The 66,312-nt window shown below is 34.4% G+C and overlaps 2 protein-coding genes across 2 annotated transcripts; both read left to right on the forward strand.

Annotated features, from left to right (window-relative positions):
* The first annotated feature begins 16,726 nt into the window (after positions 1-16,726).
* Positions 16,727-34,842, forward strand: LOC131027455 (probable LRR receptor-like serine/threonine-protein kinase At1g67720). Its single transcript, XM_057957536.2, has 14 exons — positions 16,727-17,140; positions 17,869-18,421; positions 20,062-20,558; positions 20,773-20,896; positions 20,995-21,063; positions 21,171-21,242; positions 21,354-21,422; positions 32,686-32,828; positions 32,977-33,185; positions 33,268-33,394; positions 33,480-33,548; positions 33,664-33,853; positions 33,988-34,120; positions 34,203-34,842. Exons 1-14 carry the CDS (start codon positions 17,074-17,076, stop codon positions 34,506-34,508), a joined length of 2,628 nt encoding a protein of 875 aa, XP_057813519.2. The 5' UTR covers positions 16,727-17,073; the 3' UTR covers positions 34,509-34,842.
* Positions 34,843-49,587: 14,745 nt separating this feature from the next.
* On the forward strand, positions 49,588-60,535 carry LOC131855952 (probable LRR receptor-like serine/threonine-protein kinase At1g67720). Its single transcript, XM_059215518.1, has 15 exons — positions 49,588-49,785; positions 49,927-49,999; positions 50,688-51,240; positions 52,348-52,844; positions 53,059-53,182; positions 53,281-53,349; positions 53,457-53,528; positions 53,640-53,708; positions 58,379-58,521; positions 58,670-58,878; positions 58,961-59,087; positions 59,173-59,241; positions 59,357-59,546; positions 59,681-59,813; positions 59,896-60,535. The coding sequence occupies exons 1-15, from the start codon at positions 49,750-49,752 to the stop codon at positions 60,199-60,201; spliced, it is 2,670 nt and encodes an 889-aa protein (XP_059071501.1). The 5' UTR covers positions 49,588-49,749; the 3' UTR covers positions 60,202-60,535.
* Positions 60,536-66,312: the final 5,777 nt, after the last annotated feature.

The following is a 66,312-nucleotide window of genomic DNA, read 5'->3' on the forward strand; positions in this document are numbered from 1 at the left end:
TAGAGTGCCCACAGAAGATGACATGAAAATTGCCTTCTGAGAGGACTATAGAGTCATGGCAGAACATTTAAAAGGATTGAGTGGGCAAACAAAAGAATCCAGTGGATTCGTCAATCATGTAAATAAGCTAAATGAAAATTATTTAAAATTGAATACTTGAGCAATAATCTATTCGATGTTAATTTCCAACATAGTGTAACTATATTTATTTTAAATAATCAAGAAATCATAACAATGCACATGACATTGGAATGCAACTTGCACAGGGTGAAACACAACCTGCACAGGGTGGAACACAACCTGCACATGATGAAGGTCGTGGTGTACATCCCAGTACTGGAGGTATTCACATGCTAAACATTTTTTTTATGTAATGATTATTACAATTAAACATCTTTAATTAAAATTGATGTAGTAATTAATGTAACCTTTTTTGTTTTTATTTTAGAGCATGTAGACTGTGGTGAGCAAGTTGAGCATAATCCAGGTAGACAACATCAGGAATGTGATGGTGCTCCACCAGGTAAAGAGGACCACTGTCATTCCTTTAAACGAATTTAATTGCAATGGGTGTATTGATTAATGTAACCTTTCGTGTTTCAACTCCATAGGATTTAGAGGGTATTCAGGATGTTGAGGATGAGGTTAGACAAAATGATCAGGAAGATGATGTGGCCCCATTAGGTAAAGAGAACCCCTGCAATTTTCTTTTAATTAATGAAATACTTGTAACAATAATAATAAAACTCATGAATTTGACCCATTTCTTTGTTATTGCAGCAGACCCCCCTTTGCATGTGCGTCCTCATCGTGAGTACATGACTAGGCATACATTAACTAGATCACAAGCAAAGGGAAAAAGAACTGAAGAGGGGAAAAATGATGAAGACAACGATCGTCCACTTAGTCTTTACCTCCAAGCTTCAAAAAGAAAGAAAAAATAAATGATTGTAATCTTATTATATGTTAACAACTAGATTTTATTTGTTAATGAATTTAATTATGTGTTAATGAATGTTAATGAATGATATGTGTTAATGAATGTTGATGAATGTTACTTGTTTAAGAATGTTAATGAATGTTATGTGTTAATGAATGTTAAGTGATAATGAATGAATGTTATGTTTCATTAATGGATGAAAGAATGTTAGACGTTAATAGGGAATTTAGAGAGATATTAGGGGGAGGCGGGGGGGGAAGGGGCCAAATGAGCTTCCACCTTCGCGTGGTTGGCCCTGTTAAGTAGAAAATATTAAACTATTCTTGAAACAAAGAGAAGCACAATAAGGTAACATATTTTTTGATATTTCATTATGCTCCACTGTTAATATTATTGATGCTAAGAATCTTGTTTGCACGTTACATATTCAGTGTTGCAGGTTATGAACATGCTTCTACGAGACAGTTCCCCATTACAAGTGAATGCATGCCTCATTGGTTTTGTGAGTTTATTTTGTTCTAGAATAGACACACTTTCTTTGTTCACTCTTTAACATTTGTTCATTTTGTTTTATAATAGACACACTACCTCATTTTGTTCATTCATTGTTTATTTTGAGTTTATTTTGGGTCGAATTTGAAGAAAGAGCATGCATAAAAGGAGGTGGAACTACTGGAAACTGATTGTTAAACTAAGTTACTGATTCTTCACTAAAACCCCTGGATCCTGATTCTGATTCTACTTGGGTCCTAGTCCAAGCCTAATTCCCCTTGGATTCCTCTAAGGTCTTTCCTAGGTGGCTGGATCTTCACACAATTATCAACTGATTTTGAACTTTAACCCACAGGATTACCAACTTACCCTTCAACACTAAGCCCTCTCAAGGGACCAAAACTTGACTTCAACCTTCCCAACTTGGTTTTCTACTTCCTAGGGTCTTCTCATACCCCCAAAAAGATGATTCAACAAAATTAAAACTCCCAAATGACTGGTTTATACCCAAACCCCAAGCTAGGTACCAACTAGGCTTATTTCCCCAATTAGGTCTCCAAACCTTGTTTTTTGGACTCAAATTACAAACTTCCCAAAACAATTGAAAACAAAATCACATATTAAGATACCCTTTTCAAAGTTACACCACATATAAAAAATAATCACACTACTCCTTTGGACCAACTGTATGAAATGATGACTTTTACCCCAAAACTAGGCCTAATTAGGCCACTTTTACAAAGCAAGTACCCACAAAAATTACAACCAAGTCTCCAAACCCCAAAAAAGTATCGAGTTACCTTCCAAAGAAAAGTATTTTCATTCCCATTCAAAGAGCCATGCTCATTTGTTACCCCAAAACACAAACCCTCCTTTCTAGGAACAAAAACTAGGGCCTTCTCAAAATGAACCCCACAAACACTTCCAAACCAAAAAAAAGGTTGTATCACCTTGAATTAAAAATATCTTAACACATTACATAATAAAAACATACCCTCATTAAGGAAAATCTTCAGATCAAATACATGGTACCATGCACCCCTTACTCACACAACACACAACTTGCTCATTTGGTGATCACCATTCAAACATTCATGCTTCTCCTGCACACATATGGTTAGTATCTATTATTTTAAAACATATTGGACCCATTCCAGTATAAACAAAAAGTGGAATGGGTCATTCATCCATAATAAACCCCAAAATCCAATAAAAACTGTCAAATAACAACCTTTTGGACAATCAACATTTTGGTGCACAAAATGATTGATTAAACCTTCAAAATGAATTTAAATTATTCTCAGAACATCCAAAAAACACTTTCCAATGGGTGCAGATCAATATGAAGAAATAAAACCACAATATGCTTCAGATTTCACTCATGAAATGCAAGGAAAACGTTGAATTTTTATTGCAGCAGTTTGTTTTCACATAGATCAACTTTCAAATCAACATCAACAACCTCTCCACATGTGAGAATGAGGTTTTTAAACACTATTATGATTCCTTATGATAAGTATTCTCATGCATTCTTGTAGTTATTTCATCTTTATCTTCTTGATAATGAAGTACCTACAACGCTTAATCCTTTGTAAGCTCACTGATATTAATGCTGCTAATATTAATCCTTTGTAATCGGCAAAAGTCAACCCGATGGTAACACCAAAAAGTAGAAGCATGTGATCGGGATAACATACACCGTTTAAGTCCATCGACAAAACACACACTAGCGGTAATGGAGAAATATTGTCTTGCTGATAGCCGATGAGGCTATCGGTAAGACTTAATCTGATGGACACTGACAAAAGGTAAAATGCATCGGCAAAGGTTATGGCGATAAAGGGTCATCGGTGTAGACAAAAGCAGTCGGGTTTTTTTTTTAAAAATGTTGGGGAAGGTCAGAATTCTGACGAACACAATGTACAACCGACTATGTTGCCATACCTACGACGACAAAAATGTCGCAGGATATAGCCTCCTTCGTCATCGTAATCATCAAAATTCTGACATCTCCTTGAAGATGGTCCATCGGTAGAACACACACTAGCGACAATGGAGAAATCATGTCTTGCCGATAGCCGATGAGGCTATCAGTAAGAATTATCTCGATGGACACTGGCAACAGTAAAATGCATCGACAAATGTTAGGGTGATAAAGGATGCAATGCGGTCATAATTTTGGCGTCTCATCAAACAAACAGGCCACCTAGCAGCAATGGAGAAATCTTGTCTTGCTGATAGCCGATGAGGCTATCGATAAGACTTATCCCGATGGACACTGGCAAAACTAAAATGCATCGGCAAAGGTTACGACGATAAATAAAGGGTCATCATTAAAGGTTATGACGATAAAGGATGCAACGAGATCAAAATTTCGATGTCTCCTCGTCAAAAAAACATGTCGCGGGTGCATAGAAATTTCCGACGTGGTGTCATCCGAATTTTGACGTGCATCCCGTTGTCAGAATCACCGACGAAAAAATAGCGTCGAGGATTTTCACCACGAATACGTTTGAATTCCAATGATTAGCGCCTGTCTGAGTTCCAACGAACGCTCGTCGGAAAACCGCTCCAAATGTACTCGTGATTTATGTATGTATCTATATGTCTGTGTGTGTGTGTGTGTGTATATATATATATATATATATAATGCCCCGCCAGGAACCCTAAAGGATAGCAACACAACAAGGCAACTAAAGGGCGCAATAATTTTTATTTTTTTTTAAGATTAAATGAATTAATCATAACTTGCACAAATAAAAACATAAGCGGAAGACTATCATTTACATCCTAAAGGGTTACCAACGAAGATTACTTCTAATTAAAACTACATCACAATATTAATCCAATTATCCATCTAAATTAGGGAAAGTCAATAACGATTAAATAACTCAAAATCATAAATTGATCTCCAAAAGATAGGTTTAAAGAATTACAACATATATTCTTCCAATGATTCATTTATACATAAATGAAAGATGATAGAAACAACATATATCCCATGAACTTAAATTACAACATTTCATAAATTACATGGCTTCCATAGAACAATAAAGTACGAAGGTTACAAGTTGCTGATACAATGACCACACGGGCCTCAAAAGTACAATATCAAAAACAAGAGTTGTTGCACGAAGCAAGAACCAAGATACACCGGCGAAACCAATCCTCGCATGAATGAAGGAACAAGATATCCGATGGGAAGTGGCACTACCACCCGACCATGTGATCCCATAATGGAACCACCCCACCGTGCTAGGAGATAGCAGAGGACCCTCAAGCAAGCAAGAAAAGTACAACAGTACACATGACTCCGCAGTACACAAGTGACTCGACTCACAAAACACTAGCGACCCTAAAGAGAGAGTGTCATCACATGGCTTAAGATGGTTACCCTAGGTAGGTCTCCATAGGTCCCGGCCCCCATCTTGGGTTATCCTGGTAACCTCTCCCGAACCCTCGGCTCCATCTAAGCATCATGCGGACCCTACCATCCTTTCGTGAGGACAAGGTGGTAGGTTTGCCATTCCAGGCCTTCCCAAACACCTTGAGCCTATACAAGCACTCAACCGTGTACGGGGTACATTATCTTAATTAAATTAATAACTACCAAACCCCTAATCAAATTATTAGGTTATCACTTAATAGCTGACTTTCGAGGGGTTATCCTGCCATCCACTTCGGGTGCGGCCCCCGCCCGAAAGCCACTCTCTCTACTAGGACACTAACTGGATAAGACTCCCTATGAGAACTCTATGGTGGGGCTGACAACCATAAATAATCCAGACATAACACAGGTGAAGGACTCACAATCACAAACCCAGGGTTGACCATTAGGGACATAACACATAATGGCTCACCTCCTCAAGGTTTAAACATCGACACCTGACCAAGGGGTAAACATCAACGACATAATGACCATCTTAACCATAATGCAACGACATTTAAACAACTAGATTGCAAATATTGAAACACAAGATCCTACACAAGCAATCTTTCTTTAAACAGTCAACAGCATAAAATGCTCGCAATAAGGATTTCTGGAAATAAAGACATCACATCTATTTAACATAAAGAATTGATGAAGCCACATGTCTAAAAAGGTTGAATTGGAACCACATTTACAATTTTAAACCCCCAACCAGTTGATGATGATAAAATTACAATTTACTCAAATCGACTATAACCAAGTCAACATTTAAATCAAATAAACAGATGTATACATAAGCTAATATAAAATAATTCCAATATGATACCTATTCAGCGAACATGATACCATATGATTATATTACATTACTTGGATAACGAAAATTAATATTAAATTTAACCCAATCTCTCCTTTATTCCAAACGTTAATACTAACCTCCATATCATTTTATTTATATTCAAAATGCAAGGCAAATAATTCTAATCACTAAATCGAAGAATTATTAATTAACCTTAATAACATTATAATCTAACAATTAACTTTAATATTATTATTTAATATTAAATAATAACATATTATTATTATTGTTTAAATAACAATATATATTATTATTTATTATTAAAAAAACTTTATTTATTATATTTTACAACTAACAATTATTCTATCATTATTTTTTTTAAACTAAAAAAAAATATAAAAAAAGTTACAAAACCTACGTGGGGCCCAAAGCACCCACGGCAGCAAGTGCTGCTATCCCCAGACTTGGGGAAGCAGCACTGCTGCTAACCCCAAGCTGGGGAAGCAGCGCTAGCTGTAGGGAGAGGGGGTGCATGGGCTGGGTTGAGCCCAGCTCCCCGCCACCGCCCCCAATCCCAAACTTAATTTTTTTTTTTGTTTTTAATTAATTTAAAATTTCATTTTTAAAGAAAAACGTCCCAGCCAAAAAAGAAAATAACAAACAGAGATACAGAGATAAATCTCTGTTAAAAAAAAAAAACAAATAAATCTCCCCAGCCAAAATCTCTTTTTTTTTTTTTTTTTTAAACATTCAAACAAATAGATGAATAATAAAAGTCACTGGTAATAACAATTTTACCAGCAATAAAACATCTGAGACAAAACAGAGGCAATACAAATTCACCCAAATCAGCCCAGTTCATGCTTAAAATTAAATTGAATGGGAATAAGCTTGATCTCTATTCCTCAATTGATTTTCTTTGCTCCAAACAAGAATGGACAAAAGAAATTTAACTCATGTTTATAATTTTTAAACTGGAATTTACCAGGAAGAACTATTTTGCAAAAGCTTGGCAAAATTTTGCCAGCATAACTCTACTAAAATCCAAAAACAATATCTCCACACAAACAACAAAAGTCATGAATTTCTTGCACAACAAAAATGAAGAATCATAAATAAAATTGTGAAATTACTTGGAGAGAGTTTGAGTTTGAAATTGATAATCAAATTGATGGAATTCTTCTTCAACAATCCCGTGGCAAGCAAAGACCCAACATCCAAAACTCATAAACCAATCTTTAAACAATAAACAGAGAATTGGAAGAAAGCATGGATCGTTTTTTTAAAATAAACAAGGATTCAACCAACCTCTAGAATTCCCAAGAAGGAGTTGTATGCTTCAGCAGGATTCCAAGCTAGTTCCAGACCCAAATCCACCTTTCAAGAAACTTTTCCAGAATTTCTTTTTCTCCTCCAAACAAGCATATCTTCCCCAAAAATCTTCTCCAAGGTAAAATAGTAAAACAAAGTTTTAACCTAATTTTCTAGGTTGCAATATTTTTCTATTTAAAACCATTAAAATGAAACAATTGACTTTTTTTTTTCTTTTTCATATTCCTCTAAAATAAATGAGAATTCCCTTTTTTTTTGAAAATTACATTTCTCATATATAGCAATTAAATCAACTTTTCAACTAAAAGGGAAACAATGAGTTAGCTTTATTTGTATTAATTAAAAGCAATTAACTCTATTTATTCTACTTCTTCCGTTGGATCTAAACATGATTACTTTTCCAAAATAAACAACTATAGGTTAAAATCTAATAAACTACTCAATTAAGCTTGGTTCAAGACATAAAGGCATAATAAAGAATAAATCGCTCAAACCAACAAAGAATGACAACTTAAACTTAAATAAATAACCGAACCACTATGGCACGCAACTCGAGGAAAAGCAAAAAGACTCGAAATTCGAACAAAAGGGATGGACGACCGACTGACGACACTCACAAGAACAGACTGAGGTAAGGACTAGGGTCAACAGCTATCTCCTCCACTCCCATCGGACATATAAGGCACGCTCAGACCTGTGAAGCCAGGTGGAGACGATACCTCGTACCTACCCGGTACTTATACCTGCAATATCCTGCATCATCGAATCACACATGCATGCATATAAATATAGAATACACGGCACACACACCGATGAAGGAGAATCGCGACGTTCCCTGTCTCATCGAAATGAGTGAAGGAAAATCGTCCCCTTGCATCCAATACAATAGCAAACACGCAACATATATATGACACATCGCCTAGATAAAGTAAGATGTCAGTACAAAGCAATAATCCATGAAATACTAGAAATCACCAATACTGAAATACTGAAAATAACTCATGCATCTAATGTCCAGATAAACAGGAAATAATATCAAATACGTCTGCAAAATATCAAGCAATAAAGTGTCAACTGAATAGTAAACTGCAACATATAATCAGTCTAATAAGTCCGATCGAGAAGGGGTACTACATACATGTATACATACATATATGTGTGTGTGTGTATGTATGTATATACATACACACACATATATGTATGTATACATATATATATACATGTATATATGTATATATCTATATACATGTACATGTATATATATATATACATGTATGTATATATATACATATATATATATACATGTATATACATGTATATATATACATATATACATACATGTATATATATACATGTATGTATATATATATACATGTATATATATATGTATATATATACATATATATATATATATGTATGTATACATATATATGTATACATACATATATATATATATATGTATATATATACATATATATATACATGTATATATATATACATACATGTATATATATATACATACATGTATATATATACATGTATGTATATATGTATACATACATGTGTGTGTATATATATATATATACATATACATATACACATATACATATATAGATATATACATATATATATATATATATATATGTATATATGTATATGTGTATATATATGTATATATGTATATATGTATACATATACATATATGTATATGTATATATATACATATACATATATGTATATATGTATATATGTATATGTAGATATATATATATGTACATATATGTATATATATACACATACATATATATAGATACATACATATATATACACACATACATATATACATACACACACACACACACATATATAGATACACACACACACATACATATACATATGTATATATATGTATGTATACATACATATGCATGTATGTGTACATACATATACATGTACATGTACATGTATATGTATGTACACATACATGCATATACATACATATACATATGTATGTATGTATGTATGTATGTATGTAGATGTATATATATGTATATACATATACATATATATGTATGTATACATACATATGCATGTATGTGTACATACATATGTATGTACACATACATGCATATACATACATATACATACATATGTTATGTATGTATATGTATGTATATGCATGTATGTGTATGTATATGTATGTATGTATATGTATGTATCTGTATGTATGTATATGTATGTATGTATGTACATGTATGTACACATACGTACATACATGTACATACATACATACATATACACACACACACACATATGTATTACCAAGACATAGAACATCTACATATGAAGCAATATCATCCAATGTTCCATGTGCACCTGAAAGTGGATGCACCATCACCAAGGCCATAACATAATTGATGACAACTTATACAAAAATGAGATGTTGACACAAGTGGAATTGCACTAGGACCAACTCCACCTGACGCTCCTCCATGGTTTGACCACCAACATCAATTGCCATATAATTAGCCTTATTGTTGAGATTAGCAAATATTACACTCAACACATCTAATGTTGATATCAATGTTGGAATCCAAGAACACTGAGAGGGGGGGGTGAATTAGTGCTCTACTGGAATGATCAATTTCAACCTTATTAAAATATGCATACACCAATCAATATACCGATACATATAGAATTGAAAGAAGTAAAGCAACCAATAAGCCAATCACATAAATGAATACCATAACACATAAAATTATACATGGAAAACCTCAAAGAGGAAAAACCACGGTGGGATTTGTGACCCACAATATCATTCAACTAGCCATATGAAGAGATATTACAAAATATAGGGGCCTGCACTTGCAGGAAGGCTTACAGCCTAGAGCACACTACTCAATCACAAAAGGAGCCTCACTAACTACATACAAATCCAAACTACAATTCGAAGAAATGATTGAACTGCAAAGATAACATCTTCTATGCCTGAATACAGTTCCGGTTACGCTCTATCTGTTTCAGTCTGAAACATTTAACCCTTTACCGCAATACCCCTTTACATAAGTATCCTTACATACATGATCTCTCTCATATATTTCACATCTCCTTCATTATTTCCTTCCTTTTTACATATTCTCATGATATATCAAAATGATCTAACCAACTGACCTATATACCCTTTACAATTTATCATACCTTATGTCGGCTTACAAAGATAATTACAATATCAATATATATGTTGACTAGATAACATAAATACATGAATATCAAAAACAATTGCTGATGTCAGATCCAAAAGATGTTGGCCTCCAATACCGATAACCTGATTCTAAACCATGCCGACCTGCATTGCTGGTAACCAAAGAATTCCTTCCAACCTGCCAGTACCAGTGCCGGTGCCGGTGAAGTGCCTATGAAGTGCTTGTTGGTACACAACTAACCCAAAATATGAAGACGGAATAAATTGCCATGTTGCCATCAATGACAACATATTGAAACCAACCAATTGAGTGTCAATTGCCAACAATCACTGGACATTGGTGAATGGGTATAGGTATAGCAGTAGAAGGATCCATAGGAGGTTGAGCAAGCATGGGTCGATTGGGGTCAATATGTGCCCCTAAGCTCCGTTGGGGTATGCCACCACCAACACGCTGGAATGATATGAAGTCAAAATAATTGGGTTTTAAACCCAACATAAACTTTTCATATAATTTCCATAAAAACTAAAGTGGGACCTCACAATTGGCATGTGGTGGATGATCAAATACCATTCACCACCACTCCCAAAAATTATCAAACATACGAGGATGCCTACACCACCTAATAGATATTCATTTATTGTTTGGTGGAATCGGTTGATTGGTGATGGGGTCATATATGAATGGGGCTAAATTTTCTTTGGTAATTTTAAGGTCAAGGATGTCCTTGTAGGAGAGACCATCATAATAAAACTATCTCCGCCCCTCTCTCCATAAGCAGTAGCTATCTAGGCCCACATCAATATAACTAACAACGTCTACAACATTTTGCATCAAGATGAAAAATGTACTAGGTGAGGTGGTATAAATGGCTCAATATGGATGCTATAGATTTTATCTATAATGGAATCTATGTTTTCATTGATCCTGGCTCTCAAGCGAGCCTCCTCGGATCTAGGTGGTGGAGGTGGAGCCTCGGGTAGAGGTGAAGGTGGAGGGTGTTGAGGTTGAGGGGGCGAAGGCGGGGGATTACGAAAATCATCAATGCCAAACTCATCCATCATGTAAAGTTGAACTTACATTATATTTGTTGAAATTGTTTTACAAGAAATGCATATTAAAAACTTGATAATTTATATACATGAAAAAAATTACAAGATATATATATATATATATATATATATATATATATATATATATATATATATGCATGACATTTAAAAGAAAAATTAGGTAACATGATACATGCACATGTATATCATTCAACTTTCACCATGCATGTACAAATTTCATGATTTAAGATCTAACTACAATTTTAAAATACATGTATACTAAAAAATACCCTAAATTTCAAAAGTATGTATATCATGTGATCACATTAAAGATAGATATAATGTTAGGATATATGATTTAAGGTCCTATGCATTCAAATAATGTGATCAAAGTATGTACCATGTAATCACATGAAAAATATCTATATAATTAATATCTATGGTTTAAGGTTCTAGGTAAAATGAGAGATTAAGGGGTCCTAATAGGATGGCTTAAGGGGAGAAGCTCTCATGATCATTCTATAAAACTAAATACATGATGAACGTGATCAAAGTATGTATCATATGATCACATTAGATATCTATATAATTAGGATCTATGGTTTAAGGTTCTAGGTAAAATGCAAGCTTAAGGGGTAACAAGAGATCATGTCTTAAGGGTTCCATATTTAATGTGATCAATTAAATCCATGGATATAATTTTAGGATCTATGGTTTAAGGTCCTATGTATTTAATGTGAGCATAAGGGGTCACAAGAGTTCATGTATCTTAAGGGGTCCTAATAGGATGTCTTAGGGGGGGAAGCACTTGATCAATCTATTAAACTACGTTTGATGAATGTGATCAAAATATTTATCATGTGATCACATTAGATAGATATAATTAGGATCTATGGTTTAAAGTTGGACTAGGTAAAATGAGAGATTACGGGTCATGAGAGATCTTATCTTAAGGTGACAAGCACTTGATCAATCTATCAAACTACATGTGATGAATCTGATCAAAGTATGTATCATATGATCACACTTGATAGATATGATTACAATTTATGGTTTAAGGCCCTAGGTAAAATGAGAGCTTAAGCGATTATGAGAGATCATTCCTTAAGGTGAGAAGCACTTGATCAATTTATCAAAGTACATGTTATGAATGTGATCAAACTATGTTTTAACCTAGGGGTCCTAATAGGATGGCTTTAGGGGTTTTATTTCTCAATAACATTTTAACCTATGTTATTGTTTGTTTCTAGTCTAGGTTGTTTGTTTATTATTTGTTTCTAGTCTAGGTTTATTGTTTGTTTATGGTCTAAGTTGATTGTTTGTTTCTAGTCTAGGTTGTTTATTTCTAGTCGAGGTTTATACATGTGAAATAAAAACTATGATTAATTTGCCAAGTATAAAACAATGAAAATAATTTTTTTAACTCTAAATACAAAATATATCTTAAAAATTAAAAACAAACTATATTTTAAATTTCGAACAAAAAAATTAAATCAATTAAAATGTTAACAAATAAACTATATTTTTCTATTAAAAACATTTTTTTTACTAAAAAATGAAACTATAACAAAAAAGGAAAAGAATACTAACTTAGAAGTTGGGGTTGTCGGAGGTGGAGCTCTCAGATCGAGATCCCATTCACTTTCAGGTAGAAAATGACTTCCTAACCATTTTTTTGGAAATAATAATAATTTTTTGAAATGGGATCTTGTTTAAAACTATCTCATTTAGTTTTTAATGGGATCCTGTTTCTTAATTCTTGGCTTGAGATCCCATCAACTAATGATATCTCGTTTCAATTTTTGACTCATGATTCCAAAGTGAAATGGAATCCCATTTTCTAATAAATAGGATCATGTTTCATTGACCATGATTTAGCCTCTTTGGCTAATTCCAAAACTTTCACCACAAGTGGACTCAACTTTGTGCACTTACCCATTACAAAACCATGAATTGAAACCATCCAAAAAGTGGCACCTATTTTGTCTCTAATACAAGATGCCCTATGATGTGTCAAAACACATACCAACACAAATAATTCCCCCTTACAACTCATTTATGTGTACAACATGTTTTTACATCTCCCATTTTAGGAGACCCAACTTTTGGAGGCCATAACTTTTGATTTGAGAGTTCGATTGATGAACTATTTGAATTATCTAAAAAGCTCTTGAAGTGCTCTAGATCAAGTTGTAATCTATTGTGTTGATTACAACCATTTTTGGGCTAAAAAAATGCCTTTGAATATTTCAAATTGGACTTTTAAACTTAAAAAAAAAGAAAACTTAATATCTTCAAATCCAAACATGATCTTGCAATGAAAATTTATGAGCATGCTTATTTAGCCAATTTTTAGCTTTGGGGAAAATTTCAATCAGTCCATGCTCAAATATAAACTCACTATAAATAACAACCTTAAGTAATTCCATGGTTGAGACACAATTTTCCTAACATCAACAAGTGAAATAATGTTAGAAAATATATCTCAATTTGACATCCTAATGTTAAGAATAACAAAAATATATAATTTTTGGAATATAGAATTAAAAAAATCAATTTCTAGGTTATAAAGGTCATTTTGTTTCTTAAAAAATGTTAGAATGGACCATAATTACTAGTCCTTGATTAAAAGGATGAAGATCTCTTCAAGCTATCTAATTTTAAAAGGTTGGGCTCAATTGACTTCCCAAATAAAAAAAATATGACCTCCCACATCATAAATGTTAGAGGATCTATGACACATAAGAGAGCCATACGAGGGAGTTACACTTGTTTACAAACTTATAACAAGTATTATGACATGCAATAATACATATTTGAATGGGGATATTGGAGTCAAAATGGAGTGCCTAAGATAGTGAATGGATTATGATGAAATTAGAATTGGAAGAAATATGTTATTTAAACTTGTGGACTCATCTGGAGATTGGGTGTTGAATTTTTAATTAAGAATTTTGACCAGTGCTATATTTTGGATGGTTTTAGCTCATGGTTTTCCAATGACCATTTAATGATTATATGTATTGCTTCTATATATTGGGTGCTTGAGATAAAGGGTTTGATAATGAATTTTGCATATACTCATGTTGCTAGAATTACTCTAGATCTTTTGTTGGTAATACTGTCATAAATAATTAGACTTTGCAAGTATATTATAACTATTGATTAGTGAATACTTTATTGATTTGCTTTGGATTAGGGGTTTTAGTCTTGAAAGTTTTTGCCTCATATGAATAACCATGTTATGGTAAATTGCTTTTGTATTTATTTCCTTGTAAACTATATGATTAGTTTAATTCTGGACCTACTTCCTCTCATAGATTAATGTAATGAGTGTATTATGTACCTTTTCATCATTTCATGCATCTAAATTAAAAATTTATCCTGGGTAGGGAATAAAGTCTACCTCCTTATAGAAGAAGTAAAAAGTGACTTAAATTTTGTGAGTAGCTCTTAATGGTGAGCTAGTGGAAACAATCTTGAGTGTTACCATCAAGAAAGACTCTTTTCATACTAGATGAGGCACTCCCCTAAAGGTTGAGGATGTACTTAAAGTGTTGGAATTCTAGTGCAACCTTCTTGTATTGTCTTTGGATCTAAAAATAAGTATCAGAAGGCATAATAACATTTTAAAGAAAAAAATCTTAGCATTTGCATTAAAGTGAGTATTTTTATTTTTCTAGAGCTAAAACAAAATAGAAGCTATAAAGAATTTCTAATTTCCAATAACATAGCTAATTCATGGGCTTGTTGCACCAAATATCTAGTAATCTAAGAATAAAATATCCTAGATGAAAGGGATAGAAAAAAATGAGCATCACTTCCAAGAATCCTAAGCATGAGGGTGAGTCCAAAAGAGGTGTTTGAAGGAATCTAATTTGTGGAAACTTGGGAATTTAGGATGAGCCAACCCAATGCACACACTTTTCATCCAATGAAAGGTATTGGTAGATCAAATACCAAAGAAAATGAGCAATCTTGGGCTCAAATAGAGCTTTCCAAACTCTAGTTATTCTACAAATCAAAGTCTATGAGGGTTTCAATTCCTACTATTTGATATACTTGTAAAGATTGAAAAGAAAGAGACAACACTCTATGCAAGAAGAATCAACATTTTATTGCCAGCTTTCCACCAAACTTATGAAGAGTGGAACTCCAACTTGTAAAACAAACCATTCGATATCAACACTTTTACTTGAATAATAATAATAAAAACATTAATAGTTAAAGACTAACTTCATGCTCTATTCTACACTAAATTTTACTTTTAGTATGAAAAATAAGTAATATTTTTTTAATTGTTTACCTCTCAAATCGTATAATCTAACACTCTAGATGCACATTTGACTATGTTCATTAATTCATTGAAATTCTAAATAGACATTTGACGAGCTACCCATTTATTAACTGTTATTCTAACTTACAATTTCAATTAAATTCTAAATAAGATCAAATGTATACCTCTCAAATCATATATTTTCTATTCAACATTCTAGATACACATTTGATAATGTTTATTAATTCATTGAAATTACAGGCTACATTTGACTTGACTTATTAGTTAATTAATAAATAGAATCAAATGTTTATCTAGAATTTCAATAAATTAATAATTAAGAAATAAATCAATTTCGATATCTAAAATTTCAATGGATTAATACACACGGTCAAATGAGCATCATATATCTAATGAAGAGTGAAATTCCAACTTGTAAAACAAAACAATCAATATCACTTGTAACTAGATAATAACAATAAAAAACATTAATACTTAAAGACTAACTTCATACTCTACTCTACATTAAATTGTACTTTAGTATAAATAATAAGTAATAAAATTTTGTTTGTTTACCTCTCAAATCATATAATCTAACACTCTAGATGCACATTTGACCATGTTTATTAGTTCATTAATATTCTAGATATATAGTTGATTCTACTTATTAAATAATTGACATTCTAACTTAAAATATCAATTAATTAACAAATAAGATCAAGTGTATATATCTCAAATCACATATTATCTATTCAATATTCTAAATACAAATTTGACAATATTTATTAATTCATTGAAATTATATATTTACATTTTGACTTGATTTATTAATCAATTAATAATAAATAAGATCAAATATTTACCTAATATTTACCTAAATTTTTAATAAATTAATAATTTATAAACAAATCAAATTACATATATAAAATTTCAATGAATTAATAAGTAGAATCAAATGTTTATCTAGAGAATAATTAATAAATAAGTGAAATTGTATATATAAAATTTCAATGAAATAATAATCACTCATTTTTTTTTCTAACGCTTCTCTGATACACCGTGCTGTTTACGTCCCTAGTCCTACATAGCCACGGCTCTGAATTGACTAGGTTTGTAAAAAACAAATCAGAGTTCCCAAAAACTTGACAAGTGCCTTGATTTGGGTTGACTTGACTTGAGATATTTTACCACAGAGGAAAACAAATTCAGGCATCATTCAGAAGCCTGTGTTTATACGGCACCTAGACTGTACCATTGACCATGTTTTCAAAACCACATATCTTAAATACATCTTGACTTTTGTATGACTTCAATTGATTTTACTCTTCAATTCCCATGACTTTAGGTCATGTGGAGGAAAAATTCAGACATTACCCAAAGCCACTGTAAACGAAATTTCCTTTTGACTGATGTGAGATTCCATTTTAATTCCACTCTTTCAAAATGCCAAAATTCAACAGATAGGAATCATTAACTTCAACATTGCATTCTCTGTGCTTGATCAATCTTATTATAATAAACAGCTGTTTGTAAGAGATCTGTGTGTGAGCAGATGGAGGAGTTTAGATGGATGATACTAGCGCTGCTGTTTTTCTTTGCTGCAGCCCAAGCCCAAACAGGTGTGTAGTTATTTGGTTGAAAAGAGCAACAAAACATAATTGGTCCCAAATAAAATAACTGAAATTTGAAACTAGGAAGAAAATTATCTAAATTAACATCTAGATTTCTTGGAAATGAACTGTGTAAAGATTTTGTTTTGTTATCTTGGAACATGAAAGATCATTCATGTTTTATTGTGATGATGGGTAATTGGTGAGATTTCAGAATTTGATTAAAACAAAACAAAACCTTCAGAAATATGATATTTTCACACTTTATAATAATTTTTGAGATTTTTTTGGATAATTTGTGTTCTGTAATTAATAAAATGGACATTCTTGAATTATATTATATGATCTAAAAGATCTGGTATGAAATGAACAGAGATAAACAGTGTTTTTTGGGGATCAAAATGCTCTTGGGAGAACAATTGACATGTGTGTACTTCAGATTTTTTTAGTCTTTTCATTGATTTATGTGTATACACGAGTATCCAAACTAGTTCTTCAATATGGTCCGTGGAATATATGTTTATTTATTATATGGGTTTGTTCTCATTGCTGTTTAATCTTGATTATGATGGATTGGATCTTGTTTGCAGAAGATTACTTTTTGGTGTAGATATATGCTTATTCAAATTGTTTTAATTTACGAATTTGATTCCCTTACCCAATGAAATAGATTGTTAGACTTAAAATTGTATGGTGTGGGAAGTAAGAAGGAAACTGTTTCATTCTTATGTTGACAGGCTTTCTGAATCTCGATTGCGGCGCCACAGTAAACAGCACAGATCCTAAGACAAACCTAACATGGGGTATTGACTCCAAGGAATACATAAATGTTGGTGAACAAGCAAATGTTAGCAACTCAAGTCTAGATTTTTACTTGCAGTCTCTGCGTTATTTTCCAAAGCCTTATAATAAATCTTGCTATAGCTTGCCTGTGGTTCCCAATACGCCCTATATGTTAAGGCTGTGGTTTCATTTTGGTAACTACAATGGAAATACAAATCCTCCAAGCTTTAATGTCTCTGTGGAGACGCAGGGTATGCTCTATAGACAGATGGAGAATATCGCAGTTGCAGGAACCCCAAATTGGGATACTGAAAAGATTTTGACTACTGGTTCCGCTGAAAGACTATATGTTTGCTTTATTCGTACATTGGATGGTAGTGATAATGATCCTTTTGTTTCTGCAATTCAGTTAAGGAAGCTTTTAAATGGCATGTATGACCTGCAAGACAAGGGACTAATGCTGAATTCGGTATTAAGATATGATTTGGGTGGGGAATCCCTAATCAGGTATATTTTTTTTACAGAAATTTGTTTATGTACATTGTTGAGATGTAATTAGGGGTTTCTTATGTTGAGTCTTTTTAGGAATATTTTAAAGCTGACGGTCTCATGAATATTTTAGTAATGAAGTTCAGCATAATAAAAAATTAATAAATAAATATCATTTTTCTATTTTTTTATCTAAATCTAAATTATTAGCTAATTGACAAGCAGCCTAACAAAATTTTAAGCTGTGAAACAATTTTAAACTCCACCCCAATTTCATCCCCTAAAATATACAGTCATAAAAAATAAAAACTACCATTTTTCAAAAAATGATTCTAAAAAATGCTTAATATAATTAAAAAAAAAAAATCATAACACCTCCTGATCTATGAAAATAGATTCTGAAGTTTCCATAAAACCTTGCCCTTGATATGTTCCCAACAATCTACTACCTATAAACTAGCTATTTTGATTGACATCGTGGTGATGGCAATGGAAATTTTCTGATTTTTAAAAGTATAATTTAGTGAAGCCACTCCCGAGAGCTTCTGGGCATTTATGTACTTTAGTATTGTACTGTTTCCAAGATCAACAGAAGACTTCATATATTACCTAACATTTGGATTCCTCTTTAAGACTCCATTTTAGGATGGATTTTATCTTTGAAAGGAAGATTTTCATGTAAACCAATATCAGCCCTGTAGATGGGGAATAAAAAGGACACAATGTTTTTAGTAACAAGTAATTTTAGTAATTTTAAAATAACATTATATAAAATGAAAATTGTAATGGGATTTTCACAATTCATATGACTATTGTTGTTGTCATTTAAATTCAATTTTTTAGTATTAACATTTCCGATCACATTCTATAATCCATTATCAGGGTGTTAAAGAGATCAAAAAGATGAAGTTAATTAATTACAGATCAAGACTGACTTAAAGAAGAGAAACAAAATTTCAATAATGAAAAACCAAAAAACAAAACAAACCTGAATATATTCTAATACTATAAAAGACTCATACACACATATATCATAAACAATTATGATCTGTGTGTGTCTATGAGCGTTAATATTAGAATATTTTAAAAGACTCATACACATATATATCATAAACAATTATGATCTGTGTGTGTCTATGAGCGTTAATATTAGAATATTTATAAATATCAGAAAATACTTTTGATATAGATTTATGATTATATACAGCCTTGTTTTATTTTTTGATTTTTAATATTAAAATTTTGCCTGCCTTGTCACATTCTTGTATCTGTACCACTTGCAATCTTTCTTCTCTCCCCTCTTTCTTCACAGTTTTTAGTCAGCCTTGATCTACAATTAATCATTTTTCATCTTCATAGTTCTATAACATCTAGATCGTAGAATGCGATTCAAAATGTTATGCTAAAAGATCTTACACAATCAAATCTAAAAATGACAGCAACAACAAATTGAAAACTTTCAATGCTAATTTACTTCAAATTCCTTTGCATGATTGAGTGGTGTCTCTTTCAAGGTTTGCATTTGAGCTCACTTGTAGGAACTCCATAGCCAAAATTGGTTCTGGCATTTAACCTCATTTAAATACACAACACTTACACAATTAGTGTGTAACATTTCTTCTGAAAAATTACTTCATTTGGTTGAAATATATAATCAGGTACAAAGGAGATGACTTTGATCGCTTCTGGCAAGTCAACAGCACAGAGGATTTATATAACAGGGGTCTTGTTGCAACTAGCAGTACTGAAGCAGAGATTTCTAGTGACAATAGTAGTAGTAACTACCCTCCTTCTAAGGTCATGCAAACAGCAATAGTTGCAAAAGCAAATGTCAGCCGGTTGTTTCTAAATCTGACAGCAGTAAAGAAAAAAACATTAATTGCCCTGTATTTCGGAGAGATAGAGTCAGTGAACACCTCTCAATCGAGGATTTTTAATGTTACAATAAATGGCCAACCACATGGCACTGTAAATTTTTCTATGGATAGTTATGTCATTGGGAAAAAGATTAAGTTGCCAAGTACACAGGCAAGAGAGCTAGTAATATCTCTCAATTCAATAAAAGGGCAGGGGAATTCCAGTCGCGGGCCTCTTATAAATGCTCTGGAGCAATATAACATAATGGATACAGAACCTGAAACTTCTGCAGATGATGGTAAGACAACAATATCTCCATCTTGCATATCTGGACTCTTTGATAAATATGCATTAATCTCTCACATCCTACTGATAGACCACAAAGTGTAATCCCAAATGGCTAGAACTCTCAAGTTGCTTGTGAGGGGTTTTCTTTTTGAAAATTTTGTTTTTCACTAATTATGGCCTGTGGAACATTTAAATCTCTAATTACCTTGTGTTGTTAAGTACAGTCAGTGCACTTCTGAATATGAATAAGGAATTTGGTATCAGTGACTGGATATCTGATCCTTGCTTTAGTATTGAGTGGAGTGGAATCAAATGTGACAAAGGCAATCCAGTTCGAGTCTTGGAAATGTAATTTCAGTGCCTCTCCAAGTTTAAGCTGTATCACACTTTTACATATTGAGGAGTTATGCAAAGAACTAACTATCAATTGCTCTTGTCTACTCTAGCGATTTGAATGGAAGGAATCTACCAGGGTCTTTAAAAGATGTGTGCAATTTAACCAGATTGGAGAAACTGTAAGATCATTCTATACACATACCATTGTTTTTTAAATTATTTCCCCCTATTTACTAGTGTTTTGTCTTTGCTACCAAATAACACTATTTTATTAGTTGTTTCTCAGAAATCTTCAAAACAACAGGTTGAGTGGCTCCATACCACCTTGTCTCTCCAATTTCAGTAACTTAAGGGAGCTGTAAGTCAATCTCTTCCTATATATGTACTTGACATGAAAAGAATTTGTCCATGGGTAGGATATTGAAAGTAATTTTGTATTTACGCATCGGATTTTTCCTCTTTCTGACAGGGACATACGGGACAATAATTTTAGTGGAAAAATTCCTGCCGAACTTTTCCATCGTAATTTGATTTTCAGGTAACTATGGTCTAGTCTATTCGTCTAAATTTTCAATTGAAAAGTTTAAGGAATGCATTTTAATTAACAGTAAACCAGAGTGATTATTAACGGTCCTTCAAATTTCTTATCTTGTTGCTGTTGGAAATATTTCACAATGTGCCATGCAAGATGTTTCTTTTTAGCTACAGCTTGCATCCAAATCAATCCGGACAAAATTTCTCAGAAAATGTTCAATCAAACATTCTGTCACTTTCAAAACAGAACTTGCTAAAACATATGAGGGGGTGCTGTGGCATTTAAAGTAAACATTGGTTTTGTAGAGACTGATTCTCTTTTATGAACATCAATAACTTACAATTAAGTTTACCAGTAAACCCTGAACCCTGGTGCTATTTGTGTAACCAAAAACTGATTTAGATACCATTTTGGTTTATACTAGGGTTACCCCGGCCACCTGACTCGTGGCACCATCATGGTTAATCTAGCCAAGGATCTTGTACCTTTATTTGTTATAATTTGCCTTGGCTTTATGTCAGGGGTTCTGGATCCAAAAGGTTTATTAACTAGGTTAAGACTTATTTCAATCCTACAGGATTTCAGATTCACTCTTGACAAGCTCTGGGGATTATTTATACCTTAACGGAGATTTTGGGTGTGAAACTCCTCCATTTCGAATTAAGCTAAATTCAAATCCAAGGAATAGATCTCTACAGACTCTCTAGGACCTACACTTGACCTCTTGACAAGTTCTCTAACTAGACTCAAGCACAAGAAGCAACAGATAGGTGCCATTATTCTGTAGTAATTTGCGATGACATGTGGCAACTGGCAAGCTTTGTGATACTCTGGTTCAACACCTGTTCTCAGGAATACTATGTTAATTCAATCGTTGAGATTCTTCGAATACGAAGGTCCAAAGTTTTGTGCAACAAACTTTAAGAAGACTTAAAGAAACTAGTTGCAGGAGCTCTAGAGATTCTCATTTATTGGGAAGTGGTAGCTTGTGCTTTTCAGCCAGTCTTTGGCTTGGCTTGGGAAGGGTAAGGATAGGGTAGGTCTAGGGAGTTAAGGTGGTCTCGTGGCCTTCTGCTGCACAACTCTTAAAGTTCACCGCAGTCATTCTAGGACAATATATAGAATTTAAAGTTCATTTAGACAATTGGACATTATCACAATCAAAATCATTAACTTAAGATGGCATTCAATGATCGTTACCACAATCAGAACTACTTCTAATTCGTGTATAATTGTTTAGGTACCATCAGTAGTCTCCAATACCAGTAACTTGCTTGAAGGCCAAACTAAAGCATCAAGCCCACTGTTCCACCCGCATCTAGTTTCACAGGTATTATTGAGGCACATAACTATAATCTGAATTCACATCTAGACTTAACTATGCAAGTTCCTAATTTTATGTTGCCCTTCATGGATCTACTTGATGGATTACGAAGAAAGGTGTGTATGCAAGGCATGAAAAAATTCCTTCGAAACTTTGTCACCAATCTTGAGCCAGTGATACCTAGCCTTGATTTGACCTCCTCACATTGTATGAGTGTTTGCAACCTACTTCTAGTGGCGAAGTTGAGCCACGTGAAGCTGTGATTAAAATGAATGGTTGCGCTTACAAAGCAGCGATGGCTCAATGTGGTTCCAAAGTGGTGGTCTCATATGAGAAGAAATAGAAGTGGGATAATTGACACCCTTAAATACAGAGAGTATGGTTTATGGCATCATTCCATCAAAATATATAACTGGTTCTATACATGAGGCAATGCTCTGACTTCTAAACACGTTGAATGTGAGTTAATGTGGCCTTGTGATTAAACATTGATGTGTTTAGGAAAAATTATGTTTTCATGGCCTTGGGCTTAGCAACATATTGGGAAGTGGTTTGAAAGGAAAATGTTTAGTAAGAGTTCCATTGGAAAAAGAGAGAAAAGATTGAGCTAACATCATAATACAATTTAATCTGTTCAATTCATAAATTATTTCAAGTTTGTAATGTCATATGATCGTAGTGGCAACTATTATTGAGATAAAATTTCTCAATTTATTTTGTATGAAGAATTAAGTATCTCTCTCTGTAAAGCGGAAAATCGCGATCGAACCCTAGTTGCTCTCCCCTCTTCCAACTCCGAGGAGAGAGAAGGGAGATTCACTAGGGTTGATGGTTTTCACTTAGGGGAGAGACTTTACATTCAAAAGAGGGGTTGAAACCCACAAGATCCAATCCCACACAATGCAAGATTGGATGCTAAATGAGTTTCAAGGGTTATGACAGCAAGGCTACCCTCTTTTGTAAAGAATGTGCATAGGAGAATTAAGCTAGGAATGCATAGAAAGTGACAAAGATTCGCTTATAAACTGAGATAGGAATACAGTATGAAGCTGCAGACCTGGAATTAGCAGTAAAATGTCGATACGGCACTGTCCTGCAAATTTGAGCAAAAGTTGTCGGGACGATGGAGCCCGAGCGCCACGGTCCTCCGAAAAATCCGCGAAACGAAGGGGGATCTGTTCGTCTCTGTACAAGGATTCCAGATCTTCAATTTCAACCGCGTACCTGCAACCTACACACAGAAAAGCGAAGACGATTGGAGGGTTAGGGATTAGGGGTTTGCCTTTAGGTCAAACCCCGGTTTTGGAATTAACCAAGAAATGAGCAAGTGCTGTAAATGTAAATGTATGTAAAATAAGTACTAATACCTTGTTCTAAGGATGTTTGTATCCTTATGTGCGAAGGTATAGATGTTGTATGTTGTATGTTGTAGCATGTAGTATGTAATCTCCTCTTCAATGGTTGAATCCTTGACTTGAATGCAACACTTAGCCTTGAATGGAGACTTAGAATGATCAATTGCTTGAAAGAATGCTTGAATGCTTGAATGCTTGAGTATAGTTTCCACGCCTTTTCCCTCATGTGCGTCGCTTATTCAAATGAGAGAGGAAAATGTAGTTTATATACTTGTCAATTAGGGCTGATAGACTGATTTTCCCAACCTTAGGCCGACCAGGAAAGATAATTTCCAAATTGCAAACAAAAAGACCCGAGACCCCTTAGGAGACCGGGCCCAAAATAGGACCCAGGGACCAGGGCGTTGGGCGCCCTGGTCCTGAAGGACCAGGGTGCTGGGCGCTCTGGTCCCACCTCCCGGGACAGCAGGGTGCAAGGAGGTTCAGGCCAGGGTGCTTGAAAAATGCAGTTTTCAGTGTCGTGAGCAAGTTTCGGGGTCTCCATTCAGGTTGCGTGTTGCGTCGCCATCGTGAAGACCGAAATGCAGTCGAAATTGCAAGTGTCGCAATTTTAGGACGCTACATTTAGCCCCCACTTTAGCGGGAGTATGTATGCTCATACTTCCGGTAAAGTACAAGGAAACAACATTGAAAGGCTTTCACCACGTCAAGGAGGCAAGATACACCAAGCCCCCAGTGGACTAAGGATCTTACGACTTCGATTGACAAAGTAAAAGGGAAGATCACGAGGGAGAACCATGACTGTCAGTAGTAAGGTTCCCTCACTATGAGTCATGCAAGAAAGATATCAAAAATTTTCAAGGCAAGGTTAAATTTGTCAAGAAATTTTCAAGTATCTTGAAAAGATATGAACGGGATGTATGCCCCCTAACGTTAAAGCGATCGCACACGCCTCACCGGGGGTGATTGTTTTAACGTAGTGATACACATAAGAATGAAAAAGGAAAGGAGCACGTTATCGCAAGGATTTAGCCCCCAAGTGTGAGATAAACCCAAAGATAATAGACACAAAACACAAAGCACAAGGTGACTTCGCTTTCCTCGGGGTCAGTATGCTGTATGATAATTCATGTATATCATATGTATGTATGCATAATTGTTCTTCATTCCCCAATCAAGGAAGGTCACCTAGAAGAAGGGAACACATGTGTCTTTTGAGTCAACATGAGAGAGATCGAGAGATCTCAATGCTTTGCATTGTCCTCAAGTAGACAACACTAAGGACAACAAATAGAAGAATGAAAATAACATATAGAAGAAGTAACAAAAAAAAAAAAAGAGAGGGGGGGAGAATCTGCTATGCTAATGTAACTAGTCTAGCACGTCATCTACCCCCCGATCTTGCTGATCAATGTTTCGGGAAGGTAGGGAACACGCTAGAGGAGGAACATCCAACACAGCAAATGGAGCTATCACAAGATCCAAACAAGGGCTATGTTCATGTTCCGAGCCACATTGTTCTTGTCTAGGAGCTAGGATAAGTGCTTTAGAAAATTCATTAGATAAATGGTTATCAATATCAACAAGTTCATATTCACTATCAGAAGCAAGAGGAGTAACATGTTCATCATGAATAACATTTTCATCCATATCATCATCAAGATTTATAAAAATAGGATCTTTAACTCGCATAGGATCAAGACCATCATGCATCTTATGTTTAGGAGATTTAGGCTCAATGTCCGGCTGAGGAGAAAACGGAATAATGCTTGTTGAAGGTGTTTTTGGGGATCGCAAAGTTTGAGCTCTAAGACGACGCTTTCGCCGGCGTTCACGTGCAGAACGATTTCGTCTAGTCTTAGTAGGAAATGAAGAAGATTGAGGAGGAGGAATGTTCTCATCCTTATCACTTGGGTGTTTAGGTTGTGGTCTCTTAGGCTGGATGATAGGAGAAGAAGAAGGTCTCTTCTCTCTATAAAAGGACGGAGGAGGAACTGCTCCATATAAAGGAGGAATATTCGGTTTAGGAAGGAGACCAAGTCCATCATGACGAGGAGGGATAGGTCTACTTTTAGAAGGTTTATTAGGCATAGACATAGTCACATCCATAGGGATGGGTTGGGAATCTTCTTGAGGAAAGACATTAGTTTTATCTTTCAAAGGAAGAACTTCCTTCTCAAGAATGATAGGAATGTCAAGTTTGGGTGTTCTAGGTTCACTTAGAGATAGGATCATATCTGTTTTCCACTTTTGATAAGATTTGAAAAGATGATCACTTCGCGGAGGAAGAGATTGGAATTGTTTAGGCCAAAAGTAATCAATAGGAACGCTAGAAGTTCTTTCAGCCGGTTTAAAGAGACTATGATTGACAGTAACAACTTCACCATTATGGGGAAATTTCAAACACTTATGAATAGGAGAAGCAATAGCTTTCATGGAAGATAGCCAAGGATAGCCAAGCTTCACACGAAATTGTTCGGATGAAGGAATAATAGCAAAGTCCACATCAAGGGATTTGTTACGGACCTCAATAGGCAATGTAATAGAACCAATTGCAGGAGAAGAAAATGCATCAAATAATTTCACAATCACATCTGTTTTGTCATAGATCACTTGATTCAATTGCAAAGTAAAAAGAAATTCTTCAGTAATAACATTAACCATGCACGAAGGATCAATAAGCACTCCACGGCAAGGTGTATTCTTAACTTTTGCAACTATGTATAAAGGACCATCAGGTGCCCTAATGGTTTCACTGGAATCAAATGTGATGGAAGGTTCTTTAGGGTTTTCTTGCTGCTCTACAAAGTTAATCACATTCGGAGCCATAGACACAAGACCAGCAGATGAGAGAGAGGAATCATTAGCCTCAATTGCATTAGAGGTATGAGAAGGTAATGGATCAGTGAAAATATGAAGATTTTGATTAGGAGGAGCTACAGATGTATTGCCTTTATCATTCACTCCAGAAACAGAAATAGTATTATTATCAATCAAATCTTGAATTTTACCCTTTAAAGAAAAACATTTTTCAGTATCATGCCCAGGCTGACGATGAAATTGACAAAAAGCTTTGTTATCAAAATAAGGTGAAGTAATCTTTGTAGGATCTATTTGTCTTATAGGAGGAAGAGTAAGCACATTTTGTTCCAATAACTTATTCATAATACTATGCAATGATTCATTCAAAGGAGTATACTTTCTTTCTTTCTTGAAAAATTTAGAAATAGGAGGCACACCTGATGCTGCATTCACATTGTTGTTGATGATGTTTTCATTGAATTTGATGGAATCTCTGTTCGGTTTAAACTTCCCAAATGGTTGTTGACTGCTATCACCCTTATCACTCGGAGCCATAGGATGTGATTGTTCCATTTGACTCACAGTCAGTTGATAATTGTGAAGAGTTGCACACAACTGTTGGAAAGAAGTAAACTCAGAAAACAGAAGTTTGTCTTGAATATCTTTTTGTAAATTAGAAATAAAGATTCTTTGAATATCATTGTCAGGCACTGGAAAAGAAATTTGAGCATACAAATGCTTATATCTACCAATGAAATCAGTCACTTTTTCTTTAACACCTTGTTTACAATGCATCAAATCAATCAAAGTAACTTTAGGACTTATATTGTTTTGAAATTGTTGAATGAAAGCATTTGCAAGTTGTTCGAAAGAAGTAATAGAATAAGAAGGCAACGAGCAATACCATTGTAGGGCTTTGTCTCTTAATGTTCTAGTGAACAGTTTTGCAAGCAACCTTTGGTCATAAGCAAAATCAGTACATATTGTTTGAAAAGTCTTAACATGTGTTAGAGGATCACCTTTACCATTATAAAGCTCCAAATGCGGGATTTCAACATGTTTAGGAGGGATAGCTCGAACAATGTCAAGAGAAAGTGGGCTCGCAACATCAAATGTGGGCACACTAAACTTAGATTGATTCATAGAGGCAATTTGTTGCTGTAAAGAAGAGACAATTTGTGCAAGATTGTTAATGGTTGCTTCAGTCGAAGAATTCATATTAGATGTGTTAGATTGAGATGGAGGTGTTATGTTATTGAAAGAAGGTAAAGAGTAAGGTGGTGGGACTCTATGATAATTAGTCATAGGAGATGATTGGACAGGAGGAACACTACAAGGAGGAATGGAATGATTGAATGAATTGCCCCCTTGCGTCATGTTCATTTGCGGAGATATAATAGGGACACTCATTGAAGGAGTGAGTGAAGAAATCGGATTGAATGAAGGAAGAGGGTTAATTGAAGAGGAAGGATTGCCCCCATGACTAGTAATCACGGGAGGAATGTCTTGTGTAGAAGTGGTCATTATGTTTGATGTAAAAGTAGGTATGCTAGCAATAGAAGTCATCAAAGGAATAGAATGATTGACTTGAGTAGGAGGTTGTGTATAACCCAAATTTTCAGCACAACTCTTCATAGGCATCACATTTGAATCCACAATGTGTGCAATACCACGCAAAATATCAATTCCATTCTTATCACTTTGAACCATACGTTTTAGACCCTCAATTAAAGGAAGAGCTTGACTATCAGGGTACTCATGAGACATCCATTGGTGAAAATCGTCAAATTGGTTATCCAATTTCGAAAGTTGTTCTACAGAAATCTCATGGAGAGCTTCTTCATCATTAGGAGGATTAGAGGAATTACCCATGTCCTCGTTAAAAAGGCTATTCAAATTAGGTTCCATCTCCTCAGTAATTAAACCTTGGAAGGACTTAATTCTACGGCTTCGTCTAACGGGAATAGTGTAAGTAGGGCTTATTGTTGTAAAATTCATGCACTAGAAAGAGAAAGAAAGTTTTGAATTTAGAGGTAGCAATTTTCAGTAAAATCAGCCAATCTTCTGGATTTAAGCTGTTAAATGCAATCACGACAGTCTCCCGAAATTTCGGAAAAAATGTCCGGGACCGTGGCGCTCGGAGTGCAACACGGTCCTTGCAACTTTTTTCGAAATTTGCAGGGATGAAAGGTATGATGATTTTAGAGCTAATCTGAAAAAATTGAGTGATTTTACGATCTGTAGATAGGCCAAATTAAAGTTGCAATCTCGAAATTGAACCCTACCAAGATTGTCGAAAAATGCAAAATTTGAATTTTGAAAAAGAGAGGGAAACTGAAATTTTGAATTTTATGATTTTAGAGGGAATGTCAAGAGCAATGCAAATTTTGAAATTTAAAAATTGACTCAATTTCACGCAAAATTCAATTTTGAAAGCGGAAATTAAAGTTGTTGTAATTAAGCACTTAATTTCAAAAGTCACAAATTGCAAGAATTTGAATAAAGCACTGAAATTTCGAATGAATGCAAACACACTTTTCAGATTTAGGACAGTAAGAACACAATTTTGACACAAAATTTCAATTTCGATGATTTTTGAATGATTAGAAGCGTTAATCCAAGCAATCCCTAGACCAACTTTGACTGTAATTTTGAAAGTGTTAGATTTGATAAAATCAGCCAAAATTATGGATTTTAGCAGAAAAACACAGTAAGATCTCGCTCCCGAAATTTCGGAAAAAATGTCGGGGACGATGGCGCTCGGAGTGCACACGGTCCTCGCAACTTTTTTCCAAATTTTCAGGGATGAAAGATATTGTGATTTTATTGCAGAATCCAAAGTTACAGCTGATTTGGAGATGTTTTGATCAGTGAAATTGTCGGACAAAGGTTGAATCAAGAGGGTTTCAAAAATTAGGGTTTTGATACTTAACCACTTAATTTTCAAAATTAAAGCACAAATATGAATTGATAATTTGTAATAGAAGGGCAGATCTGAAACAAGCATTAATAATTAAACATTTCACAAGTTTAATTACTAAAAAGAAAATTTAGGGTTTTTATGCAATTAACCTCTAAAATTTTGCAAAAGATCAAACATGGAAATGTAATCAAGGAATCCAATTTTCAGATCTAACTATGAATAATCAGAAAGGATGTTCACGTCGGGTTCACCAAAATGTAAAGCGGAAAATCGCGATCGAACCCTAGTTGCTCTCCCCTCTTCCAACTCCGAGGAGAGAGAAGGGAGATTCACTAGGGTTGATGGTTTTCACTTAGGGGAGAGACTTTACATTCAAAAGAGGGGTTGAAACCCACAAGATCCAATCCCACACAATGCAAGATTGGATGCTAAATGAGTTTCAAGGGTTATGACAGCAAGGCTACCCTCTTTTGTAAAGAATGTGCATAGGAGAATTAAGCTAGGAATGCATAGAAAGTGACAAAGATTCGCTTATAAACTGAGATAGGAATACAGTATGAAGCTGCGGACCTGGAATTAGCAGTAAAATGTCGATACGGCGCTGTCCTGCAAATTTGAGCAAAAGTTGTCGGGACGATGGCGCCCGAGCGCCACGGTCCTCCGAAAAATCCGCGAAACGAAGGGGGATCTGTTCGTCTCTGTACAAGGATTCCAGATCTTCAATTTCAGCCGCGTACCTGCAACCTACACACAGAAAAGCGAAGACGATTGGGGGGTTAGGGATTAGGGGTTTGCCTTTAGGTCAAACCCTGGTTTTGGAATTAACCAAGAAATGAGCAAGTGCTGTAAATGTAAATGTATGTAAAATAAGTACTAATACCTTGTTCTAAGGATGTTTGTATCCTTATGTGCGAAGGTATAGATGTTGTATGTTGTATGTTGTAGCATGTAGTATGTAATCTCCTCTTCAACGGTTGAATCCTTGACTTGAATGCAACACTTAGCCTTGAATGGAGACTTAGAATGATCAATTGCTTGAAAGAATGCTTGAATGCTTGAATGCTTGAGTATAGTTTCCACGCCTTTTCCCTCATGTGTGTCGCTTATTCAAATGAGAGAGGAAAATGTAGTTTATATACTTGTCAATTAGGGCTGATAGACTGATTTTCCCGACCTTAGGCCGACCAGGAAAGATAATTTCCAAATTGCAAACAAAAAGACCCGAGACCCCTTAGGAGACTAGGCCCAAAATAGGACCCAGGGACCAGGGCGCTGGGGGCTTTGGTCCCACCTCCCGGGACAGCAGGGTGCAAGGAGGTTCAGGCTAGGGTGCTTGAAAAATGCAGTTTTCAGTGTCGTGAGCAAGTTTCGGGGTCTCCATTCAGGTTGCGTGTTGCGTCGCCATCGTGAAGACCGAAATGCAGTCGAAATTGCAAGTGTCGCAATTTTAGGACGCTACACTCTCATCAACTCTCATCAACCATCTAATGCATTGGCATGACCCCACTTTTGTCATAAGTCATTTCATTCATGTTAAAATCTTTGTATAACTCAAATAGTGGTTGACATTGAATTAGGAATTTATCTTTGTATAACTCAAGTAGTGGTTGACATTGAATTAGGAATTTATCCTCAGAGGGAAGGTCTCTCACTAGCATCATTAGAGGCATTAACATTAATAAAATTGAAATTTTTTTTATTAATGTTGTCAGAGCCCACAATGCTTAGTTAGTGGGGTCACATCTCTAGTCAACTAAATGTTGATGTCATTTAGGAGACAAAAATGTGACAACTCCACTCCAACCTGCTTCATGATGACTAAATTAAACACTACAAGCAACATAAAGTCAAAAACTAGAAATTTTAGCCTCTTGTAAATAAAGAATTTCTAAACCTATGAATTGTAGACAAATATCACGAATGAGCATTTTGCCCAACAACAATGTGGATCTCATATAAGATCCAAGCCTTGCCAACACACAAAATATCCAACAAAGTAAAAATTTCTACATAATAACATACATTATCAAATTTTGAAATTAGAAGAACAATATTCAAGAGTGTCTTAAAAGACATACCTTGTGAAACACCTTAGATACAAAATTTTGAAAATGTTTGAGTGGGAGTGCCATTGCTTGTTGCCATTAAACCTTCAACTCCAACAACAGCTGCCAAAGAATAAAAGATTGAATCCATTTAAAAAAGGGAAAAAAGGGCTGTAGACTTAGCAACAGAAAAGGCACAGTGATAAATGCAAGTAAAAGCATAAAATTCCTGCTGTTTTGAAGAAATGTGACATTGACAAAGACACACAAGAAACCCAAGTTAAAAAAACAAACAAAAACCTTCATCCATTATCAAGGATTTTCTTGCGTCATGCAACTTAAAACATTCCTTAGACCTTCTAAATCACTTCGAAGTTTGACAATCTTCCAGTTGGTTATTACACTGGAGTTGGCCTGAGCCCTAACATTATTTTACTTTGACTCTTCTGTTCTTTTAAACCAGAGATTTATTTTCAGGAAAAAAGACAAAGTGAAACTAATAAACTCTTAACAGAGAAATGCTGTTCCCTAACAATTTTGACCTGTTTGTAAGCCAAGATGAATGAAAAAATTAAGATTTTTATAGCCTTCTCCAAAACCAAAACTCAGCACTAAACGTTTTGGATGGAAATTTTGATTTTAAATCCATAATCCTGATCTGCAATAAATTCTGCCACTTTTGGTGTTTTGAAATCATTCAGATTGTATAGCCCCTTCATGAGACCCGTTCTTTCACAGGTTGTGACTAAGCATCAATTCTATTAGGCTGTAACCATGAAACATTTCAGAAGTAAAAGGAATTTATAATAATTTGCAGGTACTCTGGGAATCAATTTCTTGTCCTACCCAAAGGTAAAAACAAAGGGCCGATGATTGCAGCAATCATTGGTGGCATCCTTGCTGTTCTATTAGTCCTGATTTCAATGCTCGTTTATCGTAAAAGACAGTCTGCAAAACCAGGTGAGGTGATCGGTTTCACCTTGATCTTCCATAAGTCTGAATGTTCAATTGACAATAAATGTTGCTCAGAAGCCTCCAGTTTTCTTTTTGCTCTGTTTTTTTTGTTTTTTGTTTTCGATTGGAATTTGGAGGCCAAATGCAAATGCAGATAATAGATCGATCAAGGTACCGAATCCTGTAAGATCTCGTTCATTTAGCGTAGCAGAGCTGAGGACAGCGACTCAGGATTTCAGTGAAGAGATCGGACAAGGGGGTTTTGGAACCGTCTTCTATGGTAAATTAGTGGATGGAAATGAAATCGCTGTCAAAGTACTGTCCTCTTCATCGAAGCAAGGAGTGGATGAGTTTCTAAATGAGGTACTACATTTATTTGCCTAGGTTTTGATCAAAACTGTATATGGGTAATGCTTTAATCTTATGCTATTTTTTCACTAAGCAGATTGATCTTCTATCGAGAGTGAATCACACGAACTTGGTATGTTTGCTTGGCTACTGCGACTCCTCGAAGGAGCTTATGCTTGTTTACGAGTACATGGGAGGAAGATCACTGAGGGATCACCTGTATGGTGGGTTAATTGTCAGGATAAAGCTTTTAACATATGGAAGGGACACAAGCTAACTCATATGGATCTCAAATTTGTTTTCTGGCAGGTTCTTTGGCATATCCCTCTACCCTAGATTGGAAAGCTAGGATTCGAGTAGCCTTAGATGCAGCAGAAGGTACTCCATTTCTACTCTGTTTATCAGAATTTGCATAGGGTTTTGAATCTTTTCATCTTTTATAAGCCTCGAATGTATTTCAAATTCACCTCATCTTAATGTGTTTTATTTCAAGGACTGGAATACTTGCATTGGAGGGCCACACCAAAAATCATTCACAGAGATGTGAAGAGTTCAAACATCCTGCTAGACTTGAATATGAGGGCAAAAGTTGCAGATTTTGGGCTTTCAAGAATTCTTCGAGATGATGCAATCTCTCATGTGACTACCACCGTTAAAGGAACAATGGGATACATGGATCCAGAGTAGGATTTTCTATGCCCTCTGAAATTTATTTTCTCTTTGTTGTAACGCAAATCAACCCAACAGTTTGAAACTGTGAATTGATAAATGGGTTGTTTACTTACAGATTATTGTAACTTGTGTTGATTGATTGAAGGTATTTTGGCACCAACAAATTGACAGAGAAAAGTGATGTATTTAGCTTTGGAGTGGTCTTGTTAGAGATAATATGTGGAAGAAGACCAATCGAAGATGTAGAATGTGATGACGAAGTCAATCTTGTGAGATGGGTAAGATTTAATTTTGACAACCATCTTTAACAATTTAGCGTTTTATATTTAGAAAGACTGATAAACGATCTGTTCATGATAGGTTATGCTCCATACAGAGGCAGACCAAGACCCTCCTCGTCACCTGATAGACATCATAGATAAGAGGTTGGTTTTGGGTGAAAATGAGATGGAATGTTTCAATTGTGTTGTTAATCTGGCACTTAAATGTGTGGAGAGAGAAGGATACAAGAGACCCTCCATGAATGAGGTTGTGGCAGGGATAAAAGAGGCTATGCTTTACATCGAGCCTAAAGACATAAGTTCCGGAACATCTGTGGATGCCCCGTCCTCTGAGGCATATAGTGTAGCTGATTATAGTAGCAGCCTGCTTCATCTTGGCAGATGATACACATTTTCATCTAAATCATTCATGAGCTCGCTCAACGACTCAATGAATATATAGAATAGCATTGGGGAAATTTAATAGTTCTAGTTTGTGTTATATTAATTGTCTTTAACTTAGGCCATACAATCCTACAACGAAATAATGTTTCTATTACCCCAATCTCATGTAGAGAGTATCAGTAAAATTCTATGATTGCCATCTTTTATCCAATTGTCGAAGTTTTAACCGTGCTTGGTCAATGGCCACATACAAGTTAGCATTGCATAGTCTATGGTGTAATGGATAGACTCTGTAGAAGTTCATATCAATGGATGAAGCCCATTTATTAGCTGCATAGGCCACGCTTATAGATTCCATTAATGTGCATGATAATCCGAATACCATTTTTTGGATGAGGAAAAATGCTAAGTAGGAAACAATACAGGATACTGTAAATGTATGTTTTTTATTCTCATGATAAATTATGTGCAAAATTATGGCCTCGGATGAGCATCATGTTTCAAATTAGGAATTAAATTCATATTCATATTTTTTTACAGTTTATAATGACTGAGTCAATAATTTTTGGATTCGGTCGTGTCAATTTTTGTTAATGACGTTTTGGATCACACTCATGATCTATCATTAGAGAATGAAAGCAGAGAACCAAAGCGTCGGTAACAAAAATCTACACAATCAAATCCAAAAAAATATTGACTAAATAGTAAGAGTTTATTTGATCCTCATGTGTGTCCATGGTAACTTTACAAATAGGTGGTTCGGCCAAAGAAATACGTTCGTTTTATTAGAAAATATATTCTACCAATCATATTACCTTTTATCTTTACTTTTAAGATTTAATTGGGGCCCTTTCTATGATTAAATGAATCATATTACACATATTTTATTTTCAACTAGTACATTGTACAATTTCGGAAGATATATATTTATAATAAGAAAAGCTGGTCTTGTGGTGTAAGTTGACAAAGTTAAGTTGGTTTAAAAGAAATAAAACAAGTATCATATAGTGGTATAGTACTAGTCTTTGAATTATTTTTTATACTAGAATATGTTTTGCTTTATGTTGTATTATGAGAATGAGAATTATGATAATGACTAAACTATTAGTTAATCTCGATGACCAAGTGATTACTTAGTAAAGCATCTTTGTAGATTGATTAGTTTCTATTGTAAATGAGAATTACAACATGCTTTCAAATTTTTCTAATTCTATGAAATCCATGAAGCATGTTTTTAGATATGTAGTGTGCTTGACTACATTGCATCCAAATCTTGCTAGCAATTTGATAGTTGAAATTGCATTTGAAGTAGAGGTTAGAGGGTATGAGATTGCACAAGTAGCAAACTATTAAAGCAATTGCTGGTCATTAATAATAGGAAACTTGAATTGCTCATATTCATTTTTGTCCAAAAACAATGAAACGATTAAATAATGATAACACATTGTTATAATATAGTAGAACCATATAGAGATGATTTTCACACAACCTTTAGATTAGAATAAATTGAAATAGATTTGCAACAAATGTACACGTCTATACTCATATAAATTATTACACAAATTATGCTAAAGATTTAAAATTAACTCACCCAAATGTAGTTAACTCAATATAATTTTTCTCAAAATATGTGAAAACATGAAATGTGCTTCCCCTTCTTTATATTTTTAACTATTCAAATATGATCTACAACTATTATCTTTATTCAAAGTATATTTGGAAGTGTAGAGGGGAGAAGAGTGAATCACTCTAAAAGGCATGTGTTAACCTCTCGAGGACTCACTAATCTACCTCTCCACTCAGGAATAAGCCCAAAGCATGGAAACTGTTAAGTGTCGGTAGATAATTTTTTTTTGATTGTAGGACCTGGAAGCTCAAGTCACAAAGGTCTTCTAGTGATCTTCGATAGCTCTCTATCCAGGATGCACACGTAGGTCGTGAATGATAGTGTGACACTTGTACAAACGGAGTACAAAGACCATACCAAAAAACACAAATGTGATGAGACTTTGGGTTTTTTATATTCTTAATGTTATGAAAAGCTTAAAATGATAATGAACAAAATAACAACACTAGTAAATAATAAAAGGAAAGAGAATTTAATGAAAGGAAGTTCACGACAATCCAACAATTGAAGCCTCCAGCAAAAACAAACCTTCTTCAATAAACTTGCATGCAACAAAGTGAAGACGTAAATGTTGGGGTTGTGTTTAAGAGGTATAGTCAGACCCCCGTTTCAGTGTTTCCACCTCCACAGACAACCAAGATAGATTGATAGATGAAATTGATAACAATATATGAAAAGATTAACACGATAGATGATATGCTAGTGAAGATAATGAAAAATGCCACAAAGGAGAGGGAAGGAACTCCCCTTCAACATCAGGGAAGCAAAAGCCTTTCAAAGTGAAGAAGGGCATGAGACCCTCAAGCACACGAAATTGCAATAATGGTGATGATGTAACAAATAGGCATGAGAAACATGCAAAACACCAAAAATATGTTTACACGAGCATGCAAATAAGCTTCAAGAGTTGTTGAAGATTAGTTTGAGATACTAGAGAGTGATTAGTGAGCCAAAATGAGGCCAAAAGGCAAGATAAAGGACCTAGAAAGGAATCTTGATGTCGATTCATGCAAGAAGTGTTGCACTACCAAAAATAATAGGTATTTAATGCTCCAACAACCACCTTTGGACTCCATTTTTATGAGACGTTAGTGCGGTGAGCAAATGTCTTCTTCACGCCCAAGTATCTCCAAGTCAAATAGTCAATAAGGCTGGAAAAGGACAAAGAGAGGATGATAAGGCAAGCCAAGTGAGAAGACAAATGGAAGCCAAGGGAAATCTCTAATTTTATCTTAAAGAAAAGGATCTTATGTGATGTGGAATTGCACAAGGTGAAATTTATGACATTACATTTTGCACCCACTTTAGCGAGCATATCATTGAGAAATGCGAGCTAAATTGAAGAGAAAAAGTTTAAAATATTTTACCGAGGTATGAAGGAGAAGTAGAATTCTCTCTTCATGCATATTTGGCCCCAGGGAAGAGACTTGAACTTTTATGAGATGTTGCTAGGCCGTTTCATCACAAACATGTTAGACAAAAAAGCAAAAATTTTGATACAAAAATGATACAATCAAACATAGAGACTACAAGATAGTGATCACTAGGATAAAAGATTGCGTTGGTATGGGTAGCAAGTTGTGTTATGCTAGATAAACATATGATAGGGTGACACTACATTGTAGGGCAACCACCTAAGAGATCGATGATTAATTAGATAGTGGTTTGGCCCCCACCAAGGCAACAAGATAATAAATATAAACTTAGATAGTGGTTTGGCCCCTACAAAGGAAACACGATAATAGATACAATAAAAAATCGTTATAAATAGAAATTGAGACAAATATGAATGCAGATATGCAGAAATGCAAACATGATAGCACCCCCCCCCCCATTACAAGTGAATGCATGCCTCATTGGTTTTGTGAGTTTATTTTGTTCTAGAATAGACACACTTTCTTTGTTCACTCTTTAACATTTGTTCATTTTGTTTTATAATAGACACACTACCTCATTTTGTTCATTCATTGTTTATTTTGAGTTTATTTTGGGTCGAATTTGAAGAAAGAGCATGCATAAAAGGAGGTGGAACTGCTGGAAACTAACTGTTAAACTAAGTTACTGATTCTTCACTAAAACCCCTGGATCCTAATTCTGATTCTGCTTGGGTCCTAGTCCAAGCCTAATTCCCCTTGGATTCCTCTAAGGTCTTTCTTAGGTGGCTGGATCTTCACACAATTATCAACTAATTTTGAACTTTAACCCACAGGATTACCAACTTACCCTTCAACACTAAGCCCTCTCAAGGGACCAAAACTTGACTTCAACCTTCCCAACTTGGTTTGCTACTTCCTAGGGTCTTCTCATACCCCCAAAAAGATGATTCAACAAAATTAAAACTCCCAAATGATTGGTTTATACCCAAACCCCAAGCTAGGTACCAACAAGGCTTATTTCCCCAATTAGGTCTCCAAACCTTGTTTTTTGGACTTAAAGTACAAACTTCCCAAAACAATTGAAAAAAAAATCACATATTAAGATACCCTTTTCAAAGTTACACCACATATAAAAAATAATCACACTAATCCTTTGGACCAACTGTATGAAATGATGACTTTTACCCCAAAACTAGGCCTAATTAGGCCACTTTTACAAAGCAAGTACCCACAAAAATTACAACCAAGTCTCCAAACCCCAGAAAAGTATTGAGTTACCTTCCAAAGCAAAGGATTTTCATTCCCATTCAAAGAGCCATGCTCATTTGTTACCCCAAAACACAAACCCTCCTTTCTAGGAACAAAAACTAGGGCCTTCTCAAAATGAACCCCACAAACACTTCCAAACCAAAAAAAAGGTTGTATCACATTGAATTCAAAATATCTTAACACATTACATAATAAAAACATACCCTCATTAAGGAAAATCTTTAGATCAAATACATGGTACCATGGACCCCTTACTCACACAACACACAACTTGCTCATTTGGTGATCACCATTCAAACATTCATGCTTCTCCTGCACACATATGGTTAGTATCTATTATTTTAAAACATATTGGACCCATTCCAGTATAAACAAAAAGTGGAATGGGTCATTCATCCATAATAAACCCCAAAATCCAATAAAAACTATCAAATAACAACCTTTTGGACAATCAACATTTTGGTGCACAAAATGATTGATTAAACCTTCAAAATGAATTTAAATTATTCTCAGAACATCCAAAAAACACTTTTCAATGGGTGCAGATCAATATGAAGAAATAAAACCACAATATGCTTCAGATTTCACTCATGAAATGCAAGGAAAACGTTGAATTTTTATTGCAGCAGTTTGTTTTCACATAGATCAACTTTCAAATCAACATCAGCAACCTCTCCACATGCGAGAATGAGGTTTTTAAACACTATTATGATTCCTTATGATAAGCATTCTCATGCATTCTTGTAGCTATTTCATCTTTATCTTCTTGATAATGAAGTACCTACAACGCTTAATCCTTTGTAAGCTCACTGATATTAATGCTGCTGATATTAATCCTTTGTAATCGGCAAAAGTCAACTCGATGGTAACACCAAAAAGTAGAAGCATGTGATCAGGATAACATACACCGTTTAAGTCCATCGACAGAACACACACTAGCGGTAGTGGAGAAATATTGTCTTGCTGATAGCCGATGAGGCTATCAGTAAGACTTAATCTGATGGACACTGGCAAAAGGTAAAATGCATCGGCAAAGGTTATGGCGATAAAGGGTCATCAGTGTAGACAAAAGCAGTCGGGATTTTTTTTTTAAAATGTTGGGGAAGGTCAGAATTCTGACGAACACAATGTACAACCGACTATGTTGCCATACCTACGATGACAAAAATGTCGTAGGATACAACCTCCTTCGTCATCGTAATCGTCAAAATTCTGACATCTCCTTGAAGATGGTCCATCGGTAGAACACACACTAGCGACAATGGAGAAATCATGTCTTGCTGATAGCCGATGAGGCTATCAGTAAGAATTATCCCGATGGACACTGGCAACAGTAAAATGCATCGACAAATGTTAGGGTGATAAAGGATGCAACGAGGTCATAATTTTGGCGTCTCATCAAACAAACAAGCCACCTAGCAGTAATGGAGAAATCTTGTCTTGCTAATAGCCGATGAGGCTATCAATAAGACTTATCCCGATGGACACTGGCAAAACTAAAATGCATCGGCAAAGGTTACGACGATAAATAAAGGCTCATCAGTAAAGGTTACGACGATAAAGGATGCAACGAGGTCAAAATTTTGACGTCTCCTCGTCAAAAAAACATGTCGCGGGTGCATAGAAATTTCCGACGTGGTGTCGTCCGAATTTCGACGTGCATCCCATCGTCGGAATCACCGACGAAAAAATAGCGTCGAAGATTTTCACCACGAATACGTTTGAATTCCGATGATTAGTGCCTGTCTGAGTTCCAACGAACGCTCGTCGAAAAACTGCTCCAAATGTACTCGTGATGTATGTATCTATCTATATGTTTGTGTGTGTGTACACACACACACACACACACACACACACACACATATATATATATATATATACATGTATATATCTATATATATATATATATAGATATATACATGTATATATATATATAGATAGATATATACATGTATATATATATATATAGATAGATATATATATGTATATGTCTATATATATATATATATATATCTATATATATATATATACATGTATATATCTATCTATATATATATACATGTATATATCTATCTATATATATATACATACATGTATATATCTATATATATATATATATACATATATACATGTATATATTTATATACATGTATGTATATATATATATATATACATGTATACATACATATATGTGTGTGTGTGTATGTATGTATATATACACACACACACATATATGTATGTATACATATATATATATATCTATATACATGTATATATATATACATACATGTATATATAAATACATACATGTACATATATGTGTGTGTGTGTGTGTATATATATATATATGTATATATATACATGTATGTACATATATATATACATGTATACATATATACATGTATATATACATGTATACATGTATATATACATGTATACATGTATACACATGTATATATGTATATATGTATATATACATGTATACATATATACATGTATACATGTATACATGTGTATACATGTATACATATGTACATACATACATATATATATATATATAAACATATACATATACACATATACATATACACATATATAAATATGTATATATGTATATATGTATATATGTACATATACATATATACATATATACATATGTAGGTATGTATATATATATGTACATATATGTATATATATACACATACATATATATAGATACATACATATATATACACACATACATATATACATACACACACACACACATATATATAGATACACACACACACACATATACACACACACACATATATATGTATATGTATGTGTACATACACATACATATACATATGTATATATATGTATGTATACATACATATGCATGTATGTGTACATACATGTACATGTATATGTATGTACACATACATGCATATACATACATATACATGTGTATGTATATGTATGTATGTATGTATGTATGTATGTATGTATGTATGTAGATGTATATATATGTATATACATATACATATATTTGTATGTATACATACATATGCATGTATGTGTACATACATATGTATGTACACATACATGCATATACATACATATACATACATATGTTATGTATGTATATGTATGTATATGCATGTATGTGTATGTATATGTATGTATATGTATGTATGTATATGTATGTATATGTATGTATATGTATGTATGTCTATGTATGTATATGTATGTATGTATGTATGTATGTATGTATGTATGTATGTATGTATATATGTAGATGTATATATATGTATGTATATACATATATATGTATGTATACATACATATGCATGTATGTGTACATACATACATATATACATACATACATACATACATCTACATATATACATACATACATACATACATACACACACACACACACACATATGTATTACCAAGACATAGAACATCTACATATGAAGCAATATCATCCAATGTTCCACGTGCACCTGAAAGTGGATGCACCATCACCAAGGCCATAACATAATTGATGACAACTTATACAAAAATGAGGTGTTGACACAAGTGGAATTGCACTAAGACCAACTCCACCTGACGCTCCTCCATGGTTTGACCACCAACATCAGTTGCCATATAATTAGCCTTATTGTTGAGATTAGTAAATATTACCCTCAACACATCTAATGTTGATATCAATGTTGGAATCCAAGAACACTGAGAGGGGGGGGGGGGGGGGGGTGAATTAGTGTTCTACCGGAATGATCAATTTCAACCTTATTAAAATATGCATACACCAATCGATATACTGATACATATAGAATTGAAAGAAGTAAAGCAACCAATAAGCTAATCACATAAATGAATACCATAACACATAAAATTATACGTGGAAAACCTCAAAGAGGAAAAACCACAGTGGGATTTGTGACCCACAATATCATTCCACTAGCCATATGAAGAGATATTACAAAATATAGGGGCCTGCACTTGCAGGAAGGCTTACAGCCTAGAGCACACTACTCAATCACAAAAGGAGCCTCACTAACTACATACAAATCCAGACTACAATTCGAAGAAATGATTGAACTGCAAAGATAACATCTTCTATGCCTGAATACAGTTCCGGTTACGCTCTGTCTGTTTCGGTCTGAAACCTTTAACCCTTTACCGCAATACCCCTTTACATAAGTATCCTTACATACATGATCTCTCTCATATATTTCACATCTCCTTCATTATTTCCTTCCTTTTTACATATTCTCATGATATATCAAAATGATCTAACCAACTGACCTATATACCCTTTACAATTTATAATACCTTATGTCGGCTTACAAATATAATTACAATATCAATATATATGTCGGCTAGATAACATAAATACATGAATATCAAAAACAATTGCTGATGTCAGATCCAAAAGATGTCGGCCTCCAATACCGATAACCTGATTCTAAACCATGCCGACCTGCATTCCTGGTAACCAAAGAATTCCTTCCAACCTGCCAGTACCAGTGCCGGTGCCAGTGAAGTGCCTATGAAGTGCTTGTTGGTACAAAACTAACCCAAAATATGAAGTCGGAATAAATTGCCATGTTGCCATCAATGACAACATATTGAAACCAACCAATTGAGTGTCAATTGCCAACAATCACTGGACATTGGTGAATGGGTGTAGGTATAACAGTAGAAGGATCCATAGGAGGTTGAGCAAGCATGGGTCGATTGGGGTCAATATGTGCCCCTAAGCTCCGTTGGGGTACGCCACCACCAACACGCTGGAATGATATGAAGTCAAAATAATTGGGTTTTAAACCCAACATAAACTTTTCATATAATTTCCATAAAAACTAAAGTGGGACCTCACAATTGGCGTGTGGTGGATGATCAAATACCATTCACCACCACTCCCAAAAATTATCACATACAAGGATGCCTACACCACCTAATAGATATTCATTTTTTGTTTGGTGGAATTGGTTGATTGGTGATGGGGTCATATATGAATGGGGCTAAATTTTCTTTGGTAATTTTAAGGTCAAGGATGTCCTTGTAGGAGAGACCATCATAATAAAACTATCTCCGCCCCTCTCTCCATAAGCAGTAGCTATCTAGGCCCACATCAATATAACTAACAACGTCTACAACATTTTTCATCAAGATGAAAAATGTACTAGGTGAGGTGGTATAAATGGCTCAATATGGATGCTATAGATTTTATCTATAGTGGAATCTATGTTTTCATTGATCCTGGCTCTCAAGCGAGCCTCCTCGGATCTAGGTGGTGGAGGTGGAGCCTAGGGTAGAGGTGAAGGTGGAGGGTGTTGAGGTTGAGGGGGCTCAGGCGGGGGATTAAGAAAATCATCAATGCCAAACTCATCCATCGTGTAAAGTTGAACTTACATTATATTTGTTGAAATTGTTTTACAAGAAATGCATATTAAAAACTTGATAATTTATATACATGAAAAAAATTACAAGATATATATATATATATATATATATATATATATATATATATATATATATATATATATATATATATATATATATATATATATATATATATATATATATATATATATATATATATATATATGCATGACATTTAAAAGAAAAATTAGGTAACATGATACATGCGCATGTATATCATTCAACTTTCACCATGCATGTACAAATTTCATGATTTAAGATCTAACTACAATTTTAAAATACATGTATACTAAAAAATACCCTAAATTTCAAAAGTATGTATATCATGTGATCACATTAAAGATAGATATAATGTTAGGATATATGATTTAAGGTCCTATGCATTCAAATAATGTGATCAAAGTATGTACCATGTAATCACATGAAAAATATCTATATAATTAATATCTATGGTTTAAGGTTCTAGGTAAAATGAGAGATTAAGGGGTCCTAATAGGATGGCTTAAGGGGAGAAGCTCTCATGATCATTCTATAAAACTAAATACATGATGAACGTGATCAAAGTATGTATCATATGATCACATTAGATATCTATATAATTAGGATCTATGGTTTAAGGTTCTAGGTAAAATGCGAGCTTAAGGGGTAACAAGAGATCATGTCTTAAGGGTTCCATATTTAATGTGATCAATTAAATCCATGGATATAATTTTAGGATCTATGGTTTAAGGTCCTATGTATTTAATGTGAGCATAAGGGGTCACAAGAGTTCATGTATCTTAAGGGGTCCTAATAGGATGTCTTAGGGGGGGAAGCACTTGATCAATCTATTAAACTACGTGTGATGAATGTGATCAAAATATTTATCATGTGATCACATTAGATAGATATAATTAGGATCTATGGTTTAAAGTTGGACTAGGTAAAATGAGAGATTATGGGTCATGAGAGATCTTATCTTAAGGTGACAAGCACTTGATCAATCTATCAAACTACATGTGATGAATGTGATCAAAGTATGTATCATATGATCGCACTTGATAGATATGATTGCGATTTATGGTTTAAGGCCCTAGGTAAAATGAGAGCTTAAGCGATCACGAGAGATCATTCCTTAAGGTGAGAAGCACTTGATCAATTTATCAAAGTACATGTTATGAATGTGATCAAACTATGTTTTAACCTATGGGTCCTAATAGGATGGCTTTAGGGGTTTTATTCCTCAATAACATTTTAACCTATGTTATTGTTTGTTTCTAGTCTAGGTTGTTTGTTTATTATTTGTTTCTAGTCTAGGTTTATTGTTTGTTTATGGTCTAAGTTGATTGTTTGTTTCTAGTCTAGGTTGTTTATTGTTTGTTTGTTTCTAGTCGAGGTTTATACATGTGAAATAAAAACTATGATTAATTTGCCAAGTATAAAACAATGAAAATAATTTTTTTAACTCTAAATACAAAATATATCTTAAAAATTAAAAACAAACTATATTTTAAATTTCAAACAAAAAAATTAAATCAATTAAAATGTTAACAAATAAACTATATTTTTCTATTAAAAACATTTTTTTTACTAAAAAATGAAACTATAACAAAAAAGGAAAAGAATACTAACTTAGAAGTTGGGGTTGTCGGAGGTGGAGCTCTCAGATCGAGATCCCATTCACTTTCAGGTAGAAAATGACTTCCTGACCATTTTTTTGGAAATAATAATAATTTTTTGAAATGGGATCTTGTTTAAAACTATCTCATTTAGTTTTTAATGGGATCCCGTTTCTTAATTCTTGGCTTGAGATCCCATCAACTAATGATATCTCGTTTCAATTTTTGACTCATGATTCCAAAGTGAAATGGAATCCCATTTTCTAATAAATAGGATCATGTTTCATTGACCATGATTTAGCCTCTTTGGCTAATTCCAAAACTTTCACCACAACTGGACTCAACTTTGTGCACTTACCCATTACAAAACCATGAATTGAAACCATCCAAAAAGTGGCACCTATTTTGCCTCTAATACAAGATGCCCTATGATGTGTCAAAACACATACCAACACAAATAATTCCCCCTTACAACTCATTTATGTGTACAACATGTTTTTACATCTCCCATTTTAGGAGACCCAACTTTTGGAGGCCATAACTTTTGATTTGAGAGTTCGATTGATGAACTATTTGAATTATCTAAAAAGCTCTTGAAGTGCTCTAGATCAAGTTGTAATCTATTGTGTTGATTACAACCATTTTTGGGCTAAAAAAATGCCTTTGAATATTTCAAATTGGACTTTTAAACTTTAAAAAAAAGAAAACTTAATATCTTCAAATCCAAACATGATCTTGTAATGAAAATTTACGAGCATGCTTATTTAGCCAATTTTTAGCTTTGGGGAAAATTTCAATCAGTCCATGCTCAAATATAAACTCACTATAAATAACAACCTTATGTAATTCCATGGTTGAGACACAATTTTCCTAACATCAACAAGTGAAATAATGTTAGAAAATATATCTCAATTTGACATCCTAATGTTAAGAATAACAAAAATATATAATTTTTGGAATATAGAATTAAAAAAATCAATTTCTAGGTTATAAAGGTCATTTTGTTTCTTAAAAAATGTTAGAATGGACCATAATTACTAGTCCTTGATTAAAAGGATGAAGATCTCTTCAAGCTATCTAATTTTAAAAGGTTGGGCTCAATTGACTTCCCAAATAAAAAAAAATATGACCTCCCACATCATAAATGTTAGAGGATCTATGACACATAAGAGAGCAATACGAGGGAGTTACACTTGTTTACAAACTTATAACAAGTATTATGACATGCAATAATACATATTTGAATGGGGATATTGGAGTCAAAATGGAGTACCTAAGATAGTGAGTGGATTATGATGAAATTACAATTGGAAGAAATATGTTATTTAAACTTGTGGACTCATCTGGAGATTGGGTGTTGAATTTTTAATTAAGAATTTTGACTAGTGCTATATTTTGGATGGTTTTAGCTCATGGTTTTCCAATGACCATTTAATGATTATATGTATTGCTTCTATATATTGGGTACTTGAGATAAAGGGTTTGATAATGAATTTTGCATATACTCATGTTGCTAGAATTACTCTAGATCTTTTGTTGGTAATACTGTCATAAATAATTAGACTTTGCAAGTATATTATAACTATTGATTAGTGAATACTTTATTGATTTGCTTTGGATTAGGGGTTTTAGTCTTGAAAGTTTTTGCCTCATATGAATAACCATGTTATGGTAAATTGCTTTTGTATTTATTTCCTTGTAAACTATATGATTAGTTTAATTCTGGACCTACTTCCTCTCATAGATTAATGTAATGAGTGTATTATGTACCTTTTCATCATTTCATGCATCTAAATTAAAAATTTATCTTGGGTAGGGAATAAAGTCTACCTCCTTATAGAAGAAGTAAAAAGTGACTTAAATTTTGTGAGTAGCTCTTAATGGTGAGCTAGTGGAAACAATCTTGAGTGTTACCATCAAGAAAGACTCTTTTCATACTAGATGAGGCACTCCCCTAAAGGTTGAGGATGTACTTAAAGTGTTGGAATTCTAGTGCAACCTTCTTGTATTGTCTTTGGATCTAAAAATAAGTATCAGAAGGCATAATAACATTTTAAAGAAAAAAATCTTAGCATTTGCATTAAAGTGAGTATTTTTATTTTTCTAGAGCTAAAACAAAATAGAAGCTGTAAAGAATTTCTAATTTCCAATAACATAGCTAATTCATGGGCTTGTTGCACCAAATATCTAGTAATCTAAGAATAAAATATCCTAGATGAAAGGGATAGAAAAAAATGAGCATCACTTCCAAGAATCCTAAGCATGAGGGTGAGTCCAAAAGAGGTGTTTGAAGGAATCTAATTTGTGGAAACTTGGGAATTTAGGATGAGCCAACCCAATGCACACACTTTTCACCCAATGAAAGGTATTGGTAGATCAAATACCAAAGAAAATGAGCAATCTTGGGCTCAAATAGAGCTTTCCAAACTCTAGTTACTCTACAAATCAAAGTCTATGAGGGTTTCAATTCCTACTATTTGATATACTTGTAAAGGTTGAAAAGAAAGAGACAACACTCTATGCAAGAAGAATCAACATTTTATTGCCAGCTTTCCACCAAACTTATGAAGAGTGGAACTCCAACTTGTAAAACAAACCATTCGATATCAACACTTTTACTTGAATAATAATAATAAAAACATTAATAGTTAAAGACTAACTTCATGCTCTATTCTACACTAAATTGTACTTTTAGTATGAAAAATAAGTAATATTTTTTTAATTGTTTACCTCTCAAATCGTATAATCTAACACTCTAGATGCACATTTGACTATGTTCATTAATTCATTGAAATTCTACGGGCTACCCATGTACTAACTGTTATTCTAACTTAGAATTTCAATTAAATTCTAAATAAGATCAAATGTATACCTCTCAAATCATATATTTTCTATTCAACATTCTAGATACACATTTAACAATGTTTATTAATTCATTGAAATTACAGGCTACATTTGACTTGACTTATTAGTCAATTAATAAATAGAATCAAATGTTTATCTAGAATTTCAATAAATTAATAATTAAGAAATAAATCAATTTCGATATCTAAAATTTCAATGGATTAATACACACGGTCAAATGAGCATCATATATCTAATGAAGAGTGAAATTCCAACTTGTAAAACAAAACAATCAATATCACTTGTAACTAGATAATAACAATAAAAAACATTAATACTTAAAGACTAACTTCATACTCTACTCTACATTAAATTGTACTTTAAGTATAAATAATAAGTAATAAAATTTTGTTTGTTTACCTCTCAAATCATATAATCTAACACTCTAGATGTACATTTGACCATGTTTATTAGTTCATTGATATTCTAGATATATAGTTGATCCTACTTATTAATCAATTAATAATAAATAGGATCAAATATTTACCTAATATTTACCTAAATTTTTAATAAATTAATAATTTATAAACAAACCAAATTGCATATATAAAATTTCAATGAATTAATAAGTAGAATCAAATGTTTATCTAGAAATTCAAATAATTAATAAATAGGTGAAATTGTATATATAAAATTTCAATGAAGTAATAAACACTGTCATTTTTTTTTTTAACGCTTCTCTGATACACCGTGCTGTTTACGTCCCTAGTCCCCCATAGCCACGGGTCTGAATTGACTAGGTTTGTAAAAAACAAATCAGAGTTCCCAAAAACTTGACAAGTGCCTTGATTTGGGTTGACTTGACTTGAGATATTTTACCACAAGCCTGTGTCTATACAGCACCCAGACTGTACCATTGACCATGTTTTCAGAACCACATATCTTAAATACATCTTGACTTGGTATGACTTCAATTGTTTTTACTCTTGAATTCCCTGGACTTTAGCTCATATGGAGGAAAAATTCAGACATCACCCAAAGCCACTGTAAACGAAATTCCCTTTTGTTACGTGGGTCTCCCCTACTATTCAAATGGTTCTTGGAACAATATATGAAACAGAAACTGATGTGAGATTCCATTTTAATTCCACTCTTTCAAAATGCCAAAATTCAACTGATAGGAATCATAAACTTCAACATTGCATTCTCTGTGCTTGATCAATCTTATTATAATAAACAGCTGTTTGTAAGAGATCTGTGTGTGAGCAGATGGAGGAGTTTAGATGGATGATACTAGCGCTGCTGTTTTACTCTGCTGCAGCCCAAGCCCAAGCCCAAACAGGTGTGTAGTTATTTGGTTGAAAAGAGCAACAAAACATAATTGGTCCCAAATAAAATAACTGAAATTTGAAACTAGGAAGAAAACTATCTAAATTAACATCTAGATTTCTTGGAAATGAACTGTGTAAAGATTTTGTTTTGTTATCAGAACATGAAAGACCATTCATGTTTTATTGTGATGATGGGTTATTGGTGAGATTTCAGAATTTGATTAAAACAAAACCTTCAGAAATATGATATTTTCACACTATATAATAATTTTTGAGATTTTATTTTGGATAAACTGTGTTCTGTAATTAATAAAATGGTGGACATTTTTGAATTATATTATATGATCTAAGAGATCTGGTATGAAATGAATAGAGATTAACAGTTTTTTTGGGGGATCAAAATGCTCTTGGGAGAACAATTGACATGTGTGTACTTCAGATTTTTTTAGTCTTTTCATTGATTTATGTGTATACTAATCTTGATTATGATGGATTGGATCTTATTGGACAAGATTGTTTGTCGAAAATTACTTTTTGGTGTAGATATATGCTTATTCAAATTGTTGTAATTTACTATATAAAAATAAAATGCCAATTTATTACGAATTTGATTCCCTTACCCAGTGAAATAGTTTGTTAGACTTAAAATTGTATGGTGTGGGAAGTAAGAAGGAAACTGTTTCATTCTTATGTTGACAGGCTTTCTGAATCTCGATTGCGGCGCCAGAGTAAACAGCACAGATCCTAAGACAAACCTAACATGGGGTATTGACTCCAAGGAATACATAAATGTTGGTGAACAAGCAAATGTTAGCAACACAAGTCTAGATTTTTACTTGCAGTCTCTGCGTTATTTTTCAAAGCCTTATGATAAATCTTGCTATAGCTTGCCTGTGGTTCCCAATACGCCCTATATGTTAAGGCTGTGGTTTCATTTTGGTAACTACAATGGAAATACAAATCCTCCAAGCTTTAATGTCTCTGTGGAGACGCAGGGTATGCTCTATAGACAGATGGAGAATATCGCAGTTGCAGGAACCCCAAATTGGGATACTGAAAAGATTTTGACTACTGGTTCCGCTGAAAGACTATATGTTTGCTTTATTCGTACATTGGATGGTAGTGATAATGATCCTTTTGTTTCTGCAATTCAGTTAAGGAAGCTTTTAAATGGCATGTATGACCTGCAAGACAAGGGACTAATGCTGAATTCGGTACTAAGATTTGATTTGGGTGGGGAATCCCTAATCAGGTATATTTTCTTTACATAAATTTGTTTATGTATGCTGAGATGTAATTAGGGGCAGTAGATGTTGAATTTTTTTTAGGAATATATGTTGTTGAATTTTTTAGGAATATTTTTAAGTTGATGGTCTCATAAATTTAGTAGTGAAGTTCAGCATAATAAAAAAATAATAAATAAAATTATTTTTATTTTATTTTTTTTCTACTAAATCTAAATTATTAATTAATTGACAAACAGCCTACAAAATTCTTAAGCTGGTAGAACAATTTTGAACTCCACCCCTATTTCATCCCCTAAAATATGCCATCATAAAAAATAAAAACAGCTATTTTTCAATAAATGATTCTAAATAATGCTTTAACATATTTTTAAAAAAAAAAATTATATAAAATAGAAATTATTATCGGATTTTCACAATTCATAAGGTTTTGTTGTTGTCATTTAGATTCAATTTCTTACTATTAACATTTCAGATCACATTCTATAATCCATCATTAGGATGTTAAAGAGCTCAAAAAGACACACATAGATCATAATATACACACATATATCATAAACAATTATGATCTATGTGTGTCTATGAGCGTTAATATTAGAGTATTCATAAATATCATAAAATACTTTTGATATAGATTTATGATTATATACAGGCTTGTTTTATTTTTTGATTTTTAATATTAAAATTTAACCTTTCTTGTCACATTCCTGTACTTGTACCACTTGCAATCTTTCTTCTCTCCCCTCTTTCCTCACACTTTTTAGTCAGCCTTGATCTACAACTAATCATTTTTCATCTTCATAGCTCTATAACATCTTGATGATAGATCATAGAATGTGATTCAAAATGTTATGCTAAAAGATCTTACACAATCAAATCTAAAAATGACAGCAACAACAAAATGAAAGCTTTAAATATTTGCTAATTTACTTCAAATTCCTTTGGCATGACTGAGTGGTGTCTCTTTCAAGGTTTGCATTTGAGCTCACTTGTAGGAACTCCATAGCCAAAATTGGTTCTGGCATTTAACCTTATTTAAATACACAACATTTATGCAATTAGTGTGTAACATTTCTTCTGAAAAATTACTTCATTTGGTTGAAATATATAATCAGGTACAAAGGAGATGACTTTGATCGCTTCTGGCAAGTCAACAGCACAGAGGATTTATATAACAGGGGTCTTGTTGTAACTAGCAGTACTGAAGCAGAGATTTCTAGTGACAATAGTAGTAGTAACTACCCTCCTTCTAAGGTCATGCAAACGGCAATAGTTGCAAAAGAAAATGTCAGCCGGTTGTTTCTAAATCTTACAGCAGTAAAGAAAAAAACATTAATTGCCCTGTATTTCGGAGAGATAGAGTCAGTGAACACCTCTCAATCGAGGATTTTTAATGTTACAATAAATGGCCAACCACATGGCACTGTAAATTTTTCTATGGATAGTTATGTCATTGGGAAAAAGATTAAGTTGCCAAGTACACAGGCAAGAGAGCTAGTAATATCTCTCAATTCAATAAAAGGGCAGGGGAATTCCAGCCGCGGGCCTCTTATAAATGCTCTGGAGCAATATAACATAATGGATACAGAACCTGAAACTTCTGCAGATGATGGTAAGACAACAATATCTCCATCTTGCATATCTGAACTCTTTGATAAATATGCATTAATCTCTCACATCCTACTGATAGACCACAAAGTGTAATCCCAAATGGCTAGAACTCTCAAGTTGCTTGTGAGGGGTTTTCTTTTTGAAAATTTTGTTTTTCACTAATTATGGCCTGTGGAACATTTAAATCTCTAATTACCTTGTGTTGTTAAGTACAGTCAGTGCACTTCTGAATATGAATAAGGAATTTGGTATCAGTGACTGGATATCTGATCCTTGCTTTAGTATTGAGTGGAGTGGAATCAAATGTGACAAAGGCAATCCAGTTCGAGTCTTGGAAATGTAATTTCAGTGCCTCTCCAAGTTTAAGCTGTATCACACTTTTACATATTGAGGAGTTATGCAAAGAACTAACTATCAATTGCTCTTGTCTACTCTAGCGATTTGAATGGAAGGAATCTACCAGGGTCTTTAAAAGATGTGTGCAATTTAACCAGATTGGAGAAACTGTAAGATCATTCTATACACATACCATTGTTTTTTAAATTATTTCCCCCTATTTACTAGTGTTTTGTCTTTGCTACCAAATAACACTATTTTATTAGTTGTTTCTCAGAAATCTTCAAAACAACAGGTTGAGTGGCTCCATACCACCTTGTCTCTCCAATTTCAGTAACTTAAGGGAGCTGTAAGTCAATCTCTTCCTATATATGTACTTGACATGAAAAGAATTTGTCCATGGGTAGGATATTGAAAGTAATTTTGTATTTACGCATCGGATTTTTCCTCTTTCTGACAGGGACATACGGGACAATAATTTTAGTGGAAAAATTCCTGCCGAACTTTTCCATCGTAATTTGATTTTCAGGTAACTATGGTCTAGTCTATTCGTCTAAATTTTCAATTGAAAAGTTTAAGGAATGCATTTTAATTAACAGTAAACCAGAGTGATTATTAACGGTCCTTCAAATTTCTTATCTTGTTGCTGTTGGAAATATTTCACAATGTGCCATGCAAGATGTTTCTTTTTAGCTACAGCTTGCATCCAAATCAATCCGGACAAAATTTCTCAGAAAATGTTCAATCAAACATTCTGTCACTTTCAAAACAGAACTTGCTAAAACATATGAGGGGGTGCTGTGGCATTTAAAGTAAACATTGGTTTTGTAGAGACTGATTCTCTTTTATGAACATCAATAACTTACAATTAAGTTTACCAGTAAACCCTGAACCCTGGTGCTATTTGTGTAACCAAAAACTGATTTAGATACCATTTTGGTTTATACTAGGGTTACCCCGGCCACCTGACTCGTGGCACCATCATGGTTAATCTAGCCAAGGATCTTGTACCTTTATTTGTTATAATTTGCCTTGGCTTTATGTCAGGGGTTCTGGATCCAAAAGGTTTATTAACTAGGTTAAGACTTATTTCAATCCTACAGGATTTCAGATTCACTCTTGACAAGCTCTGGGGATTATTTATACCTTAACGGAGATTTTGGGTGTGAAACTCCTCCATTTCGAATTAAGCTAAATTCAAATCCAAGGAATAGATCTCTACAGACTCTCTAGGACCTACACTTGACCTCTTGACAAGTTCTCTAACTAGACTCAAGCACAAGAAGCAACAGATAGGTGCCATTATTCTGTAGTAATTTGCGATGACATGTGGCAACTGGCAAGCTTTGTGATACTCTGGTTCAACACCTGTTCTCAGGAATACTATGTTAATTCAATCGTTGAGATTCTTCGAATACGAATGTCCAAAGTTTTGTGCAACAAACTTTAAGAAGACTTAAAGAAACTAGTTGCAGGAGCTCTAGAGATTCTCATTTATTGGGAAGTGGTAGCTTGTGCTTTTCAGCCAGTCTTTGGCTTGGCTTGGGAAGGGTAAGGATAGGGTAGGTCTAGGGAGTTAAGGTGGTCTCGTGGCCTTCTGCTGCACAACTCTTAAAGTTCACCGCAGTCATTCTAGGACAATATATAGAATTTAAAGTTCATTTAGACAATTGGACATTATCACAATCAAAATCATTAACTTAAGATGGCATTCAATGATCCTTACCACAATCAGAACTACTTCTAATTCGTGTATAATTGTTTAGGTACCATCAGTAGTCTCCAATACCAGTAACTTGCTTGAAGGCCAAACGAAAGCATCAAGCCCACTGTTCCACCCGCATCTAGTTTCACAGGTATTATTGAGGCACATAACTATAATCTGAATTCACATCTAGACTTAACTATGCAAGTTCCTAATTTTATGTTGCCCTTCATGGATCTACTTGATGGATTACGAAGAAAGGTGTGTATGCAAGGCATGAAAAAATTCCTTCGAAACTTTGTCACCAATCTTGAGCCAGTGATACCTAGCCTTGATTTGACCTCCTCACATTGTATGAGTGTTTGCAACCTACTTCTAGTGGCGAAGTTGAGCCACGTGAAGCTGTGATTAAAATGAATGGTTGCGCTTACAAAGCAGCGATGGCTCAATGTGGTTCCAAAGTGGTGGTCTCATATGAGAAGAAATAGAAGTGGGATAATTGACACCCTTAAATACAGAGAGTATGGTTTATGGCATCATTCCATCAAAATATATAACTGGTTCTATACATGAGGCAATGCTCTGACTTCTAAACACGTTGAATGTGAGTTAATGTGGCCTTGTGATTAAACATTGATGTGTTTAGGAAAAATTATGTTTTCATGGCCTTGGGCTTAGCAACATATTGGGAAGTGGTTTGAAAGGAAAATGTTTAGTAAGAGTTCCATTGGAAAAAGAGAGAAAAGATTGAGCTAACATCATAATACAATTTAATCTGTTCAATTCATAAATTATTTCAAGTTTGTAATGTCATATGATCGTAGTGGCAACTATTATTGAGATAAAATTTCTCAATTTATTTTGTATGAAGAATTAAGTATCTCTCTCTGTAAAGCGGAAAATCGCGATCGAACCCTAGTTGCTCTCCCCTCTTCCAACTCCGAGGAGAGAGAAGGGAGATTCACTAGGGTTGATGGTTTTCACTTAGGGGAGAGACTTTACATTCAAAAGAGGGGTTGAAACCCACAAGATCCAATCCCACACAATGCAAGATTGGATGCTAAATGAGTTTCAAGGGTTATGACAGCAAGGCTACCCTCTTTTGTAAAGAATGTGCATAGGAGAATTAAGCGAGGAATGCATAGAAAGTGACAAAGATTCGCTTATAAACTGAGATAGGAATACAGTATGAAGCTGCGGACCTGGAATTAGCAGTAAAATGTCGATACGGCGCTGTCCTGCAAATTTGAGCAAAAGTTGTCGGGACGATGGCGCCCGAGCGCCACGGTCCTCCGAAAAATCCGCGAAACGAAGGGGGATCTGTTCGTCTCTGTACAAGGATTCCAGATCTTCAATTTCAGCCGCGTACCTGCAACCTACACACAGAAAAGCGAAGACGATTGGAGGGTTAGGGATTAGGGGTTTGCCTTTAGGTCAAACCCCGGTTTTGGAATTAACCAAGAAATGAGCAAGTGCTGTAAATGTAAATGTATGTAAAATAAGTACTAATACCTTGTTCTAAGGATGTTTGTATCCTTATGTGCGAAGGTATAGATGTTGTATGTTGTATGTTGTAGCATGTAGTATGTAATCTCCTCTTCAATGGTTGAATCCTTGACTTGAATGCAACACTTAGCCTTGAATGGAGACTTAGAATGATCAATTGCTTGAAAGAATGCTTGAATGCTTGAATGCTTGAGTATAGTTTCCACGCCTTTTCCCTCATGTGTGTCGCTTATTCAAATGAGAGAGGAAAATGTAGTTTATATACTTGTCAATTAGGGCTGATAGACTGATTTTCCCGACCTTAGGCCGACCAGGAAAGATAATTTCCAAATTGCAAACAAAAAGACCCGAGACCCCTTAGGAGACCGGGCCCAAAATAGGACCCAGGGACCAGGGCGCTGGGCGCTCTGGTCCCACCTCCCGGGACAGCAGGGTGCAAGGAGGTTCAGGCTAGGGTGCTTGAAAAATGTAGTTTTCAGTTTCGTGAGCAAGTTTCGGGGTCTCCATTCAGGTTGCGTGTTGCGTCGCCATCGTGAAGACCGAAATGCAGTCGAAATTGCAAGTGTCGCAATTTTAGGACGCTACACTCTCATCAACTCTCATCAACCATCTAATGCATTGGCATGACCCCACTTTTGTCATAAGTCATTTCATTCATGTTAAAATCTTTGTATAGCTCAAATAGTGGTTGACATTGAATTAGGAATTTATCTTTGTATAACTCAAGTAGTGGTTGACATTGAATTAGGAATTTATCCTCAGAGGGAAGGTCTCTCACTAGCATCATTAGAGGCATTAACATTAATAAAATTGAAATTTTTTTTATTAATGTTGTCAGAGCCCACAATGCTTAGTTAGTGGGGTCACATCTCTAGTCAACTAAATGTTGATGTCATTTAGGAGACAAAAATGTGACAACTCCACTCCAACCTGCTTCATGATGACTAAATTAAACACTACAAGCAACATAAAGTCAAAAACTAGAAATTTTAGCCTCTTGTAAATAAAGAATTTCTAAACCTATGAATTGTAGACAAATATCACGAATGAGCATTTTGCCCAACAACAATGTGGATCTCATATAAGGTCCAAGCCTTGCCAACACACAAAATATCCAACAAAGTAAAAATTTCTACATAATAACATACATTATCAAATTTTGAAATTAGAAGAACAATATTCAAGAGTGTCTTAAAAGACATACCTTGTGAAACACCTTAGATACAAAATTTTGAAAATGTTTGAGTGGGAGTGCCATTGCTTGTTGCCATTAAACCTTCAACTCCAACAACAGCTGCCAAAGAATAAAAGATTGAATCCATTTAAAAAAGGGAAAAAAGGGCTGTAGACTTAGCAACAGAAAAGGCACAGTGATAAATGCAAGTAAAAGCATAAAATTCCTGCTGTTTTGAAGAAATGTGACATTGACAAAGACACACAAGAAACCCAAGTTAAAAAAACAAACAAAAACCTTCATCCATTATCAAGGATTTTCTTTCGTCATGCAACTTAAAACATTCCTTAGACCTTCTAAATCACTTCGAAGTTTGACAATCTTCCAGTTGGTTATTACACTGGAGTTGGCCTGAGCCCTAACATTATTTTACTTTGACTCTTCTGTTCTTTTAAACCAGAGATTTATTTTCAGGAAAAAAGACAAAGTGAAACTAATAAACTCTTAACAGAGAAATGCTGTTCCCTAACAATTTTGACCTGTTTGTAAGCCAAGATGAATGAAAAAATTAAGATTTTTATAGCCTTCTCCAAAACCAAAACTCAGCACTAAACGTTTTGGATGGAAATTTTGATTTTAAATCCATAATCCTGATCTGCAATAAATTCTGCCACTTTTGGTGTTTTGAAATCATTCAGATTGTATAGCCCCTTCATGAGACCCGTTCTTTCACAGGTTGTGACTAAGCATCAATTCTATTAGGCTGTAACCATGAAACATTTCAGAAGTAAAAGGAATTTATAATAATTTGCAGGTACTCTGGGAATCAATTTCTTGTCCTACCCAAAGGTAAAAACAAAGGGCCGATGATTGCAGCAATCATTGGTGGCATCCTTGCTGTTCTATTAGTCCTGATTTCAATGCTCGTTTATCGTAAAAGACAGTCTGCAAAACCAGGTGAGGTGATCGGTTTCACCTTGATCTTCCATAAGTCTGAATGTTCAATTGACAATAAATGTTGCTCAGAAGCCTCCAGTTTTCTTTTTGCTCTGTTTTTTTTGTTTTTTGTTTTCGATTGGAATTTGGAGGCCAAATGCAAATGCAGATAATAGATCGATCAAGGTACCGAATCCTGTAAGATCTCGTTCATTTAGCGTAGCAGAGCTGAGGACAGCGACTCAGGATTTCAGTGAAGAGATCGGACAAGGGGGTTTTGGAACCGTCTTCTATGGTAAATTAGTGGATGGAAATGAAATCGCTGTCAAAGTACTGTCCTCTTCATCGAAGCAAGGAGTGGATGAGTTTCTAAATGAGGTACTACATTTATTTGCCTAGGTTTTGATCAAAACTGTATATGGGTAATGCTTTAATCTTATGCTATTTTTTCACTAAGCAGATTGATCTTCTATCGAGAGTGAATCACACGAACTTGGTATGTTTGCTTGGCTACTGCGACTCCTCGAAGGAGCTTATGCTTGTTTACGAGTACATGGGAGGAAGATCACTGAGGGATCACCTGTATGGTGGGTTAATTGTCAGGATAAAGCTTTTAACATATGGAAGGGACACAAGCTAACTCATATGGATCTCAAATTTGTTTTCTGGCAGGTTCTTTGGCATATCCCTCTACCCTAGATTGGAAAGCTAGGATTCGAGTAGCCTTAGATGCAGCAGAAGGTACTCCATTTCTACTCTGTTTATCAGAATTTGCATAGGGTTTTGAATCTTTTCATCTTTTATAAGCCTCGAATGTATTTCAAATTCACCTCATCTTAATGTGTTTTATTTCAAGGACTGGAATACTTGCATTGGAGGGCCACACCAAAAATCATTCACAGAGATGTGAAGAGTTCAAACATCCTGCTAGACTTGAATATGAGGGCAAAAGTTGCAGATTTTGGGCTTTCAAGAATTCTTCGAGATGATGCAATCTCTCATGTGACTACCACCGTTAAAGGAACAATGGGATACATGGATCCAGAGTAGGATTTTCTATGCCCTCTGAAATTTATTTTCTCTTTGTTGTAACGCAAATCAACCCAACAGTTTGAAACTGTGAATTGATAAATGGGTTGTTTACTTACAGATTATTGTAACTTGTGTTGATTGATTGAAGGTATTTTGGCACCAACAAATTGACAGAGAAAAGTGATGTATTTAGCTTTGGAGTGGTCTTGTTAGAGATAATATGTGGAAGAAGACCAATCGAAGATGTAGAATGTGATGACGAAGTCAATCTTGTGAGATGGGTAAGATTTAATTTTGACAACCATCTTTAACAATTTAGCGTTTTATATTTAGAAAGACTGATAAACGATCTGTTCATGATAGGTTATGCTCCATACAGAGGCAGACCAAGACCCTCCTCGTCACCTGATAGACATCATAGATAAGAGGTTGGTTTTGGGTGAAAATGAGATGGAATGTTTCAATTGTGTTGTTAATCTGGCACTTAAATGTGTGGAGAGAGAAGGATACAAGAGACCCTCCATGAATGAGGTTGTGGCAGGGATAAAAGAGGCTATGCTTTACATCGAGCCTAAAGACATAAGTTCCGGAACATCTGTGGATGCCCCGTCCTCTGAGGCATATAGTGTAGCTGATTATAGTACCAGCCTGCTTCATCTTGGCAGATGATACACATTTTCATCTAAATCATTCATGAGCTCGCTCAACGACTCAATGAATATATAGAATAGCATTGGGGAAATTTAATAGTTCTAGTTTGTGTTATATTAATTGTCTTTAACTTAGGCCATACAATCCTACAACGAAATAATGTTTCTATTACCCCAATCTCATGTAGAGAGTATCAGTAAAATTCTATGATTGCCATCTTTTATCCAATTGTCGAAGTTTTAACCGTGCTTGGTCAATGGCCACATACAAGTTAGCATTGCATAGTCTATGGTGTAATGGATAGACTCTGTAGAAGTTCATATCAATGGATGAAGCCCATTTATTAGCTGCATAGGCCACGCTTATAGATTCCATTAATGTGCATGATAATCCGAATACCATTTTTTGGATGAGGAAAAATGCTAAGTAGGAAACAATACAGGATACTGTAAATGTATGTTTTTTATTCTCATGATAAATTATGTGCAAAATTATGGCCTCGGATGAGCATCATGTTTCAAATTAGGAATTAAATTCATATTCATATTTTTTTACAGTTTATAATGACTGAGTCAATAATTTTTGGATTCGGTCGTGTCAATTTTTGTTAATGACGTTTTGGATCACACTCATGATCTATCATTAGAGAATGAAAGCAGAGAACCAAAGCGTCGGTAACAAAAATCTACACAATCAAATCCAAAAAAATATTGACTAAATAGTAAGAGTTTATTTGATCCTCATGTGTGTCCATGGTAACTTTACAAATAGGTGGTTCGGCCAAAGAAATACGTTCGTTTTATTAGAAAATATATTCTACCAATCATATTACCTTTTATCTTTACTTTTAAGATTTAATTGGGGCCCTTTCTATGATTAAATGAATCATATTACACATATTTTATTTTCAACTAGTACATTGTACAATTTCGGAAGATATATATTTATAATAAGAAAAGCTGGTCTTGTGGTGTAAGTTGACAAAGTTAAGTTGGTTTAAAAGAAATAAAACAAGTATCATATAGTGGTATAGTACTAGTCTTTGAATTATTTTTTATACTAGAATATGTTTTGCTTTATGTTGTATTATGAGAATGAGAATTATGATAATGACTAAACTATTAGTTAATCTCGATGACCAAGTGATTACTTAGTAAAGCATCTTTGTAGATTGATTAGTTTCTATTGTAAATGAGAATTACAACATGCTTTCAAATTTTTCTAATTCTATGAAATCCATGAAGCATGTTTTTAGATATGTAGTGTGCTTGACTACATTGCATCCAAATCTTGCTAGCAATTTGATAGTTGAAATTGCATTTGAAGTAGAGGTTAGAGGGTATAAGATTGCACAAGTAGCAAACTATTAAAGCAATTGCTGGTCATTAATAATAGGAAACTTGAATTGCTCATATTCATTTTTGTCCAAAAACAATGAAACGATTAAATAATGATAACACATTGTTATAATATAGTAGAACCATATAGAGATGATTTTCACACAACCTTTAGATTAGAATAAATTGAAATAGATTTGCAACAAATGTACACGTCTATACTCATATAAATTATTACACAAATTATGCTAAAGATTTAAAATTAACTCACCCAAATGTAGTTAACTCAATATAATTTTTCTCAAAATATGTGAAAACATGAAATGTGCTTCCCCTTCTTTATATTTTTAACTATTCAAATATGATCTACAACTATTATCTTTATTCAAAGTATATTTGGAAGTGTAGAGGGGAGAAGAGTGAATCACTCTAAAAGGCATGTGTTAACCTCTCGAGGACTCACTAATCTACCTCTCCACTCAGGAATAAGCCCAAAGCATGGAAACTGTTAAGTGTCGGTAGATAATTTTTTTTTGATTGTAGGACCTGGAAGCTCAAGTCACAAAGGTCTTCTAGTGATCTTCGATAGCTCTCTATCCAGGATGCACACGTAGGTCGTGAATGATAGTGTGACACTTGTACAAACGGAGTACAAAGACCATACCAAAAAACACAAATGTGATGAGACTTTGGGTTTTTTATATTCTTAATGTTATGAAAAGCTTAAAATGATAATGAACAAAATAACAACACTAGTAAATAATAAAAGGAAAGAGAATTTAATGAAAGGAAGTTCACGACAATCCAACAATTGAAGCCTCCAGCAAAAACAAACCTTCTTCAATAAACTTGCATGCAACAAAGTGAAGACGTAAATGTTGGGGTTGTGTTTAAGAGGTATAGTCAGACCCCCGTTTCAGTGTTTCCACCTCCACAGACAACCAAGATAGATTGATAGATGAAATTGATAACAATATATGAAAAGATTAACACGATAGATGATATGCTAGTGAAGATAATGAAAAATGCCACAAAGGAGAGGGAAGGAACTCCCCTTCAACATCAGGGAAGCAAAAGCCTTTCAAAGTGAAGAAGGGCATGAGACCCTCAAGCACACGAAATTGCAATAATGGTGATGATGTAACAAATAGGCATGAGAAACATGCAAAACACCAAAAATATGTTTACACGAGCATGCAAATAAGCTTCAAGAGTTGTTGAAGATTAGTTTGAGATACTAGAGAGTGATTAGTGAGCCAAAATGAGGCCAAAAGGCAAGATAAAGGACCTAGAAAGGAATCTTGATGTCGATTCATGCAAGAAGTGTTGCACTACCAAAAATAATAGGTATTTAATGCTCCAACAACCACCTTTGGACTCCATTTTTATGAGACGTTAGTGCGGTGAGCAAATGTCTTCTTCACGCCCAAGTATCTCCAAGTCAAATAGTCAATAAGGCTGGAAAAGGACAAAGAGAGGATGATAAGGCAAGCCAAGTGAGAAGACAAATGGAAGCCAAGGGAAATCTCTAATTTTATCTTAAAGAAAAGGATCTTATGTGATGTGGAATTGCACAAGGTGAAATTTATGACATTACATTTTGCACCCACTTTAGCGAGCATATCATTGAGAAATGCGAGCTAAATTGAAGAGAAAAAGTTTAAAATATTTTACCGAGGTATGAAGGAGAAGTAGAATTCTCTCTTCATGCATATTTGGCCCCAGGGAAGAGACTTGAACTTTTATGAGATGTTGCTAGGCCGTTTCATCACAAACATGTTAGACAAAAAAGCAAAAATTTTGATACAAAAATGATACAATCAAACATAGAGACTACAAGATAGTGATCACTAGGATAAAAGATTGCGTTGGTATGGGTAGCAAGTTGTGTTATGCTAGATAAACATATGATAGGGTGACACTACATTGTAGGGCAACCACCTAAGAGATCGATGATTAATTAGATAGTGGTTTGGCCCCCACCAAGGCAACAAGATAATAAATATAAACTTAGATAGTGGTTTGGCCCCTACAAAGGAAACACGATAATAGATACAATAAAAAATCGTTATAAATAGAAATTGAGACAAATATGAATGCAGATATGCAGAAATGCAAACATGATAGCACCCCCCCCCCCCATTACAAGTGAATGCATGCCTCATTGGTTTTGTGAGTTTATTTTGTTCTAGAATAGACACACTTTCTTTGTTCACTCTTTAACATTTGTTCATTTTGTTTTATAATAGACACACTACCTCATTTTGTTCATTCATTGTTTATTTTGAGTTTATTTTGGGTCGAATTTGAAGAAAGAGCATGCATAAAAGGAGGTGGAACTGCTGGAAACTAACTGTTAAACTAAGTTACTGATTCTTCACTAAAACCCCTGGATCCTAATTCTGATTCTGCTTGGGTCCTAGTCCAAGCCTAATTCCCCTTGGATTCCTCTAAGGTCTTTCTTAGGTGGCTGGATCTTCACACAATTATCAACTAATTTTGAACTTTAACCCACAGGATTACCAACTTACCCTTCAACACTAAGCCCTCTCAAGGGACCAAAACTTGACTTCAACCTTCCCAACTTGGTTTGCTACTTCCTAGGGTCTTCTCATACCCCCAAAAAGATGATTCAACAAAATTAAAACTCCCAAATGATTGGTTTATACCCAAACCCCAAGCTAGGTACCAACAAGGCTTATTTCCCCAATTAGGTCTCCAAACCTTGTTTTTTGGACTTAAAGTACAAACTTCCCAAAACAATTGAAAAAAAAATCACATATTAAGATACCCTTTTCAAAGTTACACCACATATAAAAAATAATCACACTAATCCTTTGGACCAACTGTATGAAATGATGACTTTTACCCCAAAACTAGGCCTAATTAGGCCACTTTTACAAAGCAAGTACCCACAAAAATTACAACCAAGTCTCCAAACCCCAGAAAAGTATTGAGTTACCTTCCAAAGCAAAGGATTTTCATTCCCATTCAAAGAGCCATGCTCATTTGTTACCCCAAAACACAAACCCTCCTTTCTAGGAACAAAAACTAGGGCCTTCTCAAAATGAACCCCACAAACACTTCCAAACCAAAAAAAAGGTTGTATCACATTGAATTCAAAATATCTTAACACATTACATAATAAAAACATACCCTCATTAAGGAAAATCTTTAGATCAAATACATGGTACCATGGACCCCTTACTCACACAACACACAACTTGCTCATTTGGTGATCACCATTCAAACATTCATGCTTCTCCTGCACACATATGGTTAGTATCTATTATTTTAAAACATATTGGACCCATTCCAGTATAAACAAAAAGTGGAATGGGTCATTCATCCATAATAAACCCCAAAATCCAATAAAAACTATCAAATAACAACCTTTTGGACAATCAACATTTTGGTGCACAAAATGATTGATTAAACCTTCAAAATGAATTTAAATTATTCTCAGAACATCCAAAAAACACTTTTCAATGGGTGCAGATCAATATGAAGAAATAAAACCACAATATGCTTCAGATTTCACTCATGAAATGCAAGGAAAACGTTGAATTTTTATTGCAGCAGTTTGTTTTCACATAGATCAACTTTCAAATCAACATCAGCAACCTCTCCACATGCGAGAATGAGGTTTTTAAACACTATTATGATTCCTTATGATAAGCATTCTCATGCATTCTTGTAGCTATTTCATCTTTATCTTCTTGATAATGAAGTACCTACAACGCTTAATCCTTTGTAAGCTCACTGATATTAATGCTGCTGATATTAATCCTTTGTAATCGGCAAAAGTCAACTCGATGGTAACACCAAAAAGTAGAAGCATGTGATCAGGATAACATACACCGTTTAAGTCCATCGACAGAACACACACTAGCGGTAGTGGAGAAATATTGTCTTGCTGATAGCCGATGAGGCTATCAGTAAGACTTAATCTGATGGACACTGGCAAAAGGTAAAATGCATCGGCAAAGGTTATGGCGATAAAGGGTCATCAGTGTAGACAAAAGCAGTCGGGATTTTTTTTTTAAAATGTTGGGGAAGGTCAGAATTCTGACGAACACAATGTACAACCGACTATGTTGCCATACCTACGATGACAAAAATGTCGTAGGATACAACCTCCTTCGTCATCGTAATCGTCAAAATTCTGACATCTCCTTGAAGATGGTCCATCGGTAGAACACACACTAGCGACAATGGAGAAATCATGTCTTGCTGATAGCCGATGAGGCTATCAGTAAGAATTATCCCGATGGACACTGGCAACAGTAAAATGCATCGACAAATGTTAGGGTGATAAAGGATGCAACGAGGTCATAATTTTGGCGTCTCATCAAACAAACAAGCCACCTAGCAGTAATGGAGAAATCTTGTCTTGCTAATAGCCGATGAGGCTATCAATAAGACTTATCCCGATGGACACTGGCAAAACTAAAATGCATCGGCAAAGGTTACGACGATAAATAAAGGCTCATCAGTAAAGGTTACGACGATAAAGGATGCAACGAGGTCAAAATTTTGACGTCTCCTCGTCAAAAAAACATGTCGCGGGTGCATAGAAATTTCCGACGTGGTGTCGTCCGAATTTCGACGTGCATCCCATCGTCGGAATCACCGACGAAAAAATAGCGTCGAAGATTTTCACCACGAATACGTTTGAATTCCGATGATTAGTGCCTGTCTGAGTTCCAACGAACGCTCGTCGAAAAACTGCTCCAAATGTACTCGTGATGTATGTATCTATCTATATGTTTGTGTGTGTGTACACACACAC

This window comes from Cryptomeria japonica, chromosome 1 (assembly GCF_030272615.1).
Source record: "Cryptomeria japonica chromosome 1, Sugi_1.0, whole genome shotgun sequence".
Lineage (NCBI taxonomy): Eukaryota > Viridiplantae > Streptophyta > Pinopsida > Cupressales > Cupressaceae > Cryptomeria > Cryptomeria japonica.

Excerpts from the sequence above, each read along its gene's own strand:
- LOC131027455 (XM_057957536.2), top strand. The coding sequence starts at position 17,074 with ATGGAGGAGTTTAGATGGATGATACTAGCGCTGCTGTTTTTCTTTGCT. Across the intron at positions 20,897-20,994 it reads CCAGTTCGAGTCTTGGAAAT|CGATTTGAATGGAAGGAATC; the intron begins GTAATTTCAGTG and ends TGTCTACTCTAG. Across the intron at positions 34,121-34,202 it reads AAGTCAATCTTGTGAGATGG|GTTATGCTCCATACAGAGGC; the intron begins GTAAGATTTAAT and ends TGTTCATGATAG.
- LOC131855952 (XM_059215518.1), top strand. The coding sequence starts at position 49,750 with ATGGTTCTTGGAACAATATATGAAACAGAAACTGAT. Across the intron at positions 53,350-53,456 it reads TTAACCAGATTGGAGAAACT|AAATCTTCAAAACAACAGGT; the intron begins GTAAGATCATTC and ends GTTGTTTCTCAG. Across the intron at positions 59,242-59,356 it reads AGCCTTAGATGCAGCAGAAG|GACTGGAATACTTGCATTGG; the intron begins GTACTCCATTTC and ends TTTTATTTCAAG.